The sequence below is a fragment of the Gobio gobio genome (genome assembly GCF_949357685.1).
Source record: "Gobio gobio genome assembly, chromosome: 1".
Classification (NCBI taxonomy): Eukaryota; Metazoa; Chordata; class Actinopteri; order Cypriniformes; family Gobionidae; genus Gobio; species Gobio gobio.
The window spans coordinates 23,707,573-23,779,661 of NC_137097.1; the positions used below are offsets into that span (position 1 = coordinate 23,707,573).

Consider the following 72,089-nt stretch of genomic DNA (forward strand, 5'->3'; position numbering starts at 1 on the left):
GTTTTCTGTTTTGCAAAGCAGTCTATTTTTATGTGCAAAGTTTTTGATAAAAACGAAATTATATTTGAATGTATTTGTCTTTTTTTTTTTTTTTTACATGCAGGCCAGGGAAACGAAACAAACAACCCCATGAATCTCTTTAATAATATCAATACAAATACGTGTTTTTTTTTCCTGCGGGACGGGAGAAGACACAAAATCAATGCATCTCTATTATTGTGCGGGAATAAATTCTCAGAGTTTTGCGGGTGCGGGCGGGAGTGGACATACATATTGCGGGAGCGGGCGGGAGTGTAACACATACGTTGCGGGAGTGGGCGGTAATGGTCAGAAATGCGGTGGGTGCGGGATGAAGAAAACAGTCCCGCGCAGGGCTCTAATGCAGGCTCCCTGGCGCTCCAACAAAAATATTCCAAAAGAGACCCCTTCCATCCACAACAGCCTGCAGGATGATCGAATGCCAGCCCTTTCGGTTGAAGTACTCTGTGTGGTGCTCCTCTGGTCCAAGAATGGGGATGTGTGACCCATCAATTGCACCTACACACTGTGGCAACCCCCATCTGCGCTCAAAATATGTCGCCATTTCCTTCAGCTTTTCAGTGTTTGGTAACTGAATAACTTCTTGCATGAGTACCTTCTCAACAGATGAGCAGAAATCGTGTACACAGTGACACAGTAACAATTCCAACTCCAAATAAATGAGAGATGCTTCTGTACTCTGAGTTGGTTGCAAGTTTCCACAGTGCAATGGCAATTCTTTTTTGAATGGGTACACAATGTCGGTAGTTTGTATCATGTCTCTCCAGTTGAGGTTGCAAGCGACGACAGAGATACAGAAAAGTATCCTAATGGTGCGTTCACACCGGACGCGATTCACGCGAGTGATTTACATGTTAAGTCAATGCAGAGACGCGAAATGGCATTCTGCGGCGAGATTCGCGCGATTGAGGCGGCGCGAAGGACACGAATTGAGCGTTTTGAACGCGTGATTCGCGTGAATCGCGCAAAACGCTCAAGTTGAAAAATCTGAACTTTGGCGGATATTTCGCGCCGCGTTAACCAATCAGGAGCTTGCTCTAGTAGTGACAACAATGAGGAGAAAATCTGTATATTAATATCTGGTTCAGACAATATGATTATCACTGTGATAACATTAAATGACATGAAACACAACCCAGTCTCTTTTTGTTAAATGCAAGTTTATGTATGATCAATAATACAAAAGTATAAGTAATGTATAACAAGCTATACATGAAATAAAGCAAACAATGCAGTCAAACATTCAAAGTCAGTGCTAGTAGGCTAACGTTACAACTGCAAAGTACAGTTATAGCCTAAAAATATAAAGTAATGAAACTTATCTTTGCCCTCAGCCTAAACGATTTGCCAGGGAACAAATTATAGATCCATGAGACCAAAGATCGGCCGTTACAAGACGAATTATAGCTCGAGACACACCACAGAGACATCAGAGCCAGCGGGAGACGGCAGAAGGACTGGCCGAGGAAAGGTTGCCCTCGCCGGCTTTAACGTGCGCTGAGCGCCGCTGTCCGCTGGAGCTCACAGCTCCGACAACGGCAGATAAAATGTTCAAATAGGCACTGTTTATGTAAATAAACCACAGATTTGAGCTTTAAACAACTACATTATCGACTGAAAAAGTCTTAAAACTACGTTTTATCACACATTAACAGTAGATATGAACAAAAAAAAAAGACATGTAAACACAGCCCATGTCAGCCATTTCTCAACGAGACGAGCTGCTGGCGGAAGCCCCGCCCATGACGCGAATTCGCATCTGTTGTGCAGTGAATGTCACGCGCGAGTAAACTCAAAATGTACACGCGTCCACCTTCGCGCGAATCGCGTCCGGTGTGAACGCGACATTAGACATCCGGAAATTCTTTATCCACTGTGCTTCGGTGAAAGTTGGAACCACGCTGTCCCACCATTCCGTTGTTCTATTGTGTACCCAAACCGATGGCGAAACACGACGCATTCGATAGTAGTCGCATATCTAAAACACACAAAGGTGGCAAAAAATAAGTTGATGCTATCTAAAATAACATTATTCACAACTCTGGTTTACTTTGATGTATTAGTTTCTTACCAGTCGTGCTCTTTCTGTCCGATGGCGCGCGTTCGTCTCAGCCATCTCACGGTCAATGTCCGTAATAGCTGATAATAACATACGTTGTCTAATTTTAAATCTAGCTTTACAAGCTTTCAGAATACGCTTTAGTGTCAGTGCTCGTCTCTTTTCCGCCGTTTTGTTAATTACCTCTGTAGTAAACCAATACATACCCAGCAAAAACAGCACTGCTTGCATCTCCTCCATACTTGTTATTGTTGCAGACAGTGTCGTTTAAATCTGTTTAAATTGATAGAAACCGTTCAATGTTTTACGGTTTTTACAAGCAATGTGAAATTATTAATTGTAACATTGTAGTGCTTCATTTAACTTTAATGAAGGAAATTTTGTGTGACTAAAACGCATTCACACCAGTAACAAAAAAGTCTAATTTCTCTTCCTCTATCGTGAATCAGTTCATCATAAACACGAGTTCAGTCTCTGGCGAGTAGAGATGGAGAAACTGAACTTTTTGAATCTCCGAGTCAATTGAATCAAATACTTTGATTCACCTGTACTAATAAGCCATCAAATACTGAGCCTTTAATGGCCTAAATACAGCCTAATCAGCGCTCAAGTGCACACATAAAGAGTCTTCAAACAAAGATTGACTGTGTTGTGTAAAAACACTGTCTAAACATTAAAATAATTATTGATAATGTTTTATGTGTTTTCGGCTGCAGAGATTAATTTGACGATGCCGATTCATCATCTCTACAGTGGACACACATATGCACATTTCATACCGATTACATAATCTGAGAATATTGTTTTCCACTTGACTTGTTACAATGACAATGGACGTAGTGTAAGCATTTTAAACGGAGAGAGGTGCTACACTTTCTTCATAAGTTCAATACAGAAGGTGGACTGGCAGAAGATAGATATTTTACTTTATAACGTTATATTTGTCTTCTACAAATGCATTGATTTGCTTCAGAAGGCCTTTATTAATCCCCCAGAGCCATGTGGAGCACCTTTAGAATGGATGGATGCACTTTTATGGGCTTCAAGACAGAAACACCCATTCACTGCCATTATAAAGCCTCGGACATTTTATTAATGAAACTCCAAATGTCTGAAACTAGAATGTCATTTACACTACTAGGGTGACTTGAGGGTGATTCAATCATGGACTCATTTTTCATTTTTGGGTAAACTATCCCTTTTGTTTAAAATCAAATTTACAGACCATAACATTTTTTTTACCACCCATGAAAATGTTTGTGCAGAAACAGGCCGTTATGGCTTATACTTAAAAACACAAATTCTCCTTTGAGTAAAAGTAACTATTGAAAGTGTAACTATTGATTGTAGTCTTTTGCTCTTAAACATACTCCACATATTTTCAGTGCTGTATATGTGTAACTACACCAACCTAACATTCCAAGTTTAAGCAGGTATAAAATATAAACATGATACATCTGGCTCTACAACCCACAATTATAAGCTGTAATGTTCCTTATTTCACTTGTTCTCCCGTCTTGATTCAAATAATGTCTTTGTGTTGTTTATTGCAGATTTCAGACCGATCTGCATCCGTCTTCAGTGGGGACGCCGCCAGCACGCCGGTTCCTGCATATGGAGCGGGATGAGAAGTCAAAAACGACACCATAGCAGACAGCACAGGGACTATACCAGTCTCACTGTGGGATAAACACTCATACAACTTCACCAACCCTACCCACAAATTAGTTACAGAAGAAATTCCCCACTTACTCTCCCGGTCGGGACAAGTGTGAGGCTGTGTGCACCGTGTGCAAACCTGGCACATGTGTTTCGGTGTCCAGTGGGGGGGCCATAGATCTCAAAGCTCACATGGACACCCAAAAACATAAAAAAGCTGTGCGAGGTGAGAGTAGCTCAACAAAGCTGACGGAGTTCTTCATGAGACCCGGGAAATCTGAGGATGCTGTGAATGCAGTAGAGGTGTAGAAGTAGTAGCAGTAGAAGTTTAATAGGGCCCGCAGCAAAATATAGATGGGCAAACAAGGAGGATGAGGAAGAAAAACAGGATAAAGAGGAAGAAGAACACTAAATATATAAATATCTTTTGTTAGTTCGTTTTGTTTGTGAGTTTGTGAGAGCTATTTTTGTTCAATTTGGAGGTATTTTTTTTTTAGTTATTTATAATTTATTTATTTTTCTAATACAGAAGAGACATTATTCCTATCATTATTTCATTCATTATTTTTGAAACCTGTCATAATACAACATGTTGAGTAACCTCTGAGACGTCTATCTGCATTTGTGTCTTTGGTTAAAGATGGTATGTTGTAATATAACAATTTTCTATCCATACAGAGGGGACATACTTTAAATGTGTTGAAATGAATAAGGCATCTTTGAGTAAACTTCGAGTATCATTTGAGTATCTCATTGCCAGGCCGAGAGTCGTGGTTTTCGGTAAGCAAAATATGGTCACCCTAACTAAGGTAGTCAATGGTTGCTCTATCTTCTTTTGTGTTCAGCAGAACAAAGAAACTCACACAGGTTTTGAACATCTTGAGGGTGAGTAAATGATGACAGCATTTTCATTTTTGGGTGAACTATCCCTTTAAAGGGCCGGACCTAATATTCTGTGTGATTAATGTCAATCAAACAACAGAAGAAAATAGAAAATCACCCCATGCTTGACTGAAAAACTTTAATATTTTTATTAAGAATCTGTGTATGGTTAATTTACAGAGTGACTATACAGACTGTGCATTTTTGTTTTTACATTTGATTATTTAATTTCTTTATTGAATGCTACTGTTAATTAGAGCTACTGTAGCTGAAAATAAAGCACTGTTTTTGTCATATGGTTTGTACTTTACATTTCGTTTGTACTTATTTAAAAAAAAAAAAAGATACAATTAAATTAAATATCTTTTATATTGTAAATATATTGTATATTGTAATTATAATATTACATTAAAAAATATTAAATTACTCGTATCATGATACAAGATTTCGGTCATCCCAACCTGTTCAGAATAGTGGTTAGTGTTAACATGATTGATAATAATGTGATTGTTGCAAATATCTTATCGTGACAACACTATTCTATATAAAAAGTATTTGCTGATATTCTCTTTTTTTGTTATGTTGGTTTACAAATTTGAAACTGCAGCGCTCACTCACACAGACACGGCACAACACACAGACTTCAGATTTCATTAACTTTAAGTCTTTATGAGCTTTAATATTCACAGACACTAGTCCGTATCGATATCTGATTCATTGTACAGCCCTACTTATGATTTATTCATCCAAAAATTGCCAAGTTCTGTGGCGTTCTGCTTAATACAGTAAATGGCCCTTGACATTGAAGACTTGACTTTTGATTTCATTACAATTCTGTGAAATATTACATTTTGTATTTGGACTGAACCTTTTAGCAATAGTAGTTTGTATTTAAGAAATTACATTTACATGTATAACATTTTATTGCTTCTTTTCCTTTTCATTCTTTAAATGTTTTTAGTTTTTTTTTGTTACACATTTTAGACTCACATTAACTTTATTTGTCCACATTTTTAATAATATTGTCAAAACACACTGACTCTCATGTGTTTAAATTCGGACACATGTATGAACTCTGCTTTATTAACTCATACACTCTTTTAACATGTTTATTTTTATCACATCTGTCACTGTTTTAAGTTTAATATATATTATCTGGTAAAAAAAATATTAAACAGACAGACATTTCTCTGCACTTCTGTGATTGTAGACAGCTGAGTGTGAACGGGACTTTTATTTTGGTGTGGTGATGTGACGTCATAAGGCTGCGCCCGCTCCTGCATCTGTTGTGATTCGGCTAATGAAAGGTTTGTTTTAAGAATTTAATCTGTTTAAATCTATAGAAACCGGTCAATGATTAACATTTTTTTTACAAGCAATGTGAAAATAGATTATTCACTATTGAATGTAACATTGTAAAGCTTTAACTAACTTCAATGAAGGATATTTTGTGTCAGTAAATCGCATCCACACCAGCAACAGAAAAGCTGCGTCTCATTTCTCTCCCTCTATCGTGAATCAGTTCATCATAAACACGAGTTCAGTCTCTGGTGAGTAATGATGGAGAAACTGAGCTTTTCGAATCTCCGAATCAATTGAATCAAATACTTTGCTAAATGATTCAGTGATTCGATTCACGACTCGTGTTGCTCAACCAGTGTAAATGAACGAGAACAAACACTAACATGTGTCATGACAACTTTAACAAACTGCTAAACTGCTCATATTTAATTCATTAAATATGAAATGTAGATCATAAATGGCATGGTGTGTCTATACAGTATACTACTGTATCTGTAATCCATTAACTCTCTTTCTGACTCTCTTACCAGTGACTGAACTGATTGAGACACTCTCAGAGATTTAGTTTTGATTTATTTTCCTTTCTGTTAATTATTCTCATCTTAAACAGGACAAACACAAAGTTAAACTTTGGGTGGAGCGACTGAGATCCACGTGACATACTATTATAATTATGGCGTTAATTAAAAAGGAGAGTGAAGACCTGTAGATTGAAGAAACATTGAGAGTGAAACATGAAGAAACTGAGGAACAAACAGAGAAAGAGGAGAGAGAAGACGTGAAGATTGAAGAAACATTGAGAGTGAAACATGAAGAAACTGAGGAACAAACAGAGAAAGAGGAGAGTGAAGACGTGAAGATTGAAGAAACATTGAGAGTGAAACATGAAGAAACTGAGGAACAAACAGAAAGAGGAGAGAGAAGACGTGAAGATTGAAGAAACATTGAGAGTGAAACATGAAGAAACTGAGGAACAAACAGAGAAAGAGGAGAGAGAAGACGTGAAGATTGAAGAAACATTGAGAGTGAAACATGAAGAAACTGAGGAACAAACAGGTTGGTTTCATTCTCAAAACTGAACTCAGTCATTTGATCAATATTAAATATCCAGCTCTACAGAAATGAATAATTTTGAAGAATATCAATAATATTTTTACCTTTAATATTTTGTATTTTACAAGAAATAGTAAATACACTAAATATTTACCTCTAAATTAATCACCATTAATCATCTGCAATGCAAAGGTGTAAGCACTGTATAGCCTTACATATACATATGACTATAAACAGCTGCTGCTGAGTGAGAACACAAGATAAAGAACATTACTTGAATTAGGTTATTTATTTGGAAATATTTAACCGGTCCTTCGAACCGGAGTCTCAGGTGTGGGAGGAGGGTGCTAACATGGATGCTAAAGGCCGCAACCACTAGCGCCAGTCGCTAACGCTCCTCTTGAGGCTAGGGGAGATCTTATCACAGATCTTACTGGCCTACGTCTCTATTTAGTGTTGGGCAAGCTACTCTGAAACTGTAGCTTTACAAGCTACTTGTAAGTTAAAGTAGTTAAGTTACATTTAAGCTACCATTTTGAAAAAGTAGTTAGCATAGGGTGAATTCTGGTTTATTGGGACACTTTTTCCAAGTCATTTCAATGGCAAAAAGTGTCAGAATCATTTGATTGTGTAAACTATCCGATACACACAATACTCAAATATATCTTTCAAACTAGGGCTGAACGATTTTGGAAAAAAATCTAATTGCGATTTTTTTTTTTAATCAATATTGCGATTGCGATTTAATAAGCGATTATTTTTTAAACTCTTTATCTTCTGTATTATTCAACAATACATCATTGTATAGTAATGGTGGAAATCTTTAATTGGTACCTCACAATCCGATTCCGATTCTGGGAGTCACGATCCGATTCCAAAACAATTCTTGAACTTTTTAATTTTTAAGTTTTTAATAAATTAATAAGATTAATATTAATAATTAATGTTTTTTATTATGATATATGTAATTATAAGCTTTTTAAAATAACTACACATTATAACATTTTAATTAAAACAATTGCATGTTGATAATTTTAAATATATAAACTAATATAGCTGCAAAACAAAGTAGTAAATCATAAAGAGAAACAAAAAAACATATTACAAGCAATGAACAAAGAGTGCTTTCAGTATTTAAGAGTGTCTGAACTGTGAGTGATTTTTCTCTTTCTCAGCTTTACTGTTTGATTATTAATCATGACATCATAGACAGCGGGAGACCTGCATTCACATTAATGCACAGATCTCTTTTGAAATATGAGATGTTTTTGCCCTGTCTGTTTAATTCATTAAAACATTACTGATGGTGTTTACATTAATTTTGCGTCATAAAAGCATTTTGAGACGCGCACAGACGCGTGCTCGCAAGCACTCTTCACAATGCGCCGTGTGAGCATTTGAAATGGAAAACCTTCTGTCAGTGAGTTTCTAACGAGCATTTGTAAGGAAAATACCGGCGGGCGAGAACACACACAGTAAGCGTGACATCAGTTTCTCACAGCGCTTATCCTGTGCAAAGAAGCCTGCGAATGTCATTGCAATTCGCGCCGTCAACCTTTCCGAACGTTGCGTGCGTGATTGTATGTGTGTGTGTGTGTGTGTGTGTGTGTGTGTGTGTGTGTGTGTGTGTGTGTGTGTGTGTGTGTGTGTGAGAGAGATATAATGGAAGCAATCAGAATACGGGTGTTTCTAAAACACACGCAGCGCCACCGCGCACCTGCAGTTAAAATCTAAGCTCAGAATCGATCCAGAATCATTGGAGAGATGATAGTAGCCTATAGTATGAACAACACCATATTAGATAGATCAAACACAAATAGTTTTTTTTTTCTTTTAGGCCAGGCATATGATAGGCTATGTGTAACGTGCCAAGTTGATGCTTCTTCTGCAGACTTTACTCTCGCGTGTCACGTGACCAGACTGTAATCGCAGCCTTTGCGGTTAGGAAATTGCGTTATAGCATATCGCGATATTATCGCAAATGCAATTAATCGTTCAGCCCTATCTCAAACTGTCTGTCAGTGTGCAAAATGGCTACACATTTAACATCAGTGCAAGAACAAAATGCATGCAACTTAAATTAAATACTCAGGATTAGTCTAAAAATGCAGGTTAAAGTCACAGCACATGCAGTGATGGAGCGCAGCATTCTGAACAGAAACGCTCTGAGACGCCAGTCATGTGCGGTCTAAGAGCAAGGCAAAGCTGACTACACAAGATCTTTGTACTTTTTTTTTTTACTTGAAACTTAAAGTGATGACAGAAATCCTGTCTGGCACTCCAGCATATAAAAATCCCTAACAAAAAGGTGGGGAAACTTTACAAAAGCGAGTAGAAGTTACAATAGAAGTAATCAAACCAACAACAGAGCAGAAATATTCAAGTGCCATGATCAGTCCCAGTTAGTCCAGCACAGTACATGGAGCAAGGGTTTTTTAAATGGAATAGTAAGTGCTAGTATTAATGGGTCAACTGTTGCCGAAAAAGATGCCTCTTGAGCAGTTTCTTGAAAATGGCCAAGAACTCAGCAGCTCGGGTTGAAAGATGGGCAGTGAACAGTCAAGGTCAGTGAAAGTAGCGCAGGGCGGTTTGACCAAAAATCTGTATCACATTTTCTTTTTTCTCTTTCAATTCTAGTGGATTCACAGGATATCATGTTTTTTTATTACTGCTTAATTTACAGTCAGGAGTAAACGTTGTAAGCAATTTTTTTTAATCAAATCAGTATTATTACTATTAATCAAAGTACCCTCTACTGTACAATAGGTATATTTCTGTTATTTCAAGTTATACCGAGGGAGAAGTTTTTGTTTAAAACAAGCTAAATTATCTGCCAACGTGGTAAGCAAAATCTTGTATCTGTTTGAAATCTTGTTTCTGTCCCAAACAGTTTGTTCTGTTTGGGACAGAAACAAGAAACATGATTTCAAACATAAACTTTTCATTGCACTTGATGATGTAAGGCTTGGATGAGCTGCTCGGCCATGGAAACCCATTCCATGAAGCTCTACACACTGTTCTTGAGCTAATCTGAAGGCCACATGACGTTTGGAGGTCTGTAGCTATTGACTCTGCAGAAGGTTAGTGACTTCTGCGCACTGTGACCCTCAGCATGCGCTGACCCCGCTCTGAAGTGGTAGGCCACACCACTGGCCAACCACTTCATGGCTTAGTTTCTGTTGTTCCCAATTGCTACCACTTTGGTATAACACCACTAACAGTTGAGAGTGTAATATTTAGTTCAGAGGAAATTTCACGAATGGATTTATTGCATAGTTGGCAACCAATCACGGTACCACGCTTGAGTTCACAGAGATCCTAAGAGCGACCCATTCTTTCACAAATGTTTGTAGAAGTGTCTGCATGCCTAGTGCTTGATTTTATACACCTGTGGCCATGGAAGTGACTGAATTCAATGATTTGGAGGGGTGCCCCAATACTTGTGGCAATATAGTGTATATCTTATACCTCTTCAGGGGCTCAACATTTCATTCAGTATCTTTGAAAATACTGTCAATGCCATCCAAGATATCCATGACTTACTTTCTTCAGTGAAAGATAAATTAAGTTTTTGAGCAACCAACTGAGTTGGTTGCCATTCTGGATGGCATTGGGGTGAGTAAATGATTAGGACATTTTCATTTTAAGGTGAACTAATCCTTTAAATATCTTCATGTGTCCAAGATTTCCAAGATTAACAAAAGTCTTATTAGTTTAGAATGACATGAGGGTAAGTAAATTATGATAGAAATTACATTTTTGGGTAATTTTTGGGTAACTTAATAACCCTTTAAAAAAAATTGTGACTGATTTAGCATTTTGATCGTTAAGGTCACAAAAGGCAATATTTTAATATAGGATTTCTAAATATTAGATAGCCTACATAGAGGTTTTGACTCAGAGTGTAACATACTTGTCAGTGCCGATAGCATTGTGGGTAAGTGCGTCGCCATGTAGTGCTGTTGTGCTTCGGGAGACCCGAGTTCGAGTCCTGCCTCATGGACTTTTCCCAATCCCGCCCCCCTCTCTCTCCCACCTTACTTCCTGTCTAGCTACTTTCCTATCCTAATAAAAGGCAAAAACGCCAATACTAAATCTTTAGAATGTAACACTTGTTAGCAGTTGAATTTGAAAACATTTGATCAGAACAAGTTAAATATGGTCGGAAAAATCTGTAGGAAGTCTGGAAATTCGAGTCTGGAAAAGTATGGAATTTTGAAATGAAAATTGTGTAGGAACCCTGCTCTGGTCCTGGAGGGACACTATTCTGCAGACTTTAGCTCCATCCTTGATCAAACACACCTGCAAAATTCAACCTAACCCCCAAATTTAACCCAAAGGCTTCTGGACTTTTTTACAGGCAGGCGACTTTGATAAGGGATGAAACTTAACTTTGCTAGTGGCCCTCCAGGACCAAAGCTGCCCACCCCTGATCCATTGGATAGAATAGGGTATATAACGTACATGTTGTTGGTTTTGATGCTTTAAATGTCTAAATTGTTTTATGTATGTTTTTGCCCTAGACCTCATGGAACTGAAAGAGGCAAGTCATTGAACTTAATGAAAGGGAAGAAGAGAAAGACCATTATAATAAACATCACAATTTCATGACTGGAGAAAGATCGACACAGGCTAAAAAGACTTCCTCACAAAAAAGAGCTCAAAAGACAGGAACTAAAAGTTATTTCACCTGCCAACAGTGTGGAAAGAGTTTCAGACACAAAGGAAATCTTAACGTTCACATGAGAGTTCACACTGGAGAGAAGCCGTACATTTGCCAACAGTGTGGAAAGAGTTTCAACCGAAAAGCAAACCTTAATGTTCACATGAGAATCCACACTGGAGAGAAGCCTTACACCTGCCAACAGTGTGGAGAGAGTTTCAATCAACAAGGAAGCCTTATAGTCCACATGAGAATTCACACTGAAGAGAGCCTTTTCACCTGCCAACAGTGTGGAAAGAGTTTCAGTGGAAAAGGAAACCTTAAAGTCCACATGAGAGTTCACACTGGAGAGAAGTCTTTCGCCTGCAAACAGTGTGGAACAAGTTTCAATCGAAAAGAAAGCTTTAACAGGCACATGAGAATTCACACTGGAGAGAAGCCTTACACCTGCCAACAGTGTGGAAAGAGTTTCGCTGGAAAAGGAAACCTTATAGCCCATATGAGAGTTCACACTGGAGAGAGCTCTTTCACCTGCACTCTGTGTGGGAATGGCTTCACACGGGAACAAAGCCTAAGGAAACACATGAATATTCACACGGGAGAAAATCAATTTACATGTGATCAGTGTGGAAAGAGTTTTAGACATAAATTGACCCTTAATAACCACATGAGAATTCACACTGGAGAGAAGCCATTCACATGTGGTCAGTGTGGAAAGAGTTTCAGATTTAAAGATAACCTAAAATGCCACATGAGGATTCACTCTAACTGTTTTAGATGTCGCCATTGTGGAAAGAGTTTCACAGACAGGAAACACTATGAGAATCATGTGATAACTCACACCAGAGAGAAGTTCCCATGTCTTCAGTGTGAGAAGTGTTTCCCATATCAAAGAGATCTGAAACGCCATTTGATAACTCATTCTGGAAAGAAATTGAAGTGTTTATCAGTGTGACAAGGTTTAAAGAAGCAGCAGTTTCAAAAATCAACTGATTTGTCTTTTGCGATCACACTTACAGGTACACCTGAAAAGTCTTGCAAATCTAATCAAGTTAAATGGCTCCAGAAAATAAGTGTCGGTGTGAAATTAGAGCTACAGTATATTTACATTGCAGCTGAATCAGATTTTCCACTCAATTTATTGTTGTCTTATTTTGCGTGAGGCTGTTCATATGTCCTTTAAATGTGGCCTGTATCAGATACTCGTCTTCTACATGTTAGGATTAAGTTGTGTTGGTTGGTGTTTTGGTTTTTCTTTCGTTGCAGGTCTTGTGATTGGTGTGGCAATTGAGTGCACCTGTTGCTCATCACAGGATATGATTTAAGCATGGAGCAAGAGGCCCTTACGAAAATGAACCATGGTTTTACTACAAATAAAACCAAAAAACGATGGTTATTATAGTTAAACCATGGTAACCACAAATAAACCATGGCTTTACTACTCTAACCATAGTTTAACCATGGTATTTGTGGCGGCTACTCAGCGCTTGTTTGGGAGCAGTTTGCCCTTACTGCGCTCTTATTTTATCTTATGTAATGTTGTGTTTTACATTCATTCATTGGCACTGTCAATACTTAATTTGCTGCATTCATTCACACGCAATTCATACTGATCGATTCACTGATTGTTATTTTGATTAATAAACATTTTGCTTTGATTTATTCCACTGTGTCGTCTCCCTTTATGTTTCACTGTTGAGCCGGGTGTAACATATGGGGCTCGTCCAACTAATTTCGGTTAATTTGATTGATGTTATTTAGTTTGGTTGGGTGGAAAGGCAGAGCAGAACATTTGTTGGAGCGTTGGTTTAGATTTTTGGTCAGCTCTGGAAAAGTTAAGTTCTTGGGGTTTAAAACTGTGTAATTTGGATACTCCCCAGTTAGGCTGTAGCAATGCTTTGCGTTGTTTTTTTTTGTTTTAGTTAGTTATTTTGTTGTGTCTCCTGAGTGCACTGCCGTGGTGGAAGTTCCGAACAGTTTGTTTGGTTCTATCCCAGCCATATTTGGATGCTTCAAAGGCCTTGACTCTTGGGAGCGCACAAAGACTAGGGAGTAGTTATTTAGAGGGTGTTTTTTTGTTAGGATTAGGTGGGGAGGTGAAGAATGTGTGCAGATTGTTTGCAGATGTGTGTTGCGATTTATTTATTTTTATTTCGGATTTCTGCATGTTGCATTATTAGTTGAGCAGTTTTGTAAGGTGCCCGTCAGATGAGTTATTAAATCTGTGTCCTAAGAGACAGTTATGGGAAATCAAAAAGCAGCAGTTTAATTGGTTGGCTTGTCATTTGAGCTACGGAAAGAACTGATTAGAATGCAACAGTTGCATGAAAAGGAGATGTACGAACCTGAAATGGAAATAGAAAAATGCTAATTAGATTATCTGATTAAACAACGTGAAATGGATTTTGAAAAAATGAAAATGAGCAAAGACTAGCTGCAGAACGACAAAATCAAGAGTTTCAATTAAAGGTTCAGTTTAAAACTTTGAAGTGAGAGTAGAGTGAGGTATTGGCCCCATCACCGAATGTCACTCTCTTTTCCCTTCCCGATTAGGGGTGTGTAGAGTTGCCTGAGTTGTCAAAATTTTCTCATGTAGAACTAGTGGACAGCCAGAGGGATGATCCTGGGTTGAAAACTTTGTTTGATGCTGTTCTTTCATTGGAAGATGTTGAGGGTTCTGCAACTGGATACTTCATAGAGGATGGAGTCCTGCTGCGTTAGTGGCTTGCCCAAAGAGAAGATTGTGGTGGTTAGTCAATGGTTCAAGTTGTTGTACTGGAGAAATTTATAGATGCTACTCCATACTCCGGTTGGCTCCCGTCGATATAGCCAGCCATTTGGGTGTAAAAAAGACATAAAATTATCTCATATGTGTCAAGTGATGGGGAAACCTAATCAGACACTGAAACAGGCCCCATTGTGTCCAATACCTCCAGTGGATCAACATTTTGAGCACTTTTTAGTAATAATAATAATACATTTTATTTGTAACGCACTTTACATTAAACAAAATCTCAAAGAGCTACAGATTTAAAACAGTAAAAAATAAAAATAAATAAGAATAAATAAAACTGAAAAATGTAAGTAACAAATCAATCAAAAGCTCTGCTAAAAAGGTGGGTTTAAAGACCACATTTAAAAGCATCTACAGTCTGTGGGATCCGCAAGTGGTCAGGGAGAGCACTCCACAGACTAGGGGCAGCTGAGCAGAAGGCCTGATCTCCCATAGTACGGAGTTTGGTCGTGGGAGTTTTGAGAAGATGTGTTGAAACAGAACGAAGATTACGTGTGGATGCTTGTGTGGTGAGGAGTTCCTTGAGATAGGGGGGTACACGTGTCACCATGGATGCACTGGTGAGTGAGGAGGGAGATCTTATACTCAATCCTGAGCAAGACAGGAAGCCAGTGGAGTGATTTGAGAATGGGGGTGCTATGGTCGTATTTGCGCACCCTCATCAGGATCCTTGCAGCACTGTTCTGAATATACTGCAGCTTCTGGAGATTTTTGCCAGGAATCCCGATAAGGAGCGCATTGCAGTAGTCCAGCCTGGAGGAGACAAAGGCGTGGACAAGCTTCTCCGCATCTGCCAGTGTTAGTAAGGGACGAAGTTTGGCATTGTTTCTGAGGTGGAAGAAGGAGGTCTCACACAGATGCTTGATGTGGGCTTCAAAAGTAAGTTGCGATTCCATTCTGACCCCCAGGTTGGTGACTGATGTGGAAAGTGGAATGTCCTGATTAGAGGTCTTCACGGGTCCAAAAATTCATACCCGAACCCGAAGAGACCCGTAATGTGCTTAACGGAACCGACCCGGACCCGTCTATTATTTCAAAAGCTGGACCCGGACCCGTGAAGATCCGAGAAATGCCAAAAACGTAGTACCCGGAACCGACCTGGACCCGTCTATTATTTAAAAGCTGGAACCGAACCCGGCGTGAAGACACAGACCCGACTGGACCCGTTTGTCACATATTCCACAATAACTGATATTAACAAGTCAATAAACAAGTTATGAAAAATATAACTTTTTGTCTTACCTAGCCGTCGTCTCCCTTCCTTGTAACGTTAACGTTACTTGTGATGCATTACATCCTTGCCAAAAAGTTAAATCCATGTCCTCTCTTGTTATTCCAAGCATGCTTAATTCACTCATCATTTCAGCTTTAAAAGTCCACTTTATGTCACGGTGACGGATGACAAATGCGTCTTTGCAGATTTGCATTTCGACTCGAGTTAACTCGCATAATAACTTTGACTGTTTGCCTTTTTGAACTATAATAGCGATTGCTCGTTCGGTGGCCGCTGACGTCCGCATTATTTATTTGCTATAATCTCTGTGAGCGAGCCTGACCACCAAAACTTTAAGAAATAAGACGGTTCATTCATATTATTATTAAAGTCAATCACAGCGGAAGCTCGGGTTGCCATAGAAATGACACGCGCTTGATACTGCGCACATGCGCGGTGGCTGGAGCAACCTGAAATATGAGCTTTTTTACGCAATTTGAGCATCATAGAAAACATTTGTGACAGTTCAACTGAGATTTTGTTGCTGATTTTAAATATATTATTTAAATATAATTTCAAATCAAACTTCAACAGTGCGTCACACGTAGACAGCACTTACTTTTTTCTCATGTTTGTCCACAATATGCATGAAGGATGCCCGGACAGAAGAGGTGCCGTGGGTTTAACTTCTTTATATTCGTTGTTTTTTTGCTTTTTTCACACATCACTCATGAAGGTAACCATTATTATTACCGTGCGCTTGCAGAGAGAGCGAGCGAGCGAGAGAGAGAGAGAGCGAGCGCGTGAGGCGAGCGAGCAAGAGAGAGAGAGATCGCTCGTGTTTTTCTTCTTTCTTTTTTTTAAACCATTATTTCCCGGCTCACACTTTTCTTATCCTAATTTTACAGTTGCAAGTTACAAAAAACACACAAGCAGTGCTGACTGACTGATCACGGGCAGGTGTTCTCCGAGTCCGGATCGACTCGGGTATTGCACACAATGTTAAACAGACCCGGGACCCGTAGTAATAGATTGGGACCCGACCCGGACCCGGCTGATCATTTAAAATATAGACCCGAACCCGTACGGGTCCCGGGTCGGGTCCCGGGTCCACGGGTCTCGGGGGCTCCGTGAAGACCTCTAGTCCTGATCAGAGAAAGCAATGCTGGTGATAACGGAATTCCGGAGCTGAAGTGGAGTGCCGACTAGGATTGCTTCAGTCTTGGAGCTGTTTAGCTGCAGAAAGTTTTGCTTCATCAACGCCTTTATCTCATCCAGGCACGTCAAGTCAAGTCAAGTCAACTTTATTTATATAGGGCTTTTAACAATGTAGATTGTTTCAAAGCAGCTTTACAGTGTTAAACAGGAAAATAATGCAGCATAATTTTATTCAGCTGTATAGCCATTCTGGAAAAAACGCTGATGTCATCAGTTCATTTCAATTATCATACAGTGACAGTGTGGGCTTTAGATCAATAATTAGATCAGTAATTTAGTTTAAATGGTTAATTTAGTTTATTAATTAGATTTATTTCGATGTTTAGTTGAAAAATTTAGTGATCAAATTAACGTGATCAAAGTGGATGGAGTGAGGTCAGCAGGGGGGGAAGAATTTGTCCTAAGGTAAAGTTGAGTGTCATCAGCATAGCAGTGAAAAGAAATCCCATGCCGGTTGATGACACGGCCAAGGGGGAGCATGTAGAGGATGAACAGGGTGGGGCCGAGCACTGAGCCTTGAGGGACACCGCAGGTGACGTTGTGTGACAGGGATATAGCTTCTCCCAACGCAACATATTCGTTCTCCCAGTAAGATAAGATGAGAACCAGTTGTGGACAGAGTCAGAGAGACCGATGGTGGAATGTAAACGGTGGAAGGAGGATGTTATGATCAACAGTATCGAAAGCTGCAGTTAAGTCCAGGAGGATGAGAAGGGATGGGGAACCAGCATCTGCCGCCATCAATAGGTTGTTTGTGACCCTGACCAAAGCTGTTTCTGTGCTGTATCCTGTGCGGAAACCAGACTGAAATTTCTCATATAGATTATTTTGTTTTAAATGGACCTGAAGCTGTGCAGCAACAACTTTTTCAAGCACCTTAGAGAGGTATGGATGGTTGGAGATGGGTCTGTAGTTTGTCAATAACATCTGGGTCTAAAGAGGGTTTTTTAAGAAGTGGTCTGATGATAGCAGTTTTTAGTGATGAAGGAACGTGGTCAGCCTGGAGGGAATGATTAATGATCTTGGTTATAAAGGGACTTAAGACACAGAGCTTAGAGGTTAGATTTTACCAAGGCTGTGGGAAAAGGATCCAGTGCACAGGTGGATGGTTTCATCTTTCTGATGATGTCCTCAACCTCGCGCTGTGTGATGATGGAGAAGCAGTAGAGATGTTGGAAAGACCCAGGCTGCGGATCAACAGTCGGGACAGGCAGAGCGGAGGTGCTAGAAAGGAGAAAGTGGATGTTGTCTACTTAGTTCCTAAAAAAAGGTCATGAACTTATTGCACCTCTCTTCTGTGGCTTCTGAAAAAAGAGTGAGTTTGCGGTTTGTGGATGTGATTTATAGTGGAGAAAAGCTTCTTGGAGGTTCCAGGGTTATTATTAATGATGCAAGAGTAGAACTGTGACTGAGCATCTCTCAAGGACCTTGTGTATGCCTTCTGATGTTCTCTATAAGCTAGCCTATGAACAGTGAGTCCTGAAAGTTAGAGACGCCTCTCAAGTACCCGCCCAACCATCTTCATCTTCCGGAGTTTGCAGGTGTACCAGGGGGCTAAGCACGAGAAGGTGACCATTCTAGTTCTGACAGGGGCGTGAAGATCTAGAATGTTGCTCAAAGATTGGTTGTAGAAGTCAACCGACTCCATGACTGAGGAGAGATCAGCAGAGGAGAGTTGCTGGAGGTCTATAGCTAGAGTGTATTGGTTAATCTTTTTCAGGTTCCTGAAGCAAATTCGACGAGTATCTTTGGTATGGTAAGAGGGGCGTGGCAGCTCCATTGAGATGGCCTGGTGGTCAGACACACCCAGATCATACACCAAGAGGTTTCTAATATGAGGAGAGTTGGAAATGACCAAGTCCAGAGTGTGCCCCCTAGAATGAGTGGGGACATCCACATGCTGTTGGAGATTGAGGCAGTCCAATAATTGCAGAAACTCTTCCGTCAGGTGGCAGGAGGGGGTATCTACATGAATATTAAAATCTCCTAATATTAAAATGTTGGCAGAAGTAGAGCAGAGTGTTGTAAGAAGGGGGTTTACATTTAAAAGCAAGGTATTCAAATGATGACACTGTGGGCAAAGGCAGAAAAGACAGCTCCAATGTTTGTCTATGAATTACAGATAAGCCACCACCATGACCAGTGTTACAGGCTTTCTCCAGGTAGCTGTAACCAGGGGGACAGGCTTCATTTAGTGCTGAGTAAACTGCAGGCTGATGCCATGTTTCCATTAAGCACATAAGGTCTAATCCCTTATCCATGATGTGGTCTTGGATGAAAGATGATTTATTTGTGAGGGATTGTGCATTAAAAAGTTCAATTTTGAGCGTTGTACAAGACCCACACAACTGAAGACAATGCAATATCATACACTTTAAATAAAGGTGAAGGGCGACAAACAAAAAAATAAATGAATAAGCCATTTTTTATTCTGTATACGTTATTCTTACAAATTATACTGTATTAAGGAATTAGTTGTGCAAAACAAGCTGTCTAGTTTCATTAATGATTAGTCAACTTTCTTTGACTTGACTAAAGTAAATAAATCATAAAATAGTGTCTAGTCTTGAATAGTTGTTGTTTAGACATTTGTGACAGGTAATTAATTTCTGATCAAGTGATTTATTTTTCTTTGCAGTTATGTTCTCTTGCTAATGAAAGGACATTAGAGATAATGGACAGGAAATCACTGGGAAACCCTTGTGTCCCAACTCAACTGTCGATGTCACGGGTGGTTGCAGTAAACAGACGATTTAAGTTCCAAAAGGTTTAATAACATCAACGTTCTCTACAGGACAGGCAGGTAAACAGATGAACAGGTGGCAACACACACTATACGTAGACAAGATTCGACAAGAACTGAACAGAACAGGGAGATTATAAAAGGGAACTAACAACGTAATGAGGGAGAACAGAAACAGGTGTAAATAGTTAACTAATAAGAACACACAATGAGGGCAAATGAACAGAACACAACACGCAAAACAAAAAGCAAACATACAAGAGTCCATTGGTGTTACAGTCGACTTTTAATATTCATATTTTTTAAATTCACTGTATTGTGGAGGATTTTCTGGAGGATGGTGATGCATGGCAGGGTTGCTGAGCACAGGTATCTGCAAGAGAAAAAGCTAGATGATCAGCTTCCTTGCTTATTGATTGCTTTTGTATTGATACTATTAAACAATTAATGCACCATTACATAATGATTTAAGCTGTGCATACACTGTGCGATTGTCGTCTGATTTTGAGCTGAAATTCGACTCGTGCAACTCTTTTTTTGGGTCGGGCCGATTTTCAGCTTTATCATGCGTTGTTTGTCGTGAGATGTTCGTGCAGTGTACAGGGGGAAACGAGAGGCGACAAACCTCTCCTGATCGGCAATCGGATGATTTTCTGGCACGTCAGAAATTCTGGTCGCCCCTTGTGAGATTATCACACAGCTGAAGCAGAGCTACGAACTGATTGCCCTTCCCCTCACCGCGCCTGCACGAAAGCAGAAGTTGAACCATTTCATCTTTAATGCAGCAATAAAGAAAATGAAAACCGGGAGATCTTTCAGTTCTGTAGTTATTAAACTAGTAGTAATTTAGAAAACTGCTGTTTGTGTTGTAAAACGGATTATCAAAATCTTTCAAACCACTGTGTAGCCTATCCAGTGGCTCTTTTATTCATTTAGCTACTTGAACATTAATTTACTTGTTTTACTTTCACACTTTATTTATTTATTTATTTACTTTTATTTAATATTTAGCCTAGTGGGAATGATGGGAAATTTGAACCGTTGTCCATCATTTGACACAAAATGTCATGTTGCATTATTGATTTTTTTTTCTTGTTCGTTTTAAATCATGAAGGTGAGTCAGTGGATATCATGCAATGTGCGCGAGAGTCGGTAAAGTCTCAAACCCAGTCAATTATTCACTACAGAAAGTGAAAGTAAAATCTGACGAGCTTTCGGCGCATATTCTCACAGAAACAAGAGATAAATCTACTTTAAAGGGTTAGTTCAGCCAAAAATGAAAATTCTGTCATTAATTACTTCCCCTCATGTCGTTCGACACCCGTAAGACCTCCGTTCGTCTTCGGAACACAAATCAAGATATTTTAGTTGAAATCTGATGGCTCTGAAAGGCCTCCATTGGCACAATGCACGGTTCACTCTCAAGACCCTTAAAAGGTACTAAAGACGTCATTACAAAGTCCATCTCACTACAGTGGTTCTACAATAACTTTATGAATCGGCGAGAATAGTTTTTGTGCGCAAAAAAACCCTAAATAACGACTTATATAGTGATGACGATTTCAAAACACGGCCTCATGAAGCTTCGAAGCGTTATGAATCAGTGAGTCGAATGAGCAGTTTGGATCGCCAAATTTCAGCAGTTTGGCGGTTTGACACGCGAATCATGATTCGACTCACTGATTCATAATGCTTCGAAGCTTCATGAGGCCGTGTTTTGAAATTACGGGTGTCGAACGACATGAGGGTAAGTAATTAATGACAGAATTTTCATTTTTGGGTGAACTAACCCTTTAACATATGCTGATAACGTAGCCTTTAACTGTCTTAATTTATATTGTTAGGCCCATAGAAATAAGCTAAAAAACACAGAAATACGTTTTTATAAGCTGTCGACCAAAAGAAATGAGCGTTTAAGGAAACAAAAGTGGAGACAGACAATAAGACCTGAAGCTTCAGCAGGAGGAATGGGTCAATTTTGGGATCCTGACACTCAGTATGCCTCAGTATGCCTACGTGTGCAGTAAACACTGTCACTGTTAAGTCAAATATCCAAATGTCAGTTTTATATATTATATTTCCTGTCACTGATTACATTCCCCTCCAGTGGGCGTAGTTCTCAGTGTAATATAGCATGTCGTGCTCTGTCTCAATTGCCTGTATCCACTTTTTTGTCCTTAAACGCTCGTTTTTTGGGTCAACAGCTTATAAAAACTTCTGGGTTTTTCATTCTGGGTTGTTTAGCTTGTTTGCTGTATACCTTGTCACATATCAGCTTTTCGACATTGTTCTGTTTCTGTTTACGTGAAGACGCCACTTCACGTAATACAAAGTCAATGGAGACGGTGTTTTCCCTCCCGGTGGGCGTGGTCTTCAGATTATGACGTGTGTCGCTCTGTCTCTATCGTGGCAACAAGGCACAGGGGTTTTATCACGCATATTTCACTTGTATAGTGTGAGCAGACAAGTCGTGCTCGACGATCGGACCACACAGTGTGAGCACACAAATAAACACTACATGTGTCTACACTACATAATACATTGTTTTGTGGAAAAAAAAATTTTTTTTTGGGGGGGGGGGGGGGGGGGGGGGTTTACAAGCTTCTCTTACCTCTGTGTTGTTAAGATCTTGGAAATGATTGGGCCTAGAACCACAGGGCTGTGGAATTGTGGAAACTTGTGGAACAATCGGCACCTTTGTAAAAACACACATTGAGTTGAACAGACATCCCAACCTGAAAAAAGTCATTTCAGGGAGGTACCCCCCCCCCCCCCCCCCCCCCCACACACACACACACACAAAAAAACATGAAAGGAGGAAAGGTATCCCGAATTTCACCACAGAACATTACTTTACTTGTATAGTATAATATAATATATAATTAATATATCATTTCTATAGGTCTATGCAATTATTTGTTATTTGTTAAATTATGTAAAATTATGTAGATCACTTTTACTATTTACATAAGCTGCTTATACTATTTATGTAAACTGCTTTTATTAATATTTCATTGCAACTTTAAACAGGTCTAAGGAGTTTGTTGTTTTCATGTAGCCTTGGCAACTAGCCGACCTGAAAAAATATGCACATGAAATGAAACTTGTTTAACTCAACCATAACATGTCAGTTACAAACGGTACAGCGTGCAAGATTGTCATTATATTTATACTTAAGTTTTTTGGGGCACTCTCCCTCTGCCATGGCGCTCCAGTTTCTAAATACACTGAACTGATTCATTCGGTTCGGGAGAAGAGATAAAAGCCCGCCCACACTGACAATTGATTGGTTGACTTACCGAAACAAGCCAATCAGGATGCTCTCCGTCTTACATGCGCTTCATTAGGTGCACACTAGCAAGGTCTCTCGCTCTCTCTCCCTCTCTGCCGTGCGCGCGTGCACAGTTTGTGTCTCGCATGCGCGCTCTTGCTCGCTCGCTCTAGATTGCGGGAGAATTTAACTCATTTGCGGGCATCAGGGAGCCGCTATAAATATGCGGGAGACTCCCGGAACTTCCGGGAGACTTGGGATGTCTGAGTTGAATGTCTTCTTACTGTGAAATGCCACACATGCAGTGACAGTTGCAGACAGTTTCAGTATTACAGGTTTACAGACATCAGTGTAGTAGAAAAAAGGAAAAGACAGAAATCCTTCTGAAATGTCCTGGTGTGGAAACTTATGCTTTCAGTTGGATTTCTTAAAGTAATTTCACAACTGAAAAACCACATGATATTTCTCAGTTGATGGTAATGTCACTGTTTTTTAAGCAGTTAAACTTGGGAGTTTTGCTAGTAGAGATGTTGCTGCTGAACATTGAGAGACATAGACTCAGGTAATTTACAGATGCTCAATCTCTGCATATCAATGAGAGGCGCAATTATCAATGGCCCAAATCTCCATTACTAGCTCTAAAATTATGTTTTGGAATTAGGGATGTGTAAAGCCTGAAACACACCAAGCCGACGGTCGGCCTTCGGGCAGTTTTCCTGCGTCGGCCGTCTAAGTTTTCTCGGTGTGTTCCACACCGTCGGCTGACGTTGGTCCTCGTCGGCTATTTTTCAGCCGATCCGACATGTTGAATCTACTGCCACCAGCTGGTACAGACAGCTATTTACTCTTACGCAGACGCAGAGTGGACGTGCTACTTGGCTGTCGGATGTCGAGCGTTGGCTTGGTGTGTCAGGGCAACTTTGGACCCAGACGCTGCCAACATGAGCCAACTCTGCAGTCTGCTTTCGTCGCTACTAGTTGGTGGGCGTCGGTTTGGTGTGTTCCTTGCTTAAAAAAGTAGTTGCAAGAAATTGTGCTTTAAGGGCAAAAACCTGAAATAATTCACACCCAAGGTGTTACGCCCACTTGGCTTTGTTCCGCTTCTATAAGCGAGGGTTCATGAGAGAAATGCAGGGGGTTTGTGAGTTTATGAAAAGACAAAAACAATATATTCGAATGTAAAATTAAAATTAACCAGGCTACAAAATTTGTCAAAAAAAAACTGAAATAGCAATATTTCTTATCAAATCTTGCTTATCAACTTATGATTATGCAATTTAATTAAAGAAGTATCTGGGTCATTCCTACAGTTTGGTACATTTTGCGCTGAGCAGGTTTGTTGAAGAAATTTAAATGCATAATTTTTTTGTTTTATCAAGGGGAGAAAATGAATGTCTATCAGAAAACACACTGGTCAAGCTCAGGCCTCAAGTCCAAGTTTAACCTAATAATCTTGACCGAATAGAGTGGTGCAGGTATGACGCATCTGTTTGGCAAAACCCTGGAAACGAGTTAGCATTTTAGCACTTCCGGTTCCAATATCCTAGAGTCAATGGTTTTTTTGAATGGGGTTTTGGTTAAATTACTTAAATAAGGTCTATGGTTAGCACTCATGGTTTTTACATGTCTTGAAAAGGCTGTTTCTAACAAGTGGCTATATGTGACTACAGAGGCTGTCATTAGGGTAAACTCACACTATGCGATCTGAACCGTGCCCGGGCGCGTTTGACCCCCAAAGTCTGGTTCGGTTGACTAGTGTGAGTGCAGAATGTGCCAATTGGAAGAGGTGGGCCAGAGATCGGAATGGCAGTGCACTACTGTCCTCATTACGACAGCAAACACCAAACTATTACTACTTGGGTACACTTTTCAATTAATTCAAGTATATTTATGTTTATAACGTGTATGGTTTTCACCTTATTGACAATCACGCTCAGGCACAGTACAAGGCAACCGTGCCTAGTGTGAGTACACCCTTAAAACATCACGCCAAACCGGTAAGATCAGTCTACATTTACAGCTTCGTTGTGCTTATAATTGTGCTCTTACAAATTATTCTAACTCAATTTTAGAGATGGTGATGTTAAAGTCGGGGTGTAAAATGTACAAGGATCAAACTTTTGTGTATCACAGAGCTTCAAAATCAACGATAAAGCTCCTGTACACACCGGGACGAATATCGCGCGCGTTTATCGCCAGCGTAGTATATTTGTAGTTCCAGTTCCTGCATTGTAAATCGTAAGTTAGGCAGTGAGCGAAATTGCGTTGCTGACTTCGTTCAGACACAGCATTAACGAGTCACATGATGGATTTACTGCATCACTCAGTAGTAGTAGATTTTAGAAGGCAGGCAGCAAATGATGATTGAAAATGGTTTGTTGTAGCTTGATGGATAGAATTAAAAGAGTGCATGTAAAGGGATAAGCAAGTTGACATTGTAATTATAAGTTAGCTCATATTTATACTGTATATAGTTTATATTTTGCTGTTGAAAATGAAAAATAATGCACACCCGAGGTGGTGATGCGGTCACAATGCGAACGGCCCTTCATCAATTATTCCTTACTTAAATATATAGAAAATATCTATTTTTATTACATTTGAACAAACTGTCCAAATCTGCGCCACCTAGCAGGTATGAAAATGAATTGCCATATTTTTCAAAACTGCATTGATCAACACAACATCCATGAGGAATATCTTGTGATCGGCACAATGGATTGTATTGATTTTGGACTCATTTCAATCGGGAGCATTAACTGTAAGTACTGATGTGCCTTTTTCAACAATCGGAGCATGTGTCATGAAGTTACCAGCGAAAACGCCAAGTCTAAGCAACTGTTATTTTTGTACTCCGCTCATGTGCGTCTCTGTGTGTGTTTGTGTGTTATAATTAAACGATCTATCTTTAGATCTAAAAGACAGATTGTGGGGACTTGGGGTGACTCTTTTTAATCGTGAGAATCTGCTGTAAATAACGATGGGCCATTTTCTATGTTTCATGAAGTTGCGAGTGAAAAACACCATGTGAATGCCGCATTATTATATATTATTTATTATTTACATATGGGTCTTGCAGGACTTAACTTACAAAAAAGCTTGCTCAAGTTTAGTCAAAGCCCAAAACAATTAGGCTTGTTGTGTTCTACTCCGTGAGACCTTTCAAATGACATATGACAAATTACTATCTGAGCTGAGAATCTAATCTTTAAAATGATACCTATTTTGTGTTATTACATTCAGGGGTTGCTTAGTAATTTCATTATGAATTTGTTTTGTGGGGGTGGGGGTGTACCAGGGCCAGTACACTTCGGGTTTAAAGAGTTATATGAGAAAAGATATCTTTGTCATAATATATTTCAATGGTTAAAGATACCGCAGTCATTGCATGTTCTCTACTTTATTTGTATCATTTTGTTTTATCAGTTTATTTTTATTTATCTAATTATTATTATTTATTTATTTTGATTTTGAAAGATAATAAAATTATAGTTTGATAAGTAAAATCTCTGATTGTAGTCCTTGAAAACCAAAAAAGTAGTTCTTGAAAAGTCCTTAAAGGGATAGTTCACCCAAAAATGAAAATTCTTGTTCCAAACTGGTATGAGTTAATTTGTTCTGCTGAACACAAAAGAATATATTTTGAAGAATGTTTGTAACCAAGCAGATAGAGCAACCATTGACTACCATAGTAGGGGAAAAAAATACTATGGTAGTCAATGGTTGCTCTATCTGCTTGGTTATCAAAATATCTTCTTTTGTGTTCAGCAGAAAAAAGAAACTCATACAGGTTTGGAACAAGTTGAGGTTGAGTAAATTATGATAGAATTTTCATTTTTGGGTGAACTATCCCTTTAAGTCCTGGAACTTCATTTTACAGTATCTGTACAAACAAAAGTGTGAAGTATTTCCCTTCTGTATGCATATCTGAGGGGTTCAGCTGACAAATTTTTTGGGAACTTGACACATCACTCACCTGTGGAGCACAGCAGCAGACGGCTTTACAGGCAAATGCTAACAGACAGATGGAGACGATAAACTCAAGGATAGCGAATAGTACCAATACAATACCAGTTCCTGAGAAGAGAGTCTGAGAGAGAATTCAATATTAGCACAAATAATAATGAGAAAATAATTGATAATTAGCACTCACACTAGTCCACTGACTGCACAGCAGTTCAGAATCTACCATCCTGTCATATAGTAATACAACATGTCTATAGGTCAAACTGGATTGAGTTTACAATTAATGTATAATGCCTTCTTGAATGGTAAGTTATCAGTAATAGTAGGAGATCTATAAACTACTTCTGAAATGTTGAAAAAAAGACTGGACAGATGAGTGCAGATTATGGCTTGACATTTGACAAGTGTACTGACCACACATTGTAATTACTAAATAAATGTGAATATAAAAGTTGGTGACATACCATATACTTTACTATTTCAGTATCAATATGATCATAATGACAATCAGAATTGTTGCAGTGAGTGTACAGGTCTACTGGCGCTAGACCCAAATCCACTGGAATTATGATGATGGAAATGCCTGCAATTATAGCACTGAAAATGTTCATTCCAAGTGAACCTTTCACCTATAGGTAGAAAAAAACAACAACCATAAAACAGCTTGATAAATTGGCAAGAACTTTAGCCTGTTAGCGTAGATGGAAAAGTATAATATGGAGTGATAAAAATACACTACTTGACATTATATATATATATATATATATATATATATATATATATATATATATATATATATATATATATATATATAGGCTTTAATAGACTGGACAACTCAGGAGTGAACAGACAGCAACTCTAATGACAAACACCTGTGATTATTAATTAATCTTCACAGTAACTAATAATTGGCGGGCATGAGACAAAAGACAACATGTGACTGACAATAACAAACTAAAAGTCCATGAAAATGTCCAACAAAAATAACAGAATGTTTGTGACACCCACAAGCACCAATCACCAGGGTCCATGTGGATGATTAAGGGATATGATTGAAATGTATCTTTCCAACAATTTTTTTTGGTTTTGTTTGTTTTTACAGCAAAGTCTAATGTCACTATAAACTTATAGTTTAGGTGTCAATAGACAACTGGAAAAACTCCTGTTAGTACAAAACAAATATAGGTATTACATGTGTATTACATATTTGTATGTACACTCACCTAAAGGATTATTAGGATATTTCGCCTTCAGAACTGCCTTCATTCTACGTGGCATTAATTCAACAAGGTGCTGAAAGCATTCTTTAGAAATGTTTGCCCATGTAAATTTCCATCCATTAGCCCAAAAACTAGATACTAATGACTTGGTCAAAAGGAATTCTGCGTGTAAGCCTTTTCAGCCTTTCGGTGAAGTTCTCTTAATTTATTGATATCTGATTTTAAATCTGACTCCATTAATAATTTTATCTGACTCCAATTCTAAGTGACTCCATAAAGTGTGCTACATTTAGAGTTTATCAGCTGATTTTACGATTAGTTGCGATTTAATTTAGATTATTGATTTTCTTTGTATCTTCCTAGTTTTCATATTCGTTCATCGAGAGACCCAATATCTCAGAGAGACAGACGCTTCCGGTTCGAGCGCTCACGGGCACAAAATGGTTACTTCTGCAATTAGTCAGAGGATGCAGAGTGAATATTTTACCTTTAAGTGGTTGCACATGCTCACTCAACAAAAAGTGTAATTTTAATAATATTTACGAACTGCAACTTGCCAATCCAGCGATAGTCAGGAATCGGAATATCGTGCACGCTGCGCCCCATGCTTCAGTCGTACCGTCATCGGTGTGATCTATCATAACCCTAGATTTTGCGTTAATAAAGGAGTATACATCGATCCATACTAGAATAATGATTTCAGAATCATACAAGATAAATCAAGATTAACATTTAATTTGGCCAGACAGGAAAAGTAAATAAGTAAACAAGAATCCATGGTACACAACTGATCAGCGTAAAAACATAAAACACAATTGCAAAGCAATATGAAAATAATTTAAAAGAGTCATCATGTCTGGCACAATACATGCAGTTTGCACCACACGGGGGGTTCTGACTACAGAATATTCCCCCTGAGAGTTAGATTATCCAGCCTTAAATACTTCAACTAGAACAAATATTTACAATACCCCCCCCCTGGTTTTGGGGGAGTGGATCAGATATCTTTGAAGAGACTCCTCAAAAGGAGAACTGAATTCTCATTAGTTTTCAATCTTTCTAATACTACTAGTGACTGCAGTGAAACTGAGACCATTTTTCCATTCGCACTGAGACCTTTAAAAAGACATCAAACATGAAAGGGATGAAGCAATAGATTTACAAGATACATCATCACTGGTATATCTGCATTTGGTGACTTGAAAACAGGACAAGGAGAGGGAAAAATGGGGAGGGGGGAGGAATGTTTGTCAGGGTGTTGTCACACAGTTTCTGTGAGATCTTTCTCTCAAGATTAGTGACTTTTATTGTTCAATTGCTGAGGTGTGTATCTCAGCTTTTGTCTTAGCACCAAAACCGATCCTTACACCCATATTGCTAGGATAGCATCTTGCAGTTGATGGAGATTTGTGGGATGCACATCCAGGGCACGAAGCTCCCGTTCCACCACATCCCAAAGATGCTCTATTGGGTTGCGATCTGGTGACTGTGGGGGCCATTTTAGTTCAGTGAACTCATGTCATGTTCGAGAAACCAATTTGAAATCATTGGAGCTTTGTGACATGGTGCATTATCCTGCTGGAAGCAAGTGAAACTGTTAGTTAAACTGACGCAAGTGAAACTGAAAATAAGCTAAGTCTTAGATGCTCAAAAACACAACAATCTTCATTAAAACTAATGAGACTAAAGGCTCTTACCAGTGTTTAGGTCGCTCGTTTTCATAATGCGGTCTTTGATGTTGAAATGAGCTGATTAATAAAATGCTCATATTGGTTGCTTTCATTGACATGAACTCCGTTAAATGTGCATATAGCACGGGAATTGAAGATCGGATTTATATTAATTTCGCGGAGAGGTAGGTAAGACAACCAGCATGTTTTTTTTTATTATGTTTTTTTAGATTGTGTAGCCCGTTTCGTTTGCGCACCCCGTTGCAATCTGCCTGCCTCATCTTGTCAAAAATGCCTTTTTACTGTGATGGTGGTTGTTACGACCTGTGTTAGTTTTCTATTGCTTTGTGTTCCTTTTCTCTTTTTTCTGTTTTCTCTAACTCAAAACAGGTGCACCAATCATGGGGATGTAAGCAGCCATTGGTTGCTTAGTCGGGGCGGGGTTTTTAAAAGGACGCTGCTGACACTCATCGGGGAGCTCATTCTTGGTTCGGTCGCACGTGGGTTGAGAGCTCCGGAATCCCTCCTCCGGCCGATGATCAAATTGTGATTAGATAATGTTGTTTTGCTCAAGCAAACGTGCATTTTGTGAAAACCTCTGAACCGTTCTCCTATGTCTGAACCATAACAGTGTGGAGCGTAGGGGTGTCCTGCCTTGTTTATTTTGACCTTGTTTGATCTCTGTTTTTGGGCAGGGAGATAGGTAAAGTAAATGTATTTTTCTTTTGGTATTTGATTAGGTTATTCATTTTCCCCTCTTTCCTTTTTATATTCGTTTTGTTTGTTATTTTGGCTTTTTGGACACCCTGAAGATTTGCTCTTTATTTCAATTGTTATCTTTAATAAATGTATTACTTTTTGCTTCAATTTTGTGCTTTTGTTTCTTTTTGATTATCGACCGGAGGGATGCGTGCTGGGATTCCATTTCCACAACCCAACCAATTATTTATTACGCCTCTTTAGTGTTGTTTTTATATTCCCCTAGAGGCGGGGCGTAATAGTGGTGATAGTAGGTTAAACGTTTAAACGATGCTTTAAGTGTTTTATATGGATTTTATAAGCAAGACAAGTCAAGTGTTGATTTCAGAGGCTAAAGCGTTGGGTTAACTCACTGTCGGCCGCTGGCCGCTTGGTCATCACTTTAAATAACAAAAACTTTAATTTAACAAACAAAATGCTTCAAACATTTTTCTAAATTAACTTAACAAAATAAACTAAACAAAATATAGCCTAACTATTTTGACAAGTGTTGATTTGAGAGGCTAAAGCGTGGGGTTAACACTGCATGAAAAGTGGGATTTTCGTCAGTATGTGGCACTGTAGATTGCCGTGGAACTTCAGGTTTACGACTGTGCACGGCAATTTGCATGCAACACCGAAAACTGCCTTAAATTGTCGGAAATTGACGTGGGCCTTGCTTGGCAGTTTTCCCCCCATGACCCCCCCCTCCCCTTAATTCTAGGGGAGGCTTTATAATGTAAATGAACATGCTGTGAGCTACACAAATGCAAATCAGAGTAGCAGCAGGGGGAGTTTTATCTAGGTTCTGAATTTTTTAAACTAAAACATTTTAAGTTAAATGTCCTCGTTTTAGTTCACATTACTAAATTTTAAGGGCATCCAGTTTGCTCCAATTTTTTAAGTAGATTCAACTTGTCCGGGCTAACAGTGTAGATTAATTACTCTGTATGTCATTAGCAATAACCAATGTTATGTAAAAAAAAAATACACACAAAATAAAAAGTTACGGTGTTATGCCTTTATGTAATTGAAGCACATTTGCCACACCCATTAACTTAAATAAAGTGAAAATAAATATAATAGGTTTTTCTGGAGCTGGTGGTCTGAAACCTTAATGAGGTTGAAGAATATAGGGATAAATTAAGCCCCTCTGTGGACTGATTTCCGGACTCTTGTGATTCTCTCTCTCACACACACACACACACACACACACACACACACACACACACACACACACGCACACGCACACAGCCAAAATACATCAACATTTTTTTTTATTTTATTCACCTCTTAACATTCTTTTGTTTCATTTTCTTGTTAATTTAATACATTTCTTAAAATCAGTTTGTTGTTAGACTCCCTTCTTTGTAAACTGTCATAAACTGACAATATCAAGACAATCAATCCTAATCCCATCAAATTTGTGAGCGAGAACTGTAGTCTGTACATGCATGTGGTACTAAATACATTTTCCATTCTGTCCAGGAAAATGTATTAATACAGAGTTTTTTCATCAATTCTGGAAAACATAATGACCTCGCATGTGATTGGAGGAGCCCGACGAGCTTCTCGCCCTCGTCCAATCACGTGCGAGGTCATGGCCATGACGTGTACAAAACTTGAAGACGAGCTTTAAACAGACGTGTTTTGGACTCTTTTTTTTTAATACATTTCCTGTGTTTTTGCTGCTTTGCTTTTTCGTGATCAACAATGACAGGACGCCGTCTCGCCTTCAGCTCCCCTTCAACTCCTCTGCATGGACGCGGCCAACTTTTTCGACTAATTTTCAGCTATCTGGCGTCTTCACAACTCTGAGGCAAACTGCAGGCGCTATGAACCAGAGCATGGGTAATGTAACGTTACGATTTAAAGAATATGCTTTTATTCAGCTGTATAAGGAAATGGATGCGTTAATAGATCCGAGCTTAAAACTGCACATTTTGTTTACACAGACTATCCTCGCCTCATAACGAAGCCGTGAGCTCTTATCTGCTTGGAGCGATTTCCGCGAGTCCAGATTTAACCGCTGATCACGACGACATTGTGTTTAAGTATATCTTCTAATGTTTTTCTCATTCCTTGTTTAATTTTACCGTGACTGTTTTTATTAATACCAGTCTCATGTAATTGTTTTCCAGCTGCCTGTAAGACGTATTATGAATCGACACGCCGGAGCTTCAGATACAAACAACCTGAACTTACATCGCAGGCGGAGTTTAGCTCGGAGTCGATCAAGAAGAAAAAGGGTAAGATTTATTATATTAGATCTGTTTTTTGTCAATGTGAGTATCAGGTTGCTTATTGTCTTTATGAATTGTATTACAGCTGCTGGAAGCGAGACAAAGTGTGCTGGATGAGGAGGTGGACATTTGGAAGTGCGCGACCATTGACCTCATGTCTGACGAGGAAGACGGCATTGTTGACGGGGTGTCTGGATGGATTGTGCGGCCACCGCCCTCTCGCAGCCTGGAGCACGCCGAACACTGTGCCACTTTGCAATCCAGATTAGAGGCGATACCGAAATACAGGGCAACTCGCCATATACGCCTGTGTTTCCCGAATGTGTTGGGCGCTTCTTTTTGACGTTTTTGGAGGGCAACATAAGAGACATTACTGCTGCACTGTACATAGTTGTGTGTTTAACAATAAAGCTCTTTCTTTGAATAAACAGCTGTGTGTTTATAAATGAAGCTCTTTCTTTGAATAAACGGCACGGTCCGGGCAAATTTTCCCATATATTCCTTGATGGTATGAATAGTGTAGTTCATAGCACTAACATTAATATAAAACATAAATTATTACAACATAAATTATATATTTATTATTACTATTGGGGTTTACATTTATAATGGGCCAGGGGGACCAATAATGATTGGTTTGCAGTGATCTGCCAACCAATCACGAGGGATTTTTCTTGTTTAAAAGTACTGGCCTCAGCCAATACTGAGTGAGTAAATTCAAGTCTGGCCGTTGACTCTCTGGTTTCGCTGCTATTCATATGCTAATTAGAGGTGTCGCACCTCCGCGCTGTCTCTCCGCGGGGGGCTCTCCACCTACGTCATGGTTCGTTTACGACAATTTGTGGCACAGACGAACGCGACGTTGTCGAAATTGTCGAAAACTGCCGAAAATTAGGGAGATTTCCGGGAGTCTACAGGCGTTTACGGGGTCGAAAATCCCACTTTTCATGCAGTGTAATTCACTGTCGGTTGCTGGCCGCTTGGTCGTCACTTTAAAGAACAAAAACTTTAATTTAACAAGCAACAAAATGCTTCAAACATTTGTCTAAATTAACTTAATAAAGAAACAAAACGAAATATAACTACTTTGACATTAAAAACAAAACTGAACTATTTTAATGGCTGCAACTATTGTGTAATAGGGAGGATTAATAAAAACACAGGCTCCAGTCGGACTCGGGCTGATAATTTTTATGAGCTGTCGGACACGGGCTGGGCTAGGGCCTCAGCGTCTCGGGCCAGGGCCGGGCTAGGGCCTAGTTTTGAGGCCCGTGCAGGGCTCTACCCCACACCATAACACCACCACCACCAGTGGTAACAAGGCATGATGGATCCATGTTCTCATTCTGTTTACGCCAAATTCTGACTCTACCATCTGAATGTCTCAACAGAAATCGAGACTCATCAGACCAGGCAACATTTTTCCAGACTTCAACTGTCCAATTTTGGTGAGCTTGTGCAAATATTTGTAGTGGAGATGAGATGTACCCGGTGGGGTCTTCTGCTGTTGTAGCCAATCTGCCTCAAGGTTGTGCGTGTTGTGGCTTCACAAATGCTTTGCTGCATACCTCGGTTGTAACGAGTGGTTATTTCAGTCAAAGTTGCTCTTCTATCAGCTTGAATCAGTCGGCCCATTCTCCTCTGACCTCTAGCATCAACAAGGCATTTTCGCCCACAGGACTGCCGCATACTGGATGTTTTTCCCTTTTCACACCATTCTTTGTAAACCCTAGAAATGGTTGTGTGTGAAAATCCCAGTAACTGAGCAGATTGTGAAATACTCAGACCGGCCCGTCTGGCACCAACAACCATGCCACGCTCAAAATTGCTTAAATCACCTTTCTTTCCCATTCTGACATTCAGTTTGGACTTCAGGAGATTGTCTTGACCAGGACCACGCCCCTAAATGCATTGAAGCAACTGCCATGTGATTGGTTCCATTAATGAGAAATTGAACAGGTGTTCTTAATAATCCTTTAGGTGAGTATATATATATATATATATATATATATATATATATATATATATATATATATATATATATATATATATATTAGGGATGCAACAATACAGTTAGTCCACGGTTCAATACATACCTCGGTTTTTAACCACGGTTTTCGGTTCGGTTCGGTTCTGATGGCTTGTCACATCAGTTTTTTGCTATTCTATTCTTAAGCGACAGGAACAGCAAGAGGTTAACGAGAAAAAATACTATTTTTTTTTGCAATACTCTTTCTTTATTTTACTTAAAAGAATTGAAAAACCTTACTTAAACTTAAAACTTTACTTAAAAAAAAACCCTAGTACACATTCTTAGTGTATTGTATAATATAAAATATATATATATATATAAAGATTTACACTGGCAGCTCAAAGCTGTACCGCATTTAAGTATGTAATTGAATAAATAAATGTAAAAATAAAACACTACATAGACTTCACTATAAAATATACACTGATTCTTATTAAAGCTACTGTATTAAGGTTTTTCAGTCAAGAGCAGTAAGTGATTTTCTCTGTCTTTTGTTGTTGTATTAACATTAAATGCTATAGTTCACAAAAATAAGAAATGAATACAGGTTCGGAACAATATTAGAGTGAGTAAATAATGACATAATTTTAGAGGTGAACTGTCCCTTTAAGGACAGCGTGTTCACTAGGCTGCTGCTGTCAATGTAACACCACCTGTCTAATATACAGACACGCGATGATTTTACTTTCACTTTAGACATAACCGACTGTGTTTATGTAAACCTTGTGTGTATTTGACAGTATTAGTGCAGTAAGACGACTACTTAGTTCAGTAATCACGTGTTTGACAGGCGTTTAGTGCGCGCGCTCGGAAAAGCGCATGTTAAAACCGCGCACGCGAATGAGCCGGCAAGGCTTTAAAACGCATGCAAATAATGAACTTTCGTGACTGTGAATAACTATAGTGTTCCGTGAGTATAACTCTACCACTAACGTGTGATGTGAATGTATGTCGCGTTGTTCAGTATATTGGGATGGAGGCAAATGATAGAATTTGTAGAAAAATACTTAATTAAATGCAAAACCGAAAAACCGCAATTCACAGGCGCCGTACCGAACGGTTCAATATTATATTGAGAATTGTGGCATCCCTAATATATATATATATATATATATATATATATATATATATATATATATATATATGTAAAAAATGTAAAAATCGCAAATATCGCAAATATCGGCCCGATAAATACTTGTTCTCCCCACTATATATATATATATATATATATATATATATATATATATATATATATATATATATATATATATATATATATATATATATATATATGTCACGGAACGCTCAACCACGCCTCCTCCTGGTTTCACCAGATCTCTCTCTCCTGCGTATTAAGACTGCATTTCCCTTCCTTGCTCCTCTGCTAATTATTAGTTCATTATTATCACCTGTGGACCCTCAGCTCACCTTTATCTGGACTGCTCTGCTCATTGTTCATTTGTGAAGTCTTGATTTACCCTTACTCTGCCTCTGGCTTATTCCTTGTGTTTGAACTTTATGACTGCCTATCTCTGTTGGCTTACCTGTGTGAATAAAGTCTTGCAAATGGATCCGAACGCTTCAGCCTCTTCGTCACAGAAGACTTCACCAAAACAGGATCCAGCAGATTTTCATCGACTGGCCTCCGAGGTATCCTCTCAAGCTGAGGTGCTGCTCACTCATCAACAACAGCTGGTGAAATTAACAGCTCTCACCGAGGAGCTTGTGAGATCGGTCCGAGCCCTTACCCCGCCGAGCGCGGCTGAGAATCCATCTGCACCTGCAGCCGTTCCCCCCGCCGTGAGTAACAATTCAAACCATCCAAAATTATCCCTTCCCGAGAAATTTGATGGCTCACCTTCTGCCTGTAAGGGATTTCTGTTGCAGTGCAGCTTGTATTTCAACCAGCAGACACAGTCCTATTCCACTGATGCGAGCCGAGTTTCCTTCATATGTTCCCTACTCACTGGTCGGGCTCTGGAATGGGCTACTGCGCTCTGGTCTGGAGGTCAGCTCTCTTTTCCCTCTTATAATGAGTTTTTGACCCAATTTCGAGAAGTATTTGAACACTCAGCAGGAGGAGAGGATCCAGGAGAACTTTTGCTTACGTTACGGCAGGGAAGGTCTACCGCAGCAGACTACACACTCTCTTTTCGGACCCTGGCAGCCCAAACTGGATGGGAGGAGGAACCTCTAAAGCTCCTGTATCGCAAGGGATTGAACCCGGATCTCCAGGGAGAGCTGGCATGCCGCGACGACGGTAAATCCTTGAATCAAATCATGGAGCTCGCTATCCGCCTCGACAACTTGATTCGCTCCCGACGCACACCTCTCAGGACCAGCTTCTTTGAGTATGCTTCCTCTAACGCGGAGTCGGAGCCCATGCAGATTGGTTACACACGCCTCTCTACGGCGGAGCGGGAGAGGAGACGCCGAGATCATCTCTGCATGTATTGCGGAGAGGCGGGACATCTGAGGGCCACATGTCCGGTTAACCCAGTGCTCAAGAGGTCTACTGCGGTGAGTTCGAATCCCTCTTCTAAGTTATTTCATGTGGATTGTTCTTTGAAGTTTAATAGACAGACTCTAAATGTAAAAACCTTGATTGATTCTGGTGCTGCTGGAAACTTCATCGATCTTGCATTCGCCAAAACTCTTTGTGTTTCTCTCCTCGCATGTGAGCCTGGTGTAACAGTGGAAGCGCTTGATGGGCGCCCCCTGGGGTCAGGAGAGGTGCAATACACCACACAACCTCTAACGCTCAGCATCGGGACACAGCATTCTGAGACCATCCAGTTATTCACGATTCATTCGCCTATGTATCCCATAATTTTGGGGCTTCCGTGGCTGGAGAAACATAACCCCCAAATTTCCTGGTCTGAAGGGAGGATATCCCGGTGGTCCGCATTCTGTCAGAGCAACTGCATGGTCGCTATCCAAGGTACTGAACACCACAGCGCTTCCCTCAAGGGAGTGGATTTTCAGAGAATTCCCCCAGATTATCACGACCTAGCTCTGGCTTTCAGTGAAGCTGAGGCTTCTCATCTTCCCGCTCACCGTGCTGGCGACTGTGCTATTGAGCTTTTGCCTGGAGCTGTACCTCCACGTGGAAGAGTTTACCCGTTGTCACAACCTGAAACAGAGACCATGAGGGCGTACATTGACGAACAACTGGCGAAAGGTTTCATCACTACCTCTACATCTCCGGCTTCCGCCGGATTCTTTTTTGTCAAGAAGAAGGATGGGGGTCTTCGGCCGTGTATTGATTATCGTGGTCTTAATGAAGTGACAGTGAAATATCGCTATCCTCTCCCGTTAGTTCCAGCCGCCCTGGAGATGCTCCGTACCGCCCGCTACTTTACCAAACTGGATTTGAGGAACGCATACAACCTAATTCGCATACGGAGGGGTGACGAGTGGAAAACTGCGTTCTCTACTACATCCGGGCACTACGAATATCGGGTAATGCCATTCGGCCTTTCTAACAGTCCTTCAGTTTTTCAAGCTTTTGTAAATGAGGTGTTCCGAGACATGTTACAGCAGAGAGTTATTGTCTATATTGATGATATTTTGATTTTCTCTGATTCCCTTGAGGAGCATGTCCAAGATGTGCGAGCAGTCCTCACGCGCCTGATTGAGAACCAGCTTTATGCCAAGCTCTCCAAATGTGAGTTTCACCAGACGCGTATCTCCTTTCTGGGCTATGTCATCAGTGCGGACGGAGTCTTGATGGATGACAGCAAGGTCAGAGCAGTGGTGAATTGGCCCCAACCTTCCTCTGTTAAAGAGTTGCAGCGCTTTTTGGGCTTTGCCAATTTTTACCGCAGATTTATCCGCAATTTCAGCGTAATTGTAGCACCGCTCACCTCTCTGCTTCAAGGAGGGGGGAAATTCTTTAAGTGGACAGCGGATTGCACCGCGGCCTTTGCTCAGCTCAAGGAGAGATTCACTTCTGCTCCTATCCTCCGTCACCCGGATCCTGAGAGGGAGTTTATCATAGAGGTGGATGCGTCTAACACAGGAGTGGGGGCTGTCCTGTCACAGCGGTGTGGTAAGCCTGCGAAAATGTTCCCGTGTGCCTTTTATTCTCGCAAACTCAACTCTGCAGAGCGCAACTATGACGTGGGTGATCGTGAACTTCTGGCCATGAAGACCGCCTTTGAGGAGTGGAGACACTGGCTGGAGGGAGCTCGTCAGCCTTTTACGGTACTCACTGATCACAGAAATCTAGAGTATATCAGATCAGCTAAGCGCTTAAACGCTCGCCAGGCTCGTTGGTCTCTGTTTTTCTCTAGATTTGATTTTAAGATCACCTACAGGCCAGGTTCTCAGAATGGCAAAGCTGACGCCCTGTCTCGACAGTTCGACGGTCCTTGTGAGGAATCTAAGCCTGAACCCATTATTCCCACTACTCTAATCGTGGCTCCTGTTCAATGGGACATTATCACTGAGATCACCGCATCCCTAAGTAATCACCCTGCTCCGCCAGAATGTCCCGCGGATCGTCTCTTTGTTCCGCCCGGGTTCCGCCACCGTGTGCTTCAGTGGGTTCACTGCACTCCCAGCGCCGGTCATCCTGGTATCGCTGCTACCATACAGTTAGTTTCCAATCGCTTTTGGTGGGCTTCACTCCAGTCTGATGTCATAAAGTTTATTCATCAATGCTCTGTTTGTAACACTGTGAAATCCTCTCATCTCAAACCAGCTGGACTGTTACAACCTCTGCCAGTACCACAGCGTCCCTGGTCGCACATCGCAGTGGATTTTGTGACTGATCTACCTCCTTCCCAGGGGTTTACAACTATTCTCTCCGTGGTGGATCGTTTCTCTAAGTCCTGTCGTTTCATTCCTCTGACCGGTTTGCCCACGGCTTTACAGACAGCCGAGGCTCTTTTCAACCAGGTGTTCCGTCTCTTTGGTCTGCCCGAGGACATTGTCTCTGACCGCGGTCCTCAGTTTACCTCCCGTGTCTGGAGAGAATTGTGCTGCAAACTAAATATCAATGTCAGTTTAACTTCTGGTTACCATCCTCAGGCCAACGGGCAGGTCGAACGTCTAAACCAGGATTTGATTCGATTTCTGAGAACTTACTGCCACCAGAATCAGCAGGACTGGAGTCGCTTCCTGGCCTGGGCTGAGTATGCCCAGAATTCTTTGTTAAAACCTGCCACTGGTCTAACCCCTTTCAAATGTGTTTTAGGGTTCCAACCTCCCCTCTTCCCGTGGGCTGGGGAGCCATCCGACCTCCCAGCAGTAGATGCGTGGCTTCAGCGCAGTGAGGCCACCTGGGATGCTGCTCACGTCCACTTGCAGCACGCCATACGCCGTTTTCAGCATCATGCAGATCGGAGGAGGCGCGAGGGTCCTCGGTACCGACCCGGTCAGTGGGTGTGGCTCTCTGCACGAGATCTCAGGCTCAAGCTCCCAAGCAAGAAACTTTCTCCTCGTTTCGTCGGACCATTTAAGATCCTTCGTCAGATAACTCCTGTTTCTTTTCGTTTGGAACTTCCTGCTCATTACAAGATCTCACCCACATTTCATGTGTCCCTTTTCAGACCCGCTGTCGCTCCCAGGAGAGAGAGGAGCCGGGAGGAGGTCGCTCCTGTGCAGACTCCTCCCATTGAAGTGGACGGTTCGGAGGCTTTCCGGGTGCGAGAGATCCTGAACTCCAGGCGTCACGGCGGGGTGTTGCAATACCTTATCGACTGGGAGGGGTACGGTCCCGAGGAACGCTCCTGGGTCAGGTCTCATGATATCCTGGATCCTACATTAACTGCTGCTTTTCACCGACACCACCCTGATCGACCGGCTCCAAGACCCCGTGGTAGACCCCGCCGTCGACCAGGTCCTCGCTTCCGGAGCCGCTCGCAGGGGAGGGGCTCTGTCACGGAACGCTCAACCACGCCTCCTCCTGGTTTCACCAGATCTCTCTCTCCTGCGTATTAAGACTGCATTTCCCTTCCTTGCTCCTCTGCTAATTATTAGTTCATTATTATCACCTGTGGACCCTCAGCTCACCTTTATCTGGACTGCTCTGCTCATTGTTCATTTGTGAAGTCTTGATTTACCCTTACTCTGCCTCTGGCTTATTCCTTGTGTTTGAACTTTATGACTGCCTATCTCTGTTGGCTTACCTGTGTGAATAAAGTCTTGCAAATGGATCCGAACGCTTCAGCCTCTTCGTCACAATATATATATATATATATATATATATAGTGGGGAGAACAAGTATTTATCGGGCCGATATTTGCGATTTTTACATTTATCAGCATTGGCCGATAAAAGGCTGCTGAATTCGCCGATACTTTTTCTTTTCTTTTTTTTCTTAGAGATTAAGTTTAGTGCCCCTAAGCATTAAATGACTAGGTTGTAAATAGTTTTAAAAGTATAAAAGTTTTAAGTATAGTACAGTCAGTGTGCACTTTATTATGATGCTTGCTTGTTGATACTGTGTGTAATAGTGTAATTATTTTATTTAAGGTTAAATATTTATTTTCAGAATTTAGTTTCACCACTGAACTCTTTTTTTCTTATTCTACCTCACCTGTTTTTACTATTTGTTAAATATTGTTTTTTTTTTAGTTCAATCAATTTTCATTTTTTTAAACTTAAAATTATCATCATGATCATTGTGTCATTTTTATGATGTAAATTGAGGGAGCAAAAGCAGTATCGGCTCCAAATATCGGCTCAAGAAAATCGGCAGCCCGTATCGGTCATCGGCTAAGGCTGATGAAAAAAAATCGGTATCTGCATCGGCACTAAAAAATCCATATCGGTCGATCCCTAGTAGAGGTCTGTAATTTCTATCATAAATAAAATCTCTCACAGACCCGTTAGTTTTTCTTTAAGAAGCCCTCCTGTTCTCCACTCATTACCTGTGTTAACTGCACCTGTTTGAACTGGTTACCTGTATAACACCTGTCCACACACTCAATCAAACAGACTCCAACCTCTCCACAATGGCCAAGACCAGAGAGCTGTGTGGACAAACCTGGTCAAGAACTACAGGAAACGTATGATCTCTGTAATTGCAAACAAAGGCTTCTGTACCAAATATTAAGTTATGCTTTCCTGATGTATCAAATACTTATGTCATGCAATAAAATGCAAATTAATTACTTAAAAATCATACAATATGTTTTTGTTTTTATATATATACAATGAAATTCGATTGGCTGCTAGCAGACATTTCTTTTTGTATGTAGCCGAGTCATATTAAAAGGTGTGTTCGACATTGGCTGCGGCTGGATGTAACCAATCAGGGGGAGGAGCTGCAAATGGAGACGTGAAGTCGGACACTTTCGGCTTCCCTTAGAGACGCTTGCGCTGTGTTTGCATACTTTATCACAGATGAATTGAAATAAATAAAATATAATACACGTTTCAGAGACATTGTTATGTAATACTTTATTTACTGCTTAATACAGCGTCTGTTTAATACAGCATCTGTTTTAGAATAAAGTTCAACATAAGTGAACTATAAATGAAGTAGGGTCTACGTTTTTTTATCAGTTTTATTTTGAAAAACATGGCAATATAACATTGCGACCACATGAAAAGAGGTTTTACTGTTATAAAAAACAGATTTGAGAAGCTGCACAGAATGCACCAGCCGGCTGCTCTCGAATCAATCTCGCGGCACTTTGTTGACATGCGTCACAGTCACGTGGTGCGGAGCTGCCTCAAGTCAGACAACATTTCTAACCGGCATACACTGCTTCAAGTCAGCCACCAATCGGTCTGTGTGGCGCTGCATGAAGTCGAACAAGCCTATTGTTATGTTATGACATCCACCAAAGTAGATTCATATTCATTTTCAACTTTACCAATCATTTAGTTACAGCGTTAAGGAATTTCAGTTGTTGCAGATCCTATAACTTTAACACAATTTGGTGTAAATTCTCAAAATGTTCTATAGTCTATTAAGTTTAAATAAGTTTGGGTGTTAAAAACAATTAATTTGTTTGATAACATTTTACCAGCAACATCCGAAGCTGCAATGTGCATCATTTAGTGAAGATTGGACCAATGGCCAGGAAGGAGTTTGAAAAGGATTTTATTTCCAGAAAACTCAAAATGGCAGAAATGTTTATGGACGAAAATTAAATCGGATATATACATTTAAGGATTCAAGGAAAAAATTGCGGAATTACGTCACTAATGCCCATACACTTTTATGGCAAAAAATAAGGAAGAAGAAATCATTACAAACACAACAGAGTTTCAGTACTTCTATTGCTTGGACCCATAAAAATAACAAGTGCTGTGTACAAACCAAACACAAAGTGTGTACATACCAAACACAAACTGGAGGGTGAATTGAGTTTGTTTTCTGCAGCAATGGAGAGTGAGCCTGCGATAATGTACTGAAAGCACAGAGAAAGACAAAAATCTAGACTTCTGCTGGAATATGTAACTTGTGTTATAAAAGACACAAAACTTAATTGTATAATTTGTTTCTTACGATGATAGATCCCGAGTAAGCAATACCACTATAGACAAAGATGGATGCTGCATAAAATGCAGCCACGATGCCAAACAGGAAAGTCAACAGGCCAATCATTATCTGGACAGTCTGTGAGGGACAAGAGAGGCTTTTATAAAGCAAGTAAAACATTATTACATTTTGGGAACTATATTTCCAGTACAAATATCTTTTCTTTTTTGCAATGTTATCCATTACTTCATATTTTTGATAATCTGCAACTAAAACATTATATTCTGTGACTGATACACTATACATTCTTAAGATTTTACTCTGTAAATGATAATAAACCTGATCTTATATTGCTGTCTTTCCTGCGTTGTCACCAAGGCATTATGTCACATTCTTTAATAAAAAATGTGTATGCTTTGTAATAATGTGTGTACCACTCCTTTTTAAGAATTTGTTCATGTACTTTTCTTATCTAGCACTGACTTACACATGAATATATGAACAATTTCTCACCCCAAGGGCTTTTGTTTGTCCTTTCAGAAATGGCTGAATCTCATGAAGAGGTGAAACTCCAGCTGGCTGTTGTCCATAAACAGGCACAGGAGCATTTGTCCCAGTTCCAGCTGCTGGTGTTTGTGTTGGTGGTTGAAACTGGATGACAACCGTTGAAGAGTTCACAGGTATGACAGTGTGGGACATTCTGGTTTCTGAACTTGAAATCGACCTGTACAAAATCATACAATAACAAGTACGTTTATAATTTGTTTTCTCTGTAGTATCATGATGATATTTGAACGAACTCAGGGTTACAAGATTAGTTTCGAGTTGACAAAACCAATACAATCAGGCTTTGTTGGTTCCATGATGCTGATCATCATCTTTCTGTCAACTCAGGCTTTGATCCTGAGTTTAGGTGTGACATCAGTAGTGAACAGCCAATCACATGCTGTGAACAGTGAAACTGCGATTCACTTCTCTTTTGTGCAGAATATTATGAGATTGCAAAATACTAAGAATTTAAGCAAATTTACACTGCAAGAAAAGAGCTGTCTATGAAAGGACAACTAAAAGAAAAAATCTTGCTATATCAGTGCAAGTGATTTTTACATAGTTGATTTAGGAATTGAACATTTAAGCTCTCTCTCGCGATCTGAAAACACCAATAAACAAGTAAGCTGCATTTCAGCAATCTCCATTTGAGATTTTCTGATCTAGAAGGCACCAAATTCAAAAATAATTTCACATTTCTACTACATAAATGACCCAGTTTAAATACACATTCCTCTTCCCAGTGCTGAAGTACCCCTTTAAGTAAAATACAATTCGGGCAATGGAAATCAAATTCTGTGCAAGAGCTGTGTCCCTCAGTGCAGTGTCGAGTTATTGAGTACCAGACCTGGGATGAAGAGCCATGGGTCTTTACGTAACCAAATACATATGTTCTCTAATCTCCTTTGGACCTTGCTCCAGAATTGTGAGATAAACTGCCATAACTTTAAAAGACAATATCTCTGTTTGCATTGAACTTTCAGCGCTGTAACTTTGCAGATGTTGTTTATGCTCAAGCAGCAACATTACACACTAACTAAAGTTAAAAAAGTGAAATCGCATGCAACCACCCCTTTAACTTGGGGTTTTTAAAAAAAAAATTTTTTTAGTGATTGTCATAGGTTATGGTTTAAATAAAATAAAAGGTACTTGCCAGATCTCTCACGGTCTCAAATCCACTCGATGATTCCCACTTCAACACATACATAAAACAAGTAAAGAACAAAAAGAGGACTAGTCACAAGATATATAACGTATGAAGAATGAGGCTGTCATCTATACACACGTACACACACAGAAGTTTTGTCCCGGGTTGATGACGCAAGACGTATAATAACATGCCTGACTCAAAAAGAACCGAATAAACCCGTTCAACCAGTTTGCCAAGGAGTCTGATGAGTGAGTTGACAATACTATGCAAGCCTGAGGCATGTACTGGAAACAATCTTAATATGATTATTAAATTACAGGAATGAAAATAACTCTAGAGATCAATGCCCTGAAACTGCCGGAATGGGATGTTCTGCATTTAATCCTACAAAACGCTTAATAATCTTAATTAACACTTACTTACACTTACTCTAAATGCTTTAATGAAATGATTACACAAGTGTCTTTTTTCTATCTGTAAGATTATGAGAAATATCATTTATTTCCAGTTTCTGTGGTTCCCAATCTGAATAAATCAGATTCAGAAATAATGAACTATTTATTTCTTTGTGTGTGTTCAGGGTCTGATCTGAAGCTTTTAAAGCAGGCCTGTTTGACAGCCTGAATGTCATTTCACTTTTGTACGAGTCAAAAAAAAAGTTGCGTTTTCACTAAAATGAGTTCACAATTCAACATCTAAAAGTAACTTTGTGCGTTTTCTGAGAGGAGAACCTTTCCTTATTGGGATCCCAATACGTCGGTCACGTTGGCCTAACATTGTACTTGACTGACTGAAAGGGAACATCTGATCTGTAACATTATCCATGCGTATAGTAGATCTGAATATATGGGCTTTCTGTTAAAGATTTAATGTCTGCAATCTGTAATCTATTATGGATTTTTGAAAATGACCTTTCATGTAGTGTGTAACATAGCTCTAAGTGAATGAAAACATCCTGAAACTGCACCATATATAAAGTTATTTTCTCTCAAAAGTAAGACTCGATTTGGAGTCAAATAAATGAATTGTTTTTCAAAGCCCTGAAAATTGATAATAGAACACATATTATACAGAAACTTGTATATCATCATGCAATGATGTCCCTATGCATTTCTTTTATGTTTTTTTATTCTCAGTGTCATGTTATCTCAAGGAAACATTCAAATAAAGTAATCTGTGTCAATGCATATCGAAACAATCAAATAAAGTTATTTGTGTAAGTGCATGTTGCTCATTATTGCCTTTCATTCACTTAAGTTAATGGAGTTTATGTTCAGTTAATTCATTTATCCTTCACGTCGGATTCGACTGAAAATTTCGCAACTACATCACACATTACAGGCACTGATCCACAAATGACAAACGCACATATGTTCTTTATGTCTAAAGCTACTATAGAACGAGTAAACCGAACTTATCAACTGCTTGTTTATTGTCCTTATAAACTCCTTGATTTAAAATATAATCTGTACGCGCAAAACCATAGTATTTCTTTTTCATGTTTGAATAAAATGAAGGCCTATTTAATAAAACCAGTTCATGGTGTTTGTGGTGACAGTTTCATTTGCGGATCCTACATACGACTGACCGATATTGAGTAGCCTACATCTTGGATAAGATTCCTAAAGATTTCACACATACAGCACACATTACAGACATGCATAAACGCGGATATGTTAGGCCACATGTCTAAAGTAGACTATATATAAAGAACCAGTCTTATAAACAACTTAAAATATAATCTGCATGCCCAATAAACTATAGTAAAATGTATTTAAATCTTTTGACAGAAGGGTTTTTATAAAATGTTATTTAGCAGTCATAAGCATATCTCCAGGGCGTGATGGTGCCTCAGACTTGCGTCGCAAACTCAATCGAAATGTAACACCGACTTTACTGTCGACACAATAGACTACGCCACCCCCAGTTTTACGGGATAGGGGATCCTAATAATGATATTTTCTAAACACAGGTAGTTCAATTAAATGAACTAGAAGCCAGAGTATAAAAGGTTGATTTTATTAAAATGACACAATCCTTCTCCGCGGATACTATTGAGATAACATTTGCTGTTAACCAGGGTGTTTCAAACAAAATCAAAATATATAAAACAAACCAACACAGCAAAAAAAACTAAACAGAAACACAGCAACCCCCCCCCCCCCCCCTAAAAAAAGGGTAACAAACAAACACTGCTCACCACGAATTAAGATTGAACTATCAAATCAAATCTTAAACAGAAAAAACGATAATAAATCTAGTGCTCAAAGCAAGATAGACTTGGGCTGGCATTAAGTGAGTGATATTACATTAAAAAAAAACAATAATAGATACGACACTCCATCAAAATAAAGTAAATCAAAGTGAAATCACAAACTAGATAACAAGACTACATGGGAGAAAACAAACCAATCCTAAACAAATGAAACCCAAATATCTCAACCATTCGTAAAACACACAGCAATGAAACACAACCAAACGTAGAAATAAAACCTCCCATACAGTGGTACACCAGTTAATAAAACACTAAGACTTTACAAAAAAATAATACCAAAAATAAATTATAATGACAAACACCCAAACCAAAATAACACAAACAAATCAAATAAACCTCAAATATATTTGTGGGGAAAGAAAACGGTGGCTGCTAAACCGACGGGAAGGATTTTAAGACCTGTAATTAAAACCATTGCCCATTTTTATTACACAAAAAAACAGCTAACAGCTTCTGCAGTAATGCGGTCGATGTACCGGTCTGTCGTGGTGAAGAAAGAGCTAAGCCGTAAGGCGAAGCTCTCGATTTACCGGTCAATCTACGTTCCTACTCTCACCTATGGTCATGAGCTTTGGGTCATGACCGAAAGGACAAGATCCCGGATACAGGCGGCCGAAATGAGCTTTCTCCGCAGGGTGGCTGGGCGCTCCCTTAGAGATAGGATGAGAAGCTCAGTCACTCGGGAGGAACTCGGAGTAGAGCCGCTGCTCCTCCACATCGAGAGGGGACAGCTGAGGTGGCTCGGGCATCTGTTCCGGATGCCTCCTGAACGCCTTCCCGGGAAGGTGTTTCGGGCATGTCCAACCGGGAGGAGGCCCCGGGGAAGACCAAGGACACGCTGGAGGGATTATGTCTCCCGGCTGGCCTTGGAACGCCTCGGTGTCCCCCCGGAAGAGCTAGAAGAAGTGTCTAGGGAGAGGGAAGTCTGGGCATCTCTGCTTAGACTGCTGCCCCCGCGACCCGGCCCCGGATAAGCGGAAGAAGATGGATGGATGGATGGATGGATGGTGAAAGGTGAAAAGACGTCTATTAAAGCCTAAATTTGACTACAATGTGACGTCTTTTTCAGGCTTGACTTTAGCCTAATTTCAATCATAAATGTATTATTATTCATTATGTAATATTTTCATTATATACTACTAATATTATATAATATTATATTATTATACTCTCAAAATAGGACAACTGACAAAAAGGTAACAATAAAACATTTATTCATACGTCAAATACATCATTAAAAACTCATCACGAAAAACAAATTAAGTGGTTATTGCAATAGGCTATATCCCCCGCTGCCAGATCGTAAGGGGCATGCTTGAGGTGGTCTCCCATATCTCATGCTCAGTGGCCTTGCTGTTTGTGGCCACTTTTTGATGGCATCTGTAATGACAAAGAAAAACATTTGTGTTCTGTTCAGATAGGCTATTCAAAAGTATTAATTGGAGAAGTAACGGTACGGGTCTTTCGATGCATTTCGCATGTGCATGCTGATTATACACCAGGCACGGTGCCAGGATTCCAGGGACCAATTGTGGGTGAGCCTTAAATTAAAAACGTTATCAAATCACTGTTTAACCTAGTTAAAATGAGTGACTAATATACTGTTACATTTTCTGTGCTTACATAATAGAGATATTAATAGCTTGATGCTCTTTAAATATTTTGTTGCATTATAAAAAGTTTCGGTGCATGACTTCTGAACGAAGAAGAGCGCTTTGGAATCTCCATTACGCACCAGGCTAGCGCATCTCTCTATAAGGTCTAGACTGTAAAAGTGGTCAGGAATCTAATATTTCCCCAAAACAAACTTTAGTTCTGTTCATGAGGCCGAATATTTGACAATTCTGTTTAATTGTTGTAAGGAAACAGAAAAACAGGAAAACGTACTACAGACAATTATTTAATAAAAAACTAATGTTATATATAGGCTAATATTTAAACATAGCCTAACTATATGAAACTAAATAGGCTACGTTTCTTTAACCCTCTGTCCGACGAAGGCGCCTGCAAATTTTTTCCCTTAATGACTGGAACAACTCACACTCCATCCTTTTTAGCCATACAGAAGTGCAAGACATAATTATAAACTATAAACTGTCTACTTTTATTTGTGTACACTCACAATAACAACAAAGGATTCTGGGAACAGATTATTTTGCATGCCCTCCACTCCAGACGCTGTCTTTATTCCAAAAAACATTTTGTTTATTAAACGCAAAGTTTTTAAGTTCAAAAGCATTTCTAAATTCAGTTCATATTTCAAACAAACAAAATTCCGAGGCAAAATAACGAAGTGGTAAAAAAACAACAACTTTGAGTTAGCCTACCACCATGCAAATTCAAGCATTTCTTCTCTCCCTATGCGGTGACTGGAACCCGACTGGGGAACGGTAATTAACTAAATGTTTTAAATAGATATGCACATAAACTAGTAATAATAATAATTAACAAATACACAACTTATAATAAATAAACTCAAATATTCTACAACAAATTGCATATAGACAAACTGCAATGCCATAAATGAGTAGGCTATTTTAAGTTGTTAAGGCCTTTGAGTCCGAAATTTTCGCATGCATTTTTTCGTATTAGTGATCCGAAAAATTTGTCACGCACAGAGACCTTGCACACTGAGTCCGCATGCGTATTAATGAATGCGTTACGAAAAAAATGCACAACAATACAAAATGCCGTCTTCAAGTGCGATCACGTAGAGAGGAAGGTGAGTTCCACCTCCTTATCAAGGATCTGCGGGATTATCCAGACCAATTCATATATAGCGCGTTTCCATTACCCTTCAAATTGCGCAAATTTAAATTGTGAATTGAAAATACGCCCAATGGAAACGCGTAAATTTAGCAAAAACTCCCATATATCGCAAAAAAGTTTTTACGCATGAGGTGGTTTTTCAGGCCATTCAAAAAATGAATTTTTTGCAAAACTGCAATGGAAACTGTTTTTTCGCATTTACAGGTCACCTGGTACAGTCACGCATTGCTCTCACATAGGGCCTACATATAATTTTTTCCCCCACTCAAGTATGTCTAATAACGAGATCTTATATGTGGCAATGACATATATTTTCTCCTAATAAGGAAAGTGGCGTAACTTTATAATGACGGACCCCGGTGCAGACACACATATCATAACTACCTATAGGCCTACTGTAATTAAGACATATATTCAAGAAAAAGACAAAAACAATGGCATTCGCGTCCGGTGTGAACGCACCTTCAGAGCAGAAAGCAGCGCGCAAAAACAATGGCATTCGCGTCCGGTGTGAACGCACCATCAGAGCAGAAAGCAGCGCGCAAAAACAATGGCATTCGCGTCTGGTGTGAACGCACCATCAGAGCAGAAAGCAGCGCGCAAAAACAATGGCATTTTCAAAAATTAGGAAAGTTGACGCTGAAAACCGAGTTTTCCGTGTGAATGGGTGGGAGAAAAATTGCATTTATTCTTCCTACATCCTGTATGTCCTTCCTGCAGGCCTGTGTGTCTCATTTGCTCTGATTCTGTTGTGGTTTTGGGAACATTAAATAAAATGTTTCTTGCACTTTTACATTTTTTCAACACTGGTAGCACTTTATTTTTGCCTGTTTTGTTTCTGAATGATATTGCTAATGATATTTCACCAGTGCAATTTGAAGCACAGAAGAGAGCAGTCTTCAATATTAGATAACATTTAGTTAAGACTATACATGTGAATGAACATAAACTGTAATGAGATTTCAGATTTTCTGATCCATTTTCTGGTTTGCGTTCATTGATTGTTATTATTTATCTCAGTTCAGCAGGAAAAAGCACTTTAGTTGCTAGTAATGTTGAAATGAATGTATTTTCAGTGCAGATTTAAAGATGAAGGCATTTGTAGTTCATCATATTTTTGTCAGACATGTTTTGTCCATATGAGAACATATTATATTTTGTTAAATTAAGAACATTTCTTTAGTCTGGCAATAAACATAAACGATTGCTTTTAGCTATATAATAGTCCGGACCTTGGCCGCTGATGAGGGTTCATTTACTGGACCTCAAGACCCCTGTTTGGCCCAAAACTTCCAAATAATTATCCCCATGCAAAAAGATGCATTGTACTAATCATAGCTTAAGGTCTTCACTCAAAATTAAAATTGTATATTCACCGAACATATTTAATTGTGCTCAGTCAATCTATGAAGTTGAAGTGAAAAATCCATGAACAAGTCCTACGTCCGAAAAACGGTATACGCATGCGCAAAATGCGCTTTAAGAAAACTGTTTGTGTGGAGATTTCAAATGCGGAGCGTGGGAGAGGCAGCACGAGCGGAGCCGAACCAGCAGGTGCTGAAGACCGAAACAGACAGTCCCAAGAGAATAGAGATATTCATCTCACAAAGACGTTGGTGAGTATTTAGCACTGAAATTATTCTCCAGAGTTTTGCTTCATGACCCGGTATGAAGTTTAAAAGACATTTTGTAGAATCATGAGTTCATGCATTCATTGGTTTCATGCGTGTGTTCTCGTTTACCTCGTTTACTCTAATGGTAGCCAATAGTTTTATTTTCCTCATGTCTTATATGTCTAAAACAATAGGTAATAAGTAAATTTTTCTTTTTCTTCACCACATTAAGACGTCCTGTTATGCAGAAGACTTATTGAATGTATTCAGAGTTTTTTCTTATTGAAAATCAGGTATTTTCACCAAATATCCTGGGTTGGAATTTACTTGTTAATAAAGTAATGTGATAAAATGTCAAACCTGTTGTCTGTGTTCTGTATTTTGCTTAATATATTTAGGCTATGTTTTTAGTCATTTTTGTCTTTTGGGACAGTGAGAAATAAACAATTGGGACCAATATCACAGTTTCACTGTAAAACATTTCTAGTGAGCGATCACATACATTTTTTAGTTGGCCAAATTGAATTTCTGTGAATTAAATTTTATCAAATCACAGAAATTCAATTTGGCCAACTGAAAAATTTAGATGTGATCGGTCACTAGAAAATTTTAAATTGGAGAGGCCTTACATTTTTTACAGTGTAGGTAAATTAAATTTTTACATTGGCTCAACATATTATTTCTAAATGACCCCATGTTAACAGACTGTTGCCACAATGGATAAAATTCAATTAACAGAAATTCAATTTGGCCAATTGAAGAATTTAGATGTGATCGCTCACTAGAACATTTTTAATTGGAGAGGCCTTACATTTTTTACAGTGTAGTTAATTATCTTACCACATCCAGAAGTAGAAGTAGAGTGCCTTCTATCACTTCCTTGTGATCTGTGACCAGAAGATCTGGAACGCTCCCTTATTGGGGTGGAATGCACTGTAACATCGAAAGGAAATGTGTTAAAGGAAGACAGGAAAATGTTTAAATTATAAAGTAAGAATAAAGTTGGTTGGCAGTTTGAAACTCCCATATTATTAAAAAAATATATACAAAAACTTAAAACTTCAGAGACTGATTATTATTGTTAAAATACTGATTTTATAATGTCTAAATTTTTATTTAAAAAAAACTTGAGAAAAGATGTATAAGCCAATGAGCCAATGAGCCAATAGCCACGTTCCATGTCAGGCCAAAAGCAAGCCTACTAGTGACTAGTGCATGCCAGGGCCAGTCATGAGTGTTTGAAATAAGCTGTCGTCGCCACAAGTTGATTATCTTACCATGTCTAGAAGTAGAAGTGGAGTGCCTTCTATCACTTCCTTGTGATCTGTGACCAGAAGATCTGGAACGCTCCCTTATTGGGGTGGAATGCACTGTAACATCGAAAGGAAATGTGTTAAAGGAAGACAGAAAAATGTTTACATTATAAACTAAGAATAAAGTTGGTTGGCATTTGAGTACATTGATTTCTGTTATTGTGGTATAATCAATCACCATAAGATTTTTCGTTTTTTATAACTCATAATGTAATAACCCAATGTAATAACTGCCTATAATGAAGTATTATAAAGTGTAAATGTGATAATTTTCTCAATAAAATGAGAAAGAAAAAGATAAATAAACAGTCTTCAATAAATCAGAACACTGGGGACTTGCAGGGGTAAAGTTAACACATACTACACATAATCAATGATCATAATTGACAGAGCAGACATACATGGGGTATATGTACAACAGTGTTTCCCATACATAAGCTCTACCTTCCCAGGTAAATTGTGTCCTGCCCAGGAAGATACAATCGAACTCTACTTTACGAATTTCGGTATTTTCTGAAAACCTGTGTAAATTGCATAAATCGATTTTTTTTTTTTTTGCTACCCTATTTTATACTGTCTTGGTGGTAACCGTGAAACTGCTAAATGGACCCTTAGGGTTGACGGTTGAAATGAGGAAGGAAAAAAGGCCAAAAAAGAAGGAAAGAAGATACATCTGGCGTAGGCAACCAAAAAGGAAAATTTTTAAATCAATATTAAGTTATCTAAATCAGAGAGAAAGAGCATAGTGTGGAATGAAACAATGGACAAATGGCAGCAGCAGTGGCATAATGAAACAAAAGGGAGGCATTTATATTCTATACAAAACAGAGTGGGTGTATTAATAGATAATGGTATGAGTAGGAAAGAAAGTAATTTTAAGCAGAATAAGAATGGGGTATAGTAACCTTAATGGTACTCTTCATATTATGGGAACACACCCAACAGGAATGTGCAGCCAGTGTCAGGAGTACATGTTAAAAAAAAAAAAAAAAAAACTTAACCAGAATAATTTTCATTCTACATCATGCAACAAAGGGAAGATGGCATATCCTCCACAGTGTGGTAGACATACAGCTTTTATTTTTAAGTCCTGGCTTTGTAGTAGCTGTGTTTTAGCTTGGCTGCTGGTACTGCCAACAAAAGCAATGTCCAGGAGTTTGGACTGGCAAACTCCTGGAAACTCTCTGCTTTCCAGACACTGGCTGCAGGTCAGTTTGTTTCTGTTTCGTATTTTTTTGTGCACAGTCCTTCTCTGCCATACGCTTTGCCACTTGCACCAAAGGGTTATGGCTGGTCTTGACAAGCTTCTTGATGGTTTTCAGATGGTTCTCAAAAGGAAAAGCAGATATATAATTTAACGAACTATCAAAATGTGCAACATCTTCATGGAGGTGTTTTATGGCATGCACATTGTAGACAGTAAATTTATTGTCATAGACCTCAGCGCTATTGATGACAAAATGATTGAGAAGGTCTGCTGTATATGGCAAAAAGTGGTTTCTCCGTTTGTGATCTGCAGAAAGAAGGATCGACATTCCAATCGTGCCAAAAGGAAGTGGTGTTACAAATCAGGGTCCACAATTCCATGGAGTACCACTGGTCCGGTGTACAGCAGAAACTGTCGGAACTCAGTGGCTTTCCATCTATCCAACTCCTGAAGGGATCTGGGCTTCCTGGCCATCTCACTGGGCATTGCGTTCCTCAGTCTAATTAGTTAGCTGGAGAGTTCAGCTCTCTGTCTCGGAGAAAGTCTACGATCCTGCACAAGTAATACAGAATGCGCCTCACTACGCCAAGACAAACCAGGTGCATATATTCAAGAACAAAAGAACTGACACATGGGATGCCTGCTCTGATCAGTGGTGTCTCCCCATTCTGGTGTTTTGCTCTGTAGGTAGGGTTGCCACCTTTGGTGTGGCAAAATAAGGGACACCCATTCACGACCAAAAAAAAAAAAACACGTCATGAAATGATTATTACATTGACTACCTGACAACTCAATAATAAACCATAAGAAAACATGAGATCAAGTATGTGAACTTGCAACAGAGCACATTTTATATTATTTTAAATTTGATTATTTTATTTATTTCTAAAGAACTTTTTAGTAGCCTATTTGGTGCACTTTAAAGGGACAGTTCAGCCCAAAATGAAAATGCTGTCATCATTTACTCGCCCTCATGATGTTCCAGACCTGTATGAGTTTCTTTATTCTGCTGAACACAAAAGAAGATATTTTGAAGAATGTTTGTAACCAGGCTTCTTTGGGGGCACCATTGACTTCCATAGTAATCTTCCTATGTGTTCAACATAACAAAGAAATGTATACATGTTTGGAACAACTTGAGGGTGAGAAAATGATGACAGAAATTTCTTTTTTGGGTGAACTGTCCCTTTAAGCAGTCATTCTGAACCACTAATCACTTTTTGAATTTCAAAAATGTAATTTTTTTAAATTAATTTACTTAAATTATGACTATATTATCATGTAGTTATTTTTCCCATTTTTATCTAATTTTTTTTTTAAATGTCATAAACTTTATACGACAGGATTATTGGTTATGTATGATTATAGCGTAGCTAAATTATAAATTAATAATTACATTTATTAGGCTATAATCTATTAATTAACCTGTCTAAAAAATTATAATTCTGTCTGCCAAGCTCTGATAATTTATGGAATATTATATTAATATATTATCCATTAAAAAAACTATAGGCTACCTTTAGAAGCACAGATGTGTCTGTCACCGCTGTTGCTTTAAGTCAGTCAGTCTGAGACACTGAAATGCTTCTCACAAAGTGTGCAGTTGGCCTGAGGTTCATCATGAGTTACTGGACAGACCCATTGATGCCTTTTTGATATTCAGCTCTATATCTGGAGATCCTCTTGCGTTTAAACGGTGGACGCACGCGACGCGAGCTCGACATGTTTTTAAAAAAACTCACAAGTTTACAGGCACACGGCACAGCGCAAGTTCTCGAGACTCCGCCGCTATGACAACAAAGCCGCTAAAACGCAATCACGCACAACTGAGCTCCTGTACTACTTATTGTGAAATTGATTTGTTTATATTTGCTATCAGTATTCTCCACACTGCAAAATCCTTGTGTGTTTATTGAACTATGTGTGACCTATGTAAAATACGGAACAAATCGCGTCCCGTATTGGTTTGATATGGAACGCGTCATTTTGCTTGTAAATACGGGACGATTCCGTATTTTACGGGACGGGTGGCAACCCTATCTGTAGGCCATCTGTTTGAACTTTTCATCTGTCCTGCTAGGGGATGGGTCCTTGCTGTTGAACACTACTTTGCCCAACCATTCACCCTCCTCTTCACACCTCTCACAGCTGTGGTATCCAGTGTGGTAGATTATGTTTTTCATGAAAGCTCTTGCTGGAGCATCACAAATAAAGGCTTTTATCTGCACCTGTATGGCATTTTTGGATTCCATTTTCCCTGAGCCTTTTAATTTCTTCTACCAGGTCTTGGACATTATCTTCCAGTGGTTCAGGTTTTGTTACACCACTAAACAGGCAGACGATAAAAGGCTCAAATCCCTCAACCTTTGCCAGCATGGTCCAGAATTGAGCAGCACTAGATATGAATAATGACACACCATCAACATTAATGGTGACTGAAATGTGATCTGGTGAAGCTTGGCACTGAAGAAGTGTGCGGCGTATACCAGTTTCCAAACCATAATAGATGTATTCGCCATTACATCTTGCTTGGCGTTCCACTACTTTTGGAGTACAAAGAAGTGTCTGTGAATCCTTTGGCAGTTCATTGTGACCATATTTACGTAGAATTGGAACAAGTCATTGAGTGATTTGTGTGTCTGATTATTGGTCACTGCCCAATCTGCCAAGTCACTACAAAGGTCCAATCTGTTTTCATCTAGGTGTGCATCGGCTATTTCAGGTGCCTCTTCCATTACTTCATCTTCTGTGTCAGGACCTTCAACACTATATCTTTCTCGATCCCTGCTGTCATCCACACCATCAAACTCATCATCATCCAGATAGGAAAAGTACTGGTCATCCATGAACTCTTTACTGTCATCCTCAGCTAGTTTCTTTACCATATAATTGACCTTCTTCCAGTTTTTAAGATAATCTGAAGCCATTTTAACAATGCTACACGTGTCTGTAGAATTCTTTTTTTGTAAAATAACAGCTATGGCTGCCAAACAAAAAAAAACATAAAATTTAAATGAAATAACAAAATAAAATACCTTAATTATAAATAAAGTGTAAAAGCTTTTTCAGAAAACTTCCTTAAACATTTTGCAGCTGTTTGTATTAGTATGTGTCAGCAAGACAGATGATGAAGAAGGATAAAACATGAGTCTTTAATTGTTATCGGTTTAATTATTATTATTTAAAAGAGTGATCTCTGGAATGGGCTCAGGGGCTGGAGTGGTCTCTGGAGCGGGCTCGGGCTGGAGGTGTCTCTGGAATGGGCTCATGGACTGGATCGGACTCGGGCTGGAGGTGTCTCTGGAATGGGCTCATGGACTGGATCAGACTCGGGCTGGAGGTGTCTCTGGAATGGGCTCAGGGGCTGGAGTGGTCTCTGGAGCGGGCTCGGGCTGGAGGTGTCTCTGGAATGGGCTCATGGACTGGAGCGGGCTCGGGCTGGAGGTGTCTCTGGAATGGGCTCATGGACTGGATCGGACTCGGGCTGGAGGTGTCTCTGGAATGGGCTCAGGGGCTGGAGTGGGATTGGGAAGCTTCGAAGCAGGTTTGGGATGAGCACCCAAATGTTTTCGTGATGGAACTGGATGATCATGGCAAAAGTCAACACTCACCAGTAGATAGAAATTGAAATAATTAATCATCCAGTCCCATTAGTGATTTATGAACTCTTCTTAAGGTAAAACATTAGTATTGTCTTGTTTTTAAAAAGGATTTTTTCCCCCATTAATTGAGGTCTGAAAACATTGCACCTTTTTTGCTATTTTGACCAGTCTGACCAAAATAAAAGAAACAACATACATTACTGAGAACACCTTTAGAGCAGCTAAATAATATTACTTAGCTTGAAACACAAAACTGAGGAGGCAATGGAAGACAATCCAAAATCTAATAAAACAAAGACATCAAAATAATTAATTATAAATCAAACCTGGTAACAGTCCTTATGTTTCATGTACAGGTATGCAGCATTATGCCAATACTGAAAATTTGTCTGACAGTTAGTCAAAAGATGTACTTACAAAGCCAAAGAACGGACTGTGTCTTGGCTCTGAAAAGAGCCTTTGGGGTGTATTGGGCTGCTGTGGACACGCAAGCAAAAAAAAGAAAAGAAAAACGGCTGAATATGAGGGTTATGGGCCTCTACAAGTTACAATGTTTCATCAATGGTTACAGACTAATCAGAACATAATGAATATGGCAAATCTGAGAGGAAAAAACCCCAAACCCTTTAATTTCTTCATTAAGACTTGATGCAGGGCATAATTCATATAAACCCAAACTTGTCTGATAGTTAGTCAAAAGATGTACGTAAAAAAGCACGGACTGTGTCTTGACTTTTAAACATACCTGCAAACTCACAAGTTTTCTGAATTAAATACTTATAGGGGGGTCTGGGGCATTGCCCTACAGTAGAACGTTTTTAACATGTAAACGAAGCATCCTGGCGCAAAGAAAAGACAACATTTGCTTTAAAAAAAAAAAAAAAAAACTTTTACTCTATAATGCTGGGCATTGAAACAAATTTCACAATTTGATTTGATATTGATTAACATGGGGTCTATCAGGTACAGTACATAGCAAATTGTATGTACTGTACAATGTGTGGATTTTTGGTGCATATTTGTGATATTTACTCCAGGGAGCTATAAAGGCCATTTTTTTTACCTTATTAAATGGTCATCTTTCATGTCAAATTCTTACATTTGATCAATACATTCAGTTATAATAATAAGACACTATAGGGCTGTTACCAATCAAATTAAATCATTTACACTGAAAAATTAAAACTACAACGAATAATGTTATGAGATTGCATGTTTTCTTATTTGTATATTCAAACGTTTGAAGCGTCAATGATATTTCAAACATGAAACTAAACCACCAGTAGGTGACAGCAAGTGACCGTCTTAATGAGTGAGTCATTGAGTCGTTCAACGATTTATTCAAACACTGAATCATTCAGTAACAAAACACCGCGCTGAGTGTTGCTTTCCTTTGGAACCATTTTTGTCTGTGAAATAGAACAAAAAAGTAAATGTTGTCAGTGTCTAAAATGTAAGCAACTTAATATTAACTTAGGCTAGCTTACTTGTTAATTGAACCACAAAATTCAATGTAACATTTGCAATTGTGATGATATTCAGCAAAACAGCTCCCTTAGTCGACTCGTGGTATTAACAATATCATAAGTTATAAATAAAACTCAAACTTTTTACCGCTTTTTTCTTCTATGAGTTTATAGTGCTGTTATGTTCATTTGTTTTGATTTCTCCACGAATGTCTCTCTCAGGCAGACTTTGTTTCCAGAAATACACTAACCCTTATCAATCGCTGTTTACATTGAAATGTAATAAAATCAGAATCATTTTATTAACTTTTAAGATAGGCCTACTTGTCCGGTCACTTGTCCTGGACAAAGATTAATGTCGAGCCCTCACAGTCTATGGTCGAGCCCTGTGTTCATTCATGACACTTTTCTGCTGTAAAGCGGAGGTGATCGGTTCATGTGCGCGCCGCGCTGCCATTTGTTTGAACTGAGAGTGAACACTACAGTGATCTGTGAATGTCACGCCAAATTAGAGCACCAAAAAAGATTGCGACAGCCCGAGAGACGTCTATGGTCTCACTCCAGTCTATGGGAAATTAGCCCATTTCCAATTATTATTGTGAAGTTAACAAATGCTTTCAACCAAATCCAGACTGAATTGACACCAATTGTTGGATAACTCTTTCACTAGATTTTCATTTAGGGTGTATTTGACATACTTAAGAGACAAAAAAGGGCACAACAATTAAAGATGGATCTTTATTTTATAATGTAAATGTATGTTAGAAATGTTTCAGAAATGGTGCATTTGTATGATATAAATAACCTGTCTAACTGCATCACTACATTGTACAGACATGACAGGTCAAACGTTCCCTCTGACGTTCAATTTATCTGAATAAACAACATTATATGGCTCTTAAGACACACTGCATATAAAAATTCAGTGTTGTCATTTTGAATACCTCAACTGAATAGAGATCATTTGTTTTATTTGTTCTTATTTTATTACTGACTTCCAGTTACATCTTTTTTGTAAATTCAATTCAGTTTGAAATCAAGTGTGAGTTCTTAAACTTTTTTGCTTTGTTGCAAGGCAGGGTTCCTACATATTTTCCATTTCAAAATGCAAAACTTCAAATGTACTATTAGTGTGCGAGACAAATTAATGATTAACTCTGTTGAAGTAAATGGCTCTTAAAGAGGACTCGATTCCCCGTGCTGCAATCGATTCCAAACTTTGGATTCGAATCTTGATTCCTAACGCCTTGGAATCAAGGAATCAATTCTTTTTCAAACGATTCCTCCCAGCCCTACTCTCAAGACAACGACGCCATTTTATCTTCATGCCACCGAGACGGTAAGTTGTTTGTCTCTTCCCAAAATGAAATACATTTGTGAACATTTTCAGTGAAAATAGAGGTGAACACATTTATAAATTATTAACTGCACATGTTTTTGTCAGAATTAAAAAATAAGTTTAAGTTCATGAGATGTAGGCCTCCAAAAAAATGTTAAAATTTCTCATGTCGATTTGGTTTCCTGGGTAAAGGCAATTTTACGTTTAAAATAAATGTGTTGTATTGTGCTTATACTTTGTTACTTTAAACTTCTTTCATTTTGGTTTTCGAAATAAGGCATTCCCGCCTCCAGTCACGCCGAGGCCTGATTTTACAACGAGTCTGAACGATTGCGGTTCAATTTCGATTAATCGTGCAGCCCTAGATATAATGATGAAATGATTGCCTGAATGATAAAAAATTACAGTTATTTGAGTCTCTTTGGCACTGATAACAAAAAGAGCGAGTCGATTGCGACGGCCGACTCGAGGGAGTTCATCTTTCTAGCGGTGAAGTACCATCTTTAAATCTGAAACTCTTTCCACACTGATCACACATGAATGGCTTCTCTCCGGTGTGAATTCTCATGTGGGAATTAAGGGTTCGTTTACATCTGAAACTCTTTCAAAATTGATCACATGTTAATGGCTTTTCTCCAGTGTGAATATTCAGGTGTTTCATAAGGCTTACTTTCCATGTAAAGCCATTCCCACACAGAGTGCAGGTGTAAGGCTTCTCTCCAGTGTGAACGCTCATGTGGCTGTCAAGGGTTTCTTTACGTCTGAAACTCTTTCCACACTGTTGGCAGGTGAAAGGCTTCTCTCCAGTGTGTATTCTCATGTGGGCTATAAGGCTTCCTTTTTCAGTGAAACTAGTTTCACACTGTTCACAGGTGTAAGGCTTCTCTCCAGTGTGAATTCTCATGTGGATTTTAAGGTTTGCTTTTCGATTGAAACTCTTTCCACACTGTTGGCAGGTGTGAGGCTTCTCTCCAGTGTGAATTCTCATGTGGATTTTAAGGTTTGCTTTTCGATTGAAACTCTTTCCACACTGTTGGCAGGTGTGAGGCTTCTCTCCAGTGTGAACTCGCATGTGGTTTATAAGGTTTCCCTTTTCAGTGAAACTCTTTCCACACTGTTGGCAGGTGTGAGGCTTCTCTCCAGTGTGAATTCTCATGTGGATTTTAAGGTTTGCTTTTCGATTGAAACTCTTTCCACACTGTTGGCAGGTGAAAGGCTTCTCTCCAGTGTGTATTCTCATGTGGGCTATAAGGCTTCCTTTTTCAGTGAAACTAGTTTCACACTGTTCACAGGTGTAAGGCTTCTCTCCAGTGTGAATTCTCATGTGGATTTTAAGGTTTGCTTTTCAGTGAAACTCGTTCCACACTGTTGGCAGGTGTAAGGCTTCTCTCCAGTGTGAATTCTCATGTGGATTTTAAGGTTTGCTTTTCGATTGAAACTCTTTCCACACTGTTGGCAGGTGAAAGGCTTCTCTCCAGTGTGTATTCTCATGTGGGCTATAAGGCTTCCTTTTTCAGTGAAACTAGTTTCACACTGTTCACAGGTGTAAGGCTTCTCTCCAGTGTGAATTCTCATGTGGATTTTAAGGTTTGCTTTTCAGTGAAACTCTTTCCACACTGTTGGCAGGTGTAAGGCTTCTCTCCAGTGTGAATTCTCATGTGAATTTTAAGGTTTGCTTTTCGATTGAAACTCTTTCCACACTGTTGGCAGGTGTGAGGCTTCTCTCCAGTGTGAACTCGCATGTGGTTTATAAGGTTTCCCTTTTCAGTGAAACTCTTTCCACACTGTTGGCAGGTGTAAGGCGTCTCTCCATTGTGAACTCGCATGTGGATTATAAGGCTTCTTTTTTGACTGAAACTCTTTCCACACTTTTGGCAGGTGTAAGGCTTCTCTCCAGTGTGAATTCTCATATGCCGATTAAGATATATTTTTAGGTTGAAACTCTTTCCACACTGTTGGCAGGTGAAAGGCTTCTCTCCAGTGTGTATTCTCATGTGGGCTATAAGGCTTCCTTTTTCAGTGAAACTAGTTTCACACTGTTCACAGGTGTAAGGCTTCTCTCCAGTGTGAATTCTCATGTGGATTTTAAGGTTTGCTTTTCGATTGAAACTCTTTCCACACTGTTGGCAGGTGTGAGGCTTCTCTCCAGTGTGAACTCGCATGTGGTTTATAAGGTTTCCCTTTTCAGTGAAACTCTTTCCACACTTTTGGCAGGTGTAAGGCTTCTCTCCAGTGTGAACTCGCATGTGGATTATAAGGCTTCTTTTTTGACTGAAACTCTTTCCACAATTTTGGCAGGTGTAAGGCTTCTCTCCAGTGTGAATTCTCATATGCCGATTAAGATATCTTTTTAGGTTGAAACTCTTTCCACACTGTTGGCAGGTGAAAGGCTTCTCTCCACTGTGAATTCTCATGTGGACGTTAAGGTTTCCTTTATTTCTGCAACTCGTTCCACACTGTTGGCAGGTGTAAGGCTTCTCTCCACTGTGAATTCTCATGTGGACGTTAAGGTTTCCTTTATTTCTGCAACTCATTCCACACTGTTGGCAGGTGAAATGACTTTTAGTTCCTCTCTTTTGAGCTCTTTTTTGTGAGGAACTCTTTTTAGCCTGTGTCGATCTTTCTCCAGTCATGAAGTCATAATGGTCTTTCTCTTCTTCCCTTTCATTGAGTTCATGACTTGCCTTTCAATGCCATGAGATCTAGGGCAAAAGCATACATACAATTATTTAGATATTTAAAGCACCAATACCAGGGTATAGGGTAGTATGATATACAGGTGCTGGTCATATAATTAGAATATCATCATAAAAATGTATTTCACTAATTCCATTCAAAAAGTGAAACTTGTATATTATATTCATTCATTACACACAGACTGATATATTTCAAAAGTTTATTTCTTTTAATTTTGATGATTATAACAGACAACTAAGGAAAATCCCAAATTCAGTATCTCAGAAAATTAGAATATTGTGAAAAGGTTCAATATTAAAGACACCTGGTGCCAAACTCTAATCAGCTAATTAACTCAAAACACCTGCAAAGGCCTTTAAATGGTCTCTCAGTCTAGTTCTGTAGGCTACACAATCATGGGGAAGACTGCTGACTTGACAGTTGTCCAAAAGACGACAATTGACACCTTGCACAAGGAGGGCAAGACACAAAAAGTCATTGCAAAAAAGGCTGGCTGTTCACAGAGCTGTGTCCAAGCACATTAATAGAGGCGAAGGGAAGGAAAAAATTTGTTAGAAAAAAGTGTACAAGCAATAGGGATAACAGAACCCTGGAGAGGATTGTAAAACATAACCCATTCAAAAATGTGGGGGAGACTCACAAAGAGTGGACTGCAGCTGGAGTCAGTGCTTCAAGAACCACTACGCACAGACGTATGCAAGACATGGGTTTCAGCTGTCGCATTCCTTGTACAACACTCTTGAACAACAGACAGCATCAGAAGCATCTCGCCTGTGCTAAAGACAAAAAGGAAAAAAAGTGGTCCAAAGTTATGTTCTCTGTTGAAAGTAAATTTTGCATTTCCTTTGGAAATCAGGGTCCCAGAGTCTGGAGGAAGAGAGGAGAGGCACACAATCCACGCTGCTTGAGGTCCAGTGTAAAGTTTCCACAGTCAGTTATGGTTTGGGGTGCCATGTCATCTGCTGGTGTTGGTCCACTGTGTTTTCTGAGGTCCAAGGTCAACGCAGTCGTATACCAGGAAGTTTTAGAGCACTTCATGCTTCCTACTGCTGACCAACTTTATGGAGATGCAGATTTCATTTTCCAATAGAGGTGTGCAGATCGATACTAATATCGATAATATCGATACCAACGTTGGTATCGGTATTGATTGATACCAACGTGAAAATATCGATACTTAAGTTTCAGTTTCTCTCGTTTTGCGACCTGGCCGTGTTTGTCAAAATGCTGCTGCTGTCACAGAGCAGAGCAAGCTCTCAAGAGTGCTGCTCGTGCTCGACGCTGCTCTCCTCCCCCTCTCCTGTGTTGTACCGTCACGTGACTCACCACTAGCGCTACCACCAGCAGTCAGGCACGCGCGCCGCTCAGCCGCGCATTTCTAACAGCAGTCAGTCAGAGGCGGAGAATGGCAGCAGAGAGAAAGAGGAGCGTTGTATGTAAAACTTTGTGACTTTGTTTATTTAAGAAAAAAATCCTGAAAAGAAGTGCACTAAAGAGGAGAAACATTTTTTGTTAACATGCTACTTGAAAAGAGAATTTGTTTTTACATTTTTTATATTTGTGAAGTAATCATTTTGTAACTTTGTTCATTTAAATAAAACAGAAGTAACCAAAAGTTGTTTCTGAACAAAAGCTTTTGTAGTACTGATTAATAACCCAAAATGTAAATCACAAAAACAAATTAAAAGTCATGAAAATTAATTTAGATTTAGGTTGAAGACGCATCCACCTTAATTATTAAAAAGTATCGATATTGGTATCGGTATCGGCGATACTGGCCCTGTATTTACTTGGTATCGGATCGATACCAAATCTAGCGGTATCGCACACCTCTATTTTCCAACAGGACTTGGCTCCTGCACACAGTGCCAAAGCAACCAGTACCTGGTTTAAGGACCATGGTATCCCTGTTCTTAATTGGCCAGCAAACTCGCCTGACCTTAACTCCATAGAAAATCTATGGGGTATTGTGAAGAGGAAGATACGATATGCCAGACCCAACAATGCAGAAGAGCTGAAGGCCACTATCAGAGCAACCTGGGCTCTCATAACACCTGAGCAGTGCCACAGACTGATCGACTCCATGCCACGCCGCATTGCTGCAGTAATTCAGGCAAAAGGAGCCCCAACTAAGTATTGAGTGCTGGACATGCTCATACTTTTCAGTTGGCCAAGATTTCTAAAAATCCTTTCTTTGTATTGGTCTTAAGTAATATTCTAATTTTATGAGATACTTTTTTATTTTTATTTTTATTTAACCTTTATTTAACCAGGAAAGGTCCCATTGAGTTACAGTAACTCTTCTCCCAGGGAGTCCTGGCCAAGACTGGCGGCCAAAAGTTTCAATACATAAAAGACAGGACATAAATTACATAATACACCACAAATCTCTATACATACACTATACATACTAGAACACAAACAAATCATTATACTTGACGTTAGCAGATACAAACAAACAATTGTCAAACTGCACAGTTCAGTTTTTAAAAGTATTAATAGATGGAAGTGATACTAGATTTAAGGTGTTTTGGAGTTCATTCCAGACATTTGGTGCATATGATGAGAACGCTTTTTTACCAAGGGCTGTTCTTGTTGATGGAATAATTAGTAGTATTTTCTTTGACGACCTTGTCCTATAAACACTATTTTGGTAAATAAGCAAATTTGAAATATAGATGGGTAATTTACCCATTAGTGCTTTCGCAATAAAAATCAATAAATGGAATTTCCTTCTGAGGGAGAGGGAGGACCATTGTACAGTTTCATACAGAGTGCAGTGGTGAGTCCGAGCTGCTGCAGCTGTAATGAAACGTAAAGCTGAGTGATATAGTACATCTAGTTTTTTTAAATAAAAATGAAGAAGAGTGCATATAAATTAGGTCACCATAATACAAAACTGATAAGAATGTGCTCTGCACCAACCTTTTCCTTGCTGAATAAGGAAAGCATTTCTTTAATCTAAAGTAAAAACCTAACTTGGGTCTGAGTTTTTTTAAAAGGCTCTCAATATGGACCCCAAAAGACAATTTATCATCCAACCAAATACCTAGGTATTTGTAGGAAGTCACTCTCTCTATTGGAGTACCACTTTGTGTTAAAATAGTGACATCGATAAGTGAATGTGAACGTGTAAAAACCATAAATTTTGTTTTTTTTTAGCATTTAATACCAACTTTAATCCTACCAGAGATTTTTGTACCTGACTAAAGGCAGACTGTAAGTTATGAATTGCTTCCTTCAATGACATAGCAGAGGTATACAAAATAGTATCATCTGCGTACAAGTGAGCCTTTGCTTGATTCAGATTCAAACCTAAATTATTTATATAAATAGAAAATAAAATAGGACCCAAAATTGATCCTTGGGGGACACCCATTTTTACTTCTAGCAAGGATGAAGTACAATTATCTAGTGCCACACACTGAGTTCTACCACTCAGGTAATTAGAAAACCAATTTAGCACAGTGCTACTAAAACCTATGTTTTGCAATCTTTGCAGAAGAAGATGATGGTCAACAGTGTCGAATGCTTTAGACAAATCAATAAATAAAGCAGCACAAGACTTTTTATCATCTAAAGCATTAATAATATCATTCATAACAGAGGTTACAGCCGTAATTGTACTGTGTCCTTGCCGGAAACCAGACTGAGAGGGACTTAAAATACAGTTGTCAGCTAAAAAATGTTTTAGTTGCTCATTTATAAGAGACTCAAATAATTTAGCCAAGACAGATAGCCTGGAGATTGGCCTATAATTGTCTAATGCTGACGGGTCTCCACTTTTTAATAGTGGAAGGACAAATGCAGATTTCCATGTCTGTTGGATAGAACCACTGCATAGACTAAGATTAAAAATGGAGGAAATAGGATCAGCAATCAAGTTAGCAGCAGTTTTGAGGAAATATGGCTCAATCTGGTCTGGGCCAGCAGACTTTTTACAGTCCAGGCCTGACAGTGCCTCTCGTACCTCAGAGACAGATATAGGAGTAAAGTTAAAATGATTTAAACCTACACTAGACACGTCTGTGATAGAGGTTACACTATCTGTAGAGTTGGTTTGGAGTGCCGACTGAGTAGATATTCCTGCATTAATAAAGTGCTTGTTAAAAGTATCTACTATATTTTGTTTACCCCTTACTTCACCATGGCTTGCTATTATAACTTCAGGGATAGTGGGGGGTGGCACGTCACCCGAAGAAGATTTAATTGCTTTCCAAAAATGTTTGGGGTCATTTAGGTTTTCATTTATTAAATTCAGATAATGTTCACTTTTTGTACTTTTTATTAGTCTTGTGCATTTGTTTCTTAATACCCTATAATTTAACCAACATTTATCATTATTATTTCGTTTTGCTTTGATCCATGCTTCATTCCGTTCTCTAATAGCTGTTGCAACAGAGTCATTAAACCAAGGATTATCTCTGCCCCTCACTCTGTATCTTCTAATAGGGGCCTCGTCCCCAAATACTCGACCCATCCCCGTTGCCTTGTCCCTGTACTTGTGTAATGACATTAAAGTTGAATCTAATCTAATCTAATCTTCAATGCTCTAACTGAGGGAAGGAGGTTGTTCCCCAAAATCTCGCAATACATGCCCCCGGTCATCCTCTCCTTAATACAGTGCAGTCGCCCTGTCCCATGTGCAGAAAAACACCCCCAAAGCATGATGCTGCCACCCCCATGCTTCACAGTAGGGATGGTGTTCTTGGGATGGTACTCATCATTCTTCTTCCTCCAAACACGTTTAGTGGAATTATGACCAAAAAGTTCTATTTTGGTCTCATCTGACCACATGACTTTCTCCCATGACTCCTCTGGATCATCCAAATGGTCATTGGCAAACTTAAGACGGGCCTTGACATGTGCTGGTTTAAGCAGGGGGACCTTCCGTGCCATGCATGATTTCAAACCATGACGTCTTAGTGTATTACCAACAGTAACCTTGGAAACGGTGGTCCCAGCTCTTTTCAGGTCATTGACCAGCTCCTCCCGTGTAGTTCTGGGCTGATTTCTCACCTTTCTTAGGATCATTGAGACCCCACGAGGTGAGATCTTGCATGGAGCCTCAGTTCGAGGGAGATTGACAGTTATGTTTAGCTTCTTCCCTTTTCTAAGCTCCAATAGTGGACCTTTTTTCACCAAGCTGCTTGGCAATTTTCCCGTAGCCCTTTCCAGCCTTGTGGACGTGTACAATTTTGTCTCTAGTGTCTTTGGACAGCTCTTTGGTCTTGGCCATGTTAGTAGTTGGATTCTTACTGATTGTATGGGGTGGACAGGTGTCTTTATGCAGCTAACGACCTCAAATTGGGTTGACCTTGGGTTGAATTTTGCAGGTGTTTTTGATCAAGGATGGAGAGGTGCTGGGCGGTTAGACCAAAAAAATTGTGTTTTGTTTTTTTGCACAATTTTAATGATTTCATGGTATAATCACAGTTTTTATATAACCTAACAATTTAGAAATTAAAATTGTATTAATTATTATAATTATTATTATAAATTATTATTTACAAATATTTACTGTGCAATTTATGTGATAATTTCAAGGTAGACAGAGCTTTTATTTTGCTGGCTTGGAATGAAGACCTTTGAGTTTGTGTTTTAACAAACTGTATATTATTTATTAATCAACTTATTTATAACTCGAAGTACCCTCTAATAATGTACAAAAGTAATATATTTGTTTGTTCATATTAGACCAAACTTTGACTGGTTGTCGTGAAGACCTGTGATTTCCTGTGTATGTGAAACAACAAATCTCGATAGTGTTATCAAATTAAACGGTAATGTTCATGTGCTCTCGTATAGTGAGGCCGCAGATGCTGAACAGTTTGTGTAGTAGTAGACGGAACCGCGGCGCTCATTCACACAGACACGGCAGAACAAACCCAATTCAGATTTCAACAGCAGTCTTTATGAGCTTTAATATTCACAGACACTAGTCCGTATCAGTATCTGATTTATTGTACAGTCACTTTTGATCTATACATCCAAAAATTCTGTGACCTGCCGCTTTATAGAGTAAGCTCCATTCGTGATTTAATCCGTGTTTTCCGCATCGCGAAAATCGTATGGCCATAAGTGGTATTTGCAGTATTAAAGAGTTAGTTTTGGGAGTTATTTATTATTGTATTATAAATGTATTACTGTTAGTTTAAGAAAATATGCAGTTAATACACTCAGAGCACTTTTCATAGCCACCAAATAGATACAGAAGCTGTTTCAGCTATGCACCGGTATGGCAGATCATATCGGTCGCAAAATTAAAACCGGTTTACTGAAAGAAACTGGTTTCGCCCAGCACTAGGATGGAGCAAAAGTCTGCAGAATAGTGGCCTTCCAGGACCAGAGTTGCCCGTCCCATCTACAGATCTTATACTCAATATACCCAGTGGTTTTGGGACATTTTGAATGTCTCCCTTATTTAACATATCTGGTTAAGATCATCAGCTTGTTAGAAGAGAACTGACATTGGTGGAGGAATTTGCAGCTTTAAATCACAAACTAAAATTCCTGTTCATCAATAAAGCACAGTATCTTTGTTTCAAGACGTGTTTTAATTTAAAAAAAAATATATTTTTTAATCTAAAATCTATAACACCCATATACACTCACCTAAAGGATTATTAGGAACACCTGTTCAATTTCTCATTAATGCAATTATCTAATAAACCAATCACATGGCAGTTGCTTCAATGCATTTAGGGGTGTGGTCCTGGTCAAGACAATCTCCTGAACTCCAAACTGAATGTCGGAATGGGAAAGAAAGGTGATTTAAGCAATTTTGAGCGTGGCATGGTTGTTGGTGCTAGACAGGCCGGTCTGAGTATTTCACAATCTGCTCAGTTACTGGGATTTTCATGCACAACCATTTCTAGGGTTTACAAAGAATGGTGTGAAAAGGGAAAAATGGCAAGTACGTTGCCGACTGCATGATCAAAACTTCCGCATTTTTTGTATTTTTCCTTCAAATATCAAGTCAAGAGAGTGAACAACGCGCATCAAGAACCACAAAGGATTTTCCAGCCTTTGATCGAATGCTAAGGTATGTTAAGTTAGACACGTACACAATCAAAAGATCTATGTCAAACGATCTGTAACAATGCAATACTATCACATAAAAAGATGTTTTACTCACATAAGTGTGTTGCTTCATTCATTCATGTAATCTTATCCTGTCTGCAAATCCAGTCTCTTGTTACAAACGAATCCATGGTTAAATGAGCATACATGCAATGTCTTTCCCACGTGAGCTGGATATTTATTAAAAATAAAGTTCATCCATACATTCATAATATTGGAATAAAATATCGGTATTGGAATCCGAATGAATGTGGTATGTTTATAAATTCTATGCGGTTAAGCTTTCTCTGTAGGCCTATGTCATGTTAGTGGCACGAGTCGGTGGGCGGGGTTACAGAATCAGGTGTTGTTCCTCTTCTGTTGAGGCGGTGCACATTCTGAGATCGGTCGTTTGCTGGGCCTGGTGTCAATATAAGACTAACAAGGAAGTTTTCCGCTCTGAAACTTACAGGATATTCTTATAATACCATGACCTTTTATATATCAAAAGCTCAAGGGAAAGTTGAAAAGGTACCGGTGAAAAGGTATATGACCATCCAGTAAATATTAGTTTCTGTTCCTCCCAATTCCGATTTCGTTTTAACTCCTACAGTGGCCGATTTAGTCCAAGATTAACATGGCTTCCAGTTCGACCTCGTCCATTAGTATTCCTTCAAGTGATGAGTAGGGCTGGGCAAAATATTTTCGAAATTTTTAAATTTTTTCGATTAATCATTTTTTATAACGTGGTCGATTCAAAATCGATTCTCAAAGGCCACAAATCGATTTTTTTCCATATTTATTTCTGCAAACATTGAACGTAATTAGACATTCTCTGGTAAGATTAACGTTAATCTAATTACTAGTCTTCTCCACTAGATGTCACCCGCTTATTTGCCTTGCGCGATGTTACCAAGGAGCGAGAGGTGCCGCGAACCTGTCATTCATTCATTCAGTGCTTAAAATGGCGGTTTCAGGTGCGTTGTCGACGTTGATGCCACCACCTTCACATAAAAAGTCAGAGGTATGGAAGCATTTTAAATTTCGCAAGCAAGACGACGACGATAGGGTTGTGGACAAGAACAAAGCTATATGCGTGATTTGTAATGCAGAGGTGAAATGCTGTAGTAATACTACGAATCTGCGGAACCATTTGATGAGACATCACCCAGACGTTACAACACCCCCACAGCCGAGCACACAGCCGAAGATTTCAAATGCATTCACAAGCAAAATTCCTTATAATTCACCTCGTGCACAAAAGATAACTGAATCGATTGCATGCTCGATGTCTCTGCAAAGACATACATCCATACAGCGTAGTCGAAAACGACGGATTCCGTTGCATGTTGAATGTGCTGGAGCCTCGTTATTCCATTCCTAGTCGCAAAAGGATGAGCTAAGAGATTATCCCAAGACTGTACAATAAAGTGAAGCAAAACATTACTCTGTCCCTAAAGTCAGCGGACAGAGTGGCCCTCACATGTGACGATTGGACGTCAAGACATCAAGACACCTATATCACAATTACCTGTCACTATTTAGATAACTGGGTTCTCGTTTCAAATGTGTTGCAGACCAGAGCTATGCAGGATAGTCACACAGGGGCAAATATATGTGCATTGCTTTCAGATGCGTTGGAAGAGTGGGGGCTTACTGAGAAAGTGGTCTTTGTGACCGACAACGCTACCAATATGATACGTGCCGTGGAGATGATGGAGCTGCTCCATATTGGCTGCTTTGCTCATACAATAAATCTAGCATCGCAAGCTGCGCTGAAACTTCCGGCCATCTCTCGATTGCTAGGTCGAGTTAGGCGCATAGTGACATTCTTTCACAGGA

The 72,089-nt window shown here is 39.3% G+C and overlaps 1 protein-coding gene across 1 annotated transcript; it reads right to left on the reverse strand.

The window, feature by feature from the left end:
• Positions 1–19,290: 19,290 nt before the first annotated feature.
• On the reverse strand, positions 19,291–45,062 carry LOC307127294 (membrane-spanning 4-domains subfamily A member 4A-like). The gene is made up of 8 exons (XM_079818428.1): positions 44,908–45,062; positions 43,719–43,929; positions 43,233–43,343; positions 43,066–43,134; positions 27,327–27,491; positions 26,873–26,986; positions 22,237–22,320; positions 19,291–19,998 (listed from the first exon to the last, which is right to left on the reverse strand). The coding sequence occupies exons 2-8, from the start codon at positions 43,902–43,904 to the stop codon at positions 19,912–19,914; spliced, it is 816 nt and encodes a 271-aa protein (XP_079674554.1). The 5' UTR covers positions 43,905–43,929; positions 44,908–45,062; the 3' UTR covers positions 19,291–19,911.
• Between the last annotated feature and the right edge of the window lie 27,027 nt (positions 45,063–72,089).

Bases quoted from the DNA above. Each gene is read 5' to 3' on its own strand.
- LOC307127294 (XM_079818428.1), bottom strand. From the start codon at position 43,904: ATGTCCCACACTGTCATACCTGTGAACTCTTCAACGGTTGTCATCCAG. The intron at 43,135-43,232 runs GTAAGAAACAAA...CTGTGCTTTCAG, and splicing joins CTTACTCGGGATCTATCATC to TACATTATCGCAGGCTCACT. The intron at 19,999-22,236 runs GTAAGAGAAGCT...TTTCTCTTGCAG, and splicing joins AAGATCTTAACAACACAGAG to ATACCTGTGCTCAGCAACCC.